Consider the following 72089-nt stretch of genomic DNA (forward strand, 5'->3'; position numbering starts at 1 on the left):
AAAATTTGGATATGGAAGCATCTTGTGTACTTTATTTTTCGAGAAGGTTCCCACACTCCGCCCCAGGGTAGCAGTTTCCATCAGCACCCCACGCGATCCACGCATGGGTCGGTGGGCTGATCTGATGAAACGTCTGGGGGGTGGGGAGGTCCCACGGACTGCCTTCGACGATGACTTCTTCACCTGGTGGGATCAGCAGATCATCACCGTGGATGACTACCCCTATGCTGGACTGGATTTCCAAGGAGATCCTGATTTAGTGTTACCACTGAATGCAGCATGGGGCGAGATTGGTAAGATTTTTTGATTTTTTGATTTTTTTGGATTTTTCAAATATAATGATGAATTTTGAAAAATATTTTTTGATGAGATTCAAATGACTGATATGATGATCATGTTCCAGACATTGGGCCTGTACGACCAGATGGATTCCCCCGGCATGGGCGGCGTGGCCGAGGAGCCGAAGAGGCGGCTGCTGATATAGAATGGACTCTAAACAATGTTCAGCGACACTTGGCGAGACTGAGCTGCCGAGTACCGATGGACATCATAGAGGACCTTCCTGAGGATATGCAGTGTCATGTGGTTGGCATGCCACATGACTGGGTTCGCATCTTTCGGCGCGTGGCCAATGCTATAGTGACATATTTAGACGCTCATCCTGAGCCGAGGCATTAGATATGCCAGACATGATTATGGGCATTTGAGTCCCAATTTTGTATATTTTTTGGACAAACATATGTACACTCGAGACGCTTTACGATATATATATATATATATATATACAGTTTGACTTTTTGATGCTTGATTTTATTGTGATGAATGATTAATATGCCAGTCTAATGCTTGATTAGCGATAGAATCAGCTAACCAATTATGAGATCTTGGAATATGAAAATAATTAATATAAGTAAATGATCTTTGCAACAACCTCACTCTTAAATACTGGCGATATAAAGATGGATCCCGTACTCGATAAATGTTATTTAATTGAGACACTATCAATTGAGAATCAAGATAAACTACCAACGAGTCGATCCCATGAGAGATTGCCTCGGATAATAAATTAATAACAACAGTATTCTCGGCCATATTGTTTGAAGCAGGACTGATGCACACGCCTCTTGATGCCATCAATTGACCAGTTGGATAATAGAGTACCCAAGCTGCGGAAGCAAGATTCCGAGTGTGCCGACTAGCACCATCGGCGAACCCAAAATAAACCAAATCATCCATCAACACCTGTCAAAGCAAACCAAAAAGTGCTAATATCAGAAAACTCTCGATGATATATGTACAAATATACATAAAATACAAAGAAGTCATTTCCTGGCCAAAACTAAGCAAAGTACTTCTTTAGGTAGAGCCCATTTTGGGGCTCCGCCAGCTTGTTTCCCTCGAAATCAATTAACTCATACGATCCTTTTTCTAAAACTCGTTTAATAATGAAAGGACCGTACCACATAGGCTTAAATTTTCCTGCCCCCAAGGCGTCCTTATCTTGGTCATAGACCAGGACAAGGTCACCTTCAAAAAAGACTCGAGGACGGACAGACTTATCATACTGCGTTTTAACCCTTTTCTTATGAGCCTCATTCATCGTGGCGGCATCTCGACGCTGCTCATCGAGATTTTCCAAGTGAACTAGGCGCTCCTCGAGACTCGAAGTCTCAGGAAGAAGATCAACAACCAACTTCAGAGATGGAATTTCACATTCAACCGGAAAGATAGATTCCATCCCATAAACCAACTGAAAAGGAGTAAAGCCAGTAGCCGTTTTGACGGATGTTCGGTATGCCCAAAGAGCCGAATACAACATAATGTGCCAATTGGATCGATTTTTATCAATTGTTCATTGGAGTATCGTCTTAAGAGTTTTATTGACCACCTCGACCTGTCCATTGGCCTGAGGATAATAAGGGGACGAATGCTCCTGACGGAAACCTAATTTAAGAGCCAATTCAGACATTAGTTGATTCTGGAAATGACTGCCGTGGTCAGTGACAATCTCTCTTGGGATATCGAATCTTGAGATAACCTGATTGAAAAGAAACAAAGCTGCCGTGTCACTATTGTTCTTATAAGTAGGCATGGCCTCAGCCCACTTCGTAAAGTAGTCTACAGCCACGATAATGTACTTGTGATTCGCCGATGAAGGCAGATTACAAGTTGTAAAATCAATACCCCACTTAGTAAAGGGACTGACGGTGACAACAGGAAAAAGGGGAGCTGGATGCGCACACATCTTGCAAGTAAAAATTTGACACGGGTGACAGCGTTTTACCGCTTCCACACAGTCCTTAAAGAGTGAAGGCCAAAAATAGCCGGAACGTAAGATGCGCTGGACTGTAGCAAGCCCTGATAGATGACCACCACAAGCTCCACTATGGCAGTCATTGAGCATAGACTCTGCTTCCTCTAAGGTTAAACAGCGCCGAAGGATTGAATCAATCCCTCGACGGTATAATGTGTCACCAATGATAACATAGTTTTTAGCCAGGTGACGTAATTTGCGACGTTCATCCTTGGAGAAAGTGGAGGGAAACTTCGAAGTCTGGAGATAAACAAAGATATCTCCATACCAAGGGTCGAGTGAAGAGATGAGGAATAAATGTTCGTCGGGAAAAATTTCCTCATAAACAGTATCCTCTCCACAAGGAAGCTCAGAAATTAGCTCCGTGAAAACCATAGATTTCTTAGACTTGGCAGACAAGAACTCGAGATCGAATTCTTGTAAAATGACTATCCATCTATTATATTTGCCCCCAATCACTCGCCTACTGAGGACAAATTGAAATGGATTGACCTCCGCTAAGACAAAAGTTTTGCGTAGCAAGATATAATGACGGAGCCTCTAGACAGCGTGGACAGCTGCCAAGGCCAACTTCTCAACCGGAGAATAGCGGAGTTCAGGACCTATTAAGCCTCGGCTCAAATAATAAATCACGTGCTCGGCAAGAGCATCATCCTCCTGAACTAGAACCATACCAATGGTTGATTCTGCTGCAGCGAGATATAAAAGGAAGTCTCTACTATAATCCGGTGGACTCAAAAGCGGGGCAGAGACTAATGCCTTTTTCAAAGCATCAAATGACCGCTGTGCAAAGTCATCCCACACAAATGGAACTCCTTTTCGTAGCAAACGCATAAACCCTTTAGTAATCTCGGCATAGTTTGCTATAAACCATCTTAAGAAATTAGCCTTCCCTTGAAGACTTTGAAGTTGACGAATTGAGGACGGGGGAGGCAACTGAACTATTGCCTCAACCTTGAAGGGATCAACCCGAATCCCTTCATTGGACACTATGAACCCTAACAACCGACCGGATGTAACCGCGAAAACGCACTTGTTGGGATTCAATCGGATTTTATAAAAATGACAACGTTCAAAAACCAATCGAAGATGACTAGGATGATCAGTTCTCTTTCGAGAACGAGCAGCGAGATCATCCAAGTATGCCTTGATGACATGTTTGATGTTGTGGAAAGCGTATGACATGGCCCGCTGAAAAGTGGCTCCAGCATTTTTAAGACCAAAAGGCATCTTTCTATATGCAAAGGTACCCCAGGGACATATAAAAGCTGTCTTATGTTGATCTTCAGGACGGATAGAGATTTGATTATAACCCGAAAAACCATCCATGAAGGAAAAAATTTCATTACCCGCACACTCGTCGATAATCTGATCAATGAATGGCGTGGGGTAGTTGTCTTTCAGACAAGCCTTGTTTAGGTCCCTAAAATCGATGCATACTCGGATTGTTCCTTGCTTTTTGTCCACAGGGACTAGATTAGAAACCCAATCAGTAAGAGGAACAGGGTATATAAAACCTGCCCTTAGCAACTTCTTAACCTCAGCTTTGATAGCTGCTGCTTTCCTAGGGTTAACCGGCCGAAGCCTTTGACGAACCGGTTTTGCGTTTTCGTACGTCTTGATCTCATGTTGAACTATAGAAGGATCAATTGCAGGCATTTCCTCATAAGACCAAGCAAATACATCGCGATATTCCTTGAATAGGTCGGTGTAAATTTGAATTTCTTTAGGGGAACACTCAATTCCGATGAAGATATTCTCGATGATGTTAGGGTCCCTAGAGATGTTTATAGGTATCGTTTTTGAAATTACCGACATATTACCTTCGGCACGAACGTGTGTTGGAGCCAAAGGGTTCGACACCGTACAAACATCACTAGTGAAGAGCTCGGAGAATCTAGATTCTACTTCCTGCAATGGAGGAAGAAAGTATGAACGATGGTGTAAGACTTCCCAAGGTCGATCTATACCCATCATTACTTTGAGGATTGCTTCTTCAGAAGGCAGAACCGAATCTAAGCAGTCCAAGGCAGAGGTAGAATCAAGGCTCCAAGCCGGGGCCACGTGACCATCTATCTCCTCTTCGGAAAAAGGAGTAGAATGGTTGTCTGCAGAGTCTACAATAGACTGATATCTAAGCTCAGCTGCAGATATATGGAATGCCATTCCGTTTACTTGTCCTTCAACTAATGTGGTCGTAGGTGAAGGCAAGGTCCAAGGGTCTGAAAAATAATGAGTTCGAAAGAACTATTCTCGAGGAGACTCCTTATATGATGAAATAGCATTAATTTTAGCGAAAGGAGAGGGAAGATCAAATGTACCCATCAATGAGGAATACATCCCTAATCCTAAATTCTCAGTCGGAGGGCAAGGGTTATCCACTAAAGGGACAGTAGAGTCAGAGCTTGCTCGAGGATCAACTGGACAATAGTCCAATTGATCAACCTTAACGATTTTCCCCTCATGAGAAAAGCAAATAACATGAAACAGAGTCGAAACAACGACATCCATCTCGTATACCCAGTTCCTTCCTAATAGGAGATTATAGTCTAGGTTAGCGTCTATGACTTCTATTTCAATATTGACGACCTTTCCCCCAACACATATAGGAAAGGCCGGGATAATCCCATGCGGCTTGTGAGAATGATTGTCAAATGCAGTCAAGACGGTGGGTGAAGGAACAGCCGAAGCTGATCCAATAGCCTTCCAGCATGACATCGACATAACACATGTGGAAGCTCCTTCATCTACTAAGGTGCGAAAAATATTGATTTTCCGGTATGTAGACTTTATTTGAAAAGCCATATGATGAGGGAGTCACTTTTTGACATTTAACATGTCAAAAGTGAGCACTAAAGAGTTAGCTGGATCGACTGCTCCAATCGCAGAGAGTAAAGCACTTCTTTGAGCTGGACACGACTGGAGAACCTCTAAAGCGGACATGGCGCACGGACTCTGAGCCAGATCCTCCACAATGGAGTAATTCTGGGCAGCCCTAGCATTAGGATTAATCATCGCGCATTTAGCGGAACCTTTCGGTATCCGTGGTATAGTCTCGACAGGGGGTCGCTCAATATGAAGGTCAGTACTTCCGGGAACAGTCTTGTCCTTGGAAGTTTCGGCTTCACCATAATCACGTGACCGAGTAGCCACATGGACGTTAGAACCCATCATGAAAACATTTGACGATTTTTCCCCTTCCTGGTTTCCCCCAGCGGAGGTTCCAGGGTTCGAACTCGCGCCAGCAAGAAGTTGCTGCCCTTGGGGAAACGGGTTGGTTAACACAGCTTAAGAACTAGAAATCCCTTGCTGTCCTAACAAGTGCTGAGCGTCTTCAATCTTAGGGCAGAGATGATTTAGATGGTCTCCACTGCACAACTTGCATGGAAACTTGACTTTCTTTCTCGACTCATTTCTACCACCACCAGCGTTGTTGCCGGATTTATTTGCATCAGGCTTCCCATCCTGGTTCTTTTTCTTATCTCGTCCTTTCTTTTTCCCATTGGAATTTTGATTTCTTTTGGGATTATCAGATTGGACGACATTTATTGAAGAATTTTGGGAAGCAGGGGGATTAGACGATGTGACTTGGTTGTTAGAAGCAGTTTGCAAGGACAACTGCTGCAATTGATTCAACAAGTTCACGGTAGTTGTGTCTATTGACCCGACGATACCATCCGCGTGCGGACCTGGCTTCGACTTAGCTACATCAACCTTAGATCCAGGAGCATCTGGCAAGTACTTTTGTAGGATCCCAGACTGAGAGTAGATCAATTCTAATTGCTGGGCCCTAGAAATGGCTTGCTCCTCAGAATAGACCCCAGACATGGAGACATCCTTGGAGATCTCGGGTTGTAAAGACTTGAAAAACCACTCGAGACGGTACTCCGGAGGGATTTCGGCTTTAATGAGCCTCTTTCTCCGTCTCCATTCCTGAATATGTTCAGAAATGTGGGTTTCCTTATCCTGACGAAAGGTGGCCAGAAGTTCAGTTCTGACATCATAGCGGATAGGCAACTGGAAGTGATTTAAGAAAATATTGGCTAAGTCAGCGAACGATGTAAAGTTGCCCCCTGGCAACTCTATATACCATTTGGCTGCATTACCAGTCAAGGTGCGCTGAAAGAGTCTCAACCTAATCGAGTCATTGATAAGGGAGTTAGATGAGCACCACAAATGGAATGTGGTTACATGGTCGCCTGGGTCTTCACCACTCTTCCCTTCGAATTTTGGAATGTCTGAAGGGAGTTTGGTTGGGACCGGAGGCCAGGCCGGATTGTACTTGATTGGGTCATTTGTTAACTTAGTGAGATCTGGCAAGTTTAACGTTGCCAGAAACGGAAGCCTAGGAGGACCTTGGGGATTCCACCCAGACTGGGCAGAACTCCCAAAGCTCTGAAAAGATTGTCCTGGAATTTGGGAGGCACCAGGCTGCCCGAAGTAACCAGTAGAACCGGCTGAACCAAAAGGCAAGCCTTGTGGTCCAGCAAAATTCGGAGTTTGACCAACTCCGGCCGTATAACCTCCATAACCAGCAAAGTTTCCTCCTAAAGGATTGTAGGGAGTTGATAACCCCTGATACGGATTCCAAGCCGAAGCAAGGGGAGGAATACTTTGAAACATGCTAACCGTGGAGTACGGCCTATTCCCTTGTTGGCCGATAAACGGATTCCCAGTTCCCGCGCTACTGACCCCAGGGTTATTCCAACCTTGGAAAGGATTGCTGCTTTGTCCTACAGAAGAAAAAGGCATGGATCCTACCGTCGGGTTGGAATGTGGTATATGACCACTTCCGAAAGGAAAACCCTGGAATGAAGCCGATCCGCCCATCATGGACGTAGCGGCACTAAACGGAACCGATGGAATACCCTGTGATTGGGTGCCAAAAGGGAAGAATCCAGTACCAAAAGCATTGGTTTGGGCATTTCCACTCGTGGACGGAATGGAGGTAGACCCAACTAAAGATGTGCTAGCAAAAGATCCGAACAAGGAAGCGGAGGGGATGGAAATGGTTCCTCCCCCTTGCACCGATGTTGGGGTTTGCATAGTCGTAGCACTCGTAGAAGCCATGCTTCCAGTAGTGGTCATCGATGGTAAGCGCGTAGCGTAACCTGGACTTGACGGTCTATGCGTCGGAGTCCCAACGTATTGTAATACGTCTGGATGACTAGATGGTAGTGGAGAATTTGGAGCCACTAATGACTCTGAAATTTCTTCTACCTCTATGTTATTCTCCGCTTGAAAGAGAACTCAAGGAAGGACTGGAGTGTCCCTCTCTTGCTCAGAAGTGCCAGGCCTTGCTTGGCCGCTAATGTCCCCGAGAGGAGGATCAATCCCTGATGCGTCAACCGGCGTGGGACGGAACCCACCGGTAGTATTGCCTCTGCGCCTTCTAGGAGAAGGCTCTAAACTTGGTGGCGAGAGACCACGAAGTCTTCGAGACCGTCTTGGAGATCGGTCAGCCGCTTTGAATTTTTTGTTATGATCTAACTAAAGACTCAAAAAATTGAAAGCTAGGCCAACTAGGAGCACAAAGCATGCACTATAAAGTCCCTAAAGATACAGCCAGTCAAACAACTTCCAAGTATTTCCGCTCCGGGTGATTAAGACCGGACACCAAAATACGAGAAAGTGGAATAAGGGGCCTTCTGAAGATAGTCTGGGATGATGAGGGCCCAGTCCTATCAGCGAAGGTATCAGAGGAAGTTACGCTAACCTCCTAACAACAGCTTGCGCCGGTGCAAGCCCCCAAGCTTCGCAAGGGTGCCCTCCAGTAGTACTGTCGAGAGTGATGCAACGTCAACCTCAGGTGCCACGGGATTCCCCTCCGCAGCCACCTGTGTAGTTCCCTAGGAGAAGCAACTATGGATACCAACTCGTCGTAGAAGCCAGGCAGAACAGTCGTGAGGTAAGTTCGGACAAGTAGGAGAGGGGGTATCTCTCTTCCCTGTCTTCACAGACCCTTGTGCTTAACTCCCAGATCCGGAGCTTTCCTGGTCTTCCTAACGCTATTGGATTTTCTCTCGTTATTCAGACTCCTACGTTTGACGTTTATATGGCCTTGGAGAGTTAACTCTCCACTCGCCTAATCCAAGGCCCTAAAATCCTAATCTTGTTGTTGTAACGGAATAAAACAAAAAGTTCTAGTGAATTTTAGTTAGCGCTTGATTTTATTAGGCTGTTCTTTAAGTCACAAGGTAACGGAAGTGAAACTAGTGGTGTTTTTTGACGCAAAAGAAATTAATAAAAACTTAACTACATGCACATGCACTTTTTCGTTTTTCGATGAAGAGCAGTTTCTATAGGGTTCAGAGGTACTTCTAATAAAACAAAATTTCCTTTTTCTTTTCGTTAATTCACACTTCATACTCACAAAAGATAACAAAGCTATGTATGCCTAAAAGGGGATGCAAATCTATCCTAATGCAACAACTATATGTGGATGCAAGATTCAAAACTACTCTAAAAACAAAAATGAAAGTTGCTTGCTTATCAAACTTTATCTTGCCACTTAAGATGCCTAGATGGAATATGAGATGTTTCCATTCATTTCGTCTAAACACTAAAAACAAGTTCTAAGACAAACATACAACACTTTCACTTCTCTAAAAGGAAACCAAATGAAAAGCAAGTTCAAGAAAGCAAAACTAAGATTTTCAAAAGATTTTCTTCAAAGCAACAAACAAAAAAGTCTTTTCAAAAAATGCTCTCAACAACACTGAAACTTGTGATTGAAGAATAGGCAATTAAACACTTTTGCGAATCAACACCACTTAATGGATGAAAACTCAACAAAAATAAATGTGTTTGAAATCGCTCTTAACAATCAAAAGCAGCAATGAAAGCCTTGGCAATGAAAACCAAAAAGACCAAAAAGACAAATTCCAAGAAAATGTCAAACAACAACTTTCATGAAACAAGAAGTAGATGGTCACAAAAAGCGATTTTGTCAAGCAAACAAAAAGTCACGAAAAGCAAGATTAACACAAAGATTGAATTCAATCTTCCTACCCTGATGAAACAGAGCAGCCAAGATTCCTAGCCAGAAATCTTGCATGCTTTAGCAAAAAACGATGACGCTTGCAATCAACAAAACAAGACCAATACTCCTTATAATCAGAGAGAATTTAGAACGAGATGCTCGCTGTAAAACAAATAAATGATACTGGAAAATGACTGTTTCAGACTGACTCAAACCACCAGACAAACCTTCAGAGGCCAAAAATATTTACAAATCTTGAAAATTGGAATATATATGCGACTGTACTGTAGTACAGATTGCGTTTATACGCGACTGTGTTTGAGGAAACCTGCGTATATGCGGGTTCACTCAAAGAAACAAGCGTATATACGCCTCTGTATCTAAGAAAAACAACGTATATGAAAAGCTTCAAGAAAAATAAAAAAGACAAATTGAAGAAACTGGCAAAGCTTAAAGTTCAAGAACATACCAGATAGTAACAGCAAGCAGACAAGGCAGCTGAGCCCTAATTGGCTTGAAAAACACCCAAACTAGGAACAACAAGAGTGTTTTCCCCAGTGGAGTCGCCAATTCTGGTAGAGGGAATTGCTCCCCTAGGGCTTTTTGGGTGAAACCCTAGCAGACTCAAAGTTGTCTATTCAAAGAAACATGCATTCATACAGCCATTATGCTATTATAAGCAAATTCTATGATAAGGGTACATACCTTCGGTCCTACGTTTGAGAAGGCCATTATGGTCCAAACCCTTCTTGGAGTTCCCTTCTTCTCTTTTGTCCTGCAAAACAAACAATTCAAAGAACACAGCAGTACATGGACAAAAACTTATAAAGAAACCATCTTCATGTTATAAAGAAAGGTAGTTAGTTATGAAATCTAAACAACCATTTACACATGAATTCAAAACATGAATATCATTAACATAAAGAAGATTCATTTCGGGAACCAAGACATGTGTTTCTTTTATTATAGACAAATAAAGTACATAAAAAGGAATATGTTCACCTGAGTCATCTTCAGCAGGCTCCAAGCAAAGCTTCCTTCCGGATCCGCTCCAGCCTCAAGCCTCTAACAAAACTCCTTCCATGACTCTCTCCATGATGTCATAAATGGTGGATGAACATCAACACACAAGGAAACAAAGGTTTCCTGTACAAAATGGGGGAAGTGCAGAAGGCACAAGGGACTTCAGACCCGGTCAAGGGAAAAATCTCAGCATAATAACCTTTCTCTCTATTCTCTCCCTCAGGCCTTCCCTTTGAGGTCTTTTTATACCATCTCCAAAGTAGTTTTTTAGTTAGGAGTTGGTTGGGAACAGTTGGGCCACGGGCACTAACAGGTGATCAGCAGGTAAAACCCGCGATCTCTGCCCGAAAAGAAGGAATTTTATATTTTTTAAAGTGTTTTAATACATACACGCGGGTTGGATATACACAGACCCACGTATACACGCGTTTAACTCAGGGCAATGTCGCGTATAAGGGATAAAACACTGTTTTTTAAATTTTAGGACCAGGTCTGGAAGGAGGGGTTGCCCTAGGCCATGAGTACAACATCACAAACCATAAGAGTGAGATTTGGAGCTATAACAAGAGGCCTTTCACCACAACAATAGCATGGGTCCTAGTTAGTGGGATGAGTGAGAGAGCAAAGTCTCTGGCCACCTCATCATCGTATCCCCTCATTTTTTCAAAGAAACCAATCCAATTGTGCCTTGTGAAGATCTCTGCTACAGGAAGGCGCTGATGAATTCTCATTGTGTTTGTGGGTTCCCTCTTGTTAAACCCCCCTGTCATTTTTCCTCTGATAATTGTGGAGGCTTGTATTGGTCTAATTCTGAATTCTAATGGGTGAGAGATTTTAAATGACAACTCTGTATATAATTCCCCTAGACTGCAATTTCCTTAACCAAATGGAATGTTTTTCTCTACTTTTTTACTTGGAAAATGTGGGAAGTGTTATAGCTCCAAATCTTACCCTTGATATTTGTGATGCTGCACTTATGGCCTAGGGTAACCCCTCCTTCTAGACCTAGTCCAAATACTTAAAAAACAGTGTTTTACTCCCTATACACGACATTGCCCTGAGCTAAACACGTGTGTACGTAGGTCAGTATATACCCAACCCGCGTATATGTCTTAAAACACTTAAAAAAATTAAATCTCCTTAATTTTGGGCGGAGATCACGGGTTTTACCTATTGATTACCTATTAGTGCCCATGGCCCAACTGTTCCCAACAAATTCCCAACTAGAAAACTACTTTGGGAGAAGTATAAAAAGGCTTCAATGGGAAGGCCTAAAGGGAGGAGAGAATAGAGAGAAAAATCACTCTGCTGAGATTATCCCTGATCAGGTCTGAAGATCCATGTGCTTCCAGCACTTCCCCCATTATAGGAAATCCTTGTTTCCTTGAGTTATGATGTCATTTCACTAGTTGAGATATCTTTATGTGAGTCATGGAAGGAGACTTTTGAAGACTTGGGATTGGACAGATCCGGAGGACGGTTTCGCTTGGAGCCAGCAAGAGGAAGATTCAGGTGATATCATTCCTTGCTTTGTTTTAGTTATCTGCAATAAAGAAACATTTGTCTTGTTCCCGAAATCAATCTTCTTTATGCATATGATGTTATTGTTATGGTTTACATATGAATAATTGTTTCAATTGTATAACTAACCACCTTTCAGTATGTTATGAAGTTGATTTCTATATGATACTTGGTCCATATATTACTATGCTTCTTTGAATTGGTTGTTTTGCATGTTCGAGGATCGAGAGGAACTCCAAGAGGGTTTGAACCCTGGCTAGATCTACCCGAACGAAGGACCCCCAGGTGTACCTCTCTTCGTGTAGTTTGCTTATTTAAGTATCATGGTTGTGTAGAATGCTTGTTTTTTACTGTAGATAACCCCCGCTCTGCTAGGGTGTTGACCCAAAACGCTAGGGGACTTTGTCCCTCAACAGAATTGGCGACTCCGCTGGGGACAACAATATTGTTGTTCCTAGTTTGGGTTATTTTAAGCAAATCACGACTCAACCATAGTTGTTCTTGCTGTAATTGGTTTGTCTGTTCTTGTAGGAGCTTAGACTTTAAGTTTGAGCAGTTTCTTCAGACCTCTTTTTTACTTCTTATTGTGAACTGTTATATATGCACTTTTGTCAGGTTACAGTAGTGTATGTACGCAAGTTTCCCCATATGAACCCGAGTATATGTAGGTTTCTTTGGGCTGAGTCACGTATACATGCAACTGTGTATTTACACAGTCGTGTATACCATAATTTTCCAAGATTTTGTCAAGTCTTTCTGTTTCTGAAGATTTGTTTGCTAGTCTGAGGGTTTCCTGAGCAGTCAACTTTTGTTGTCAGTCTTTAGTTTTGCAACAAGTTTCCAGTTTCAAATTCTCTCTTATTGTGGAAGGTTTTGGTCTTGTTTTTGTTTCGTCGCAAGTGTCATCATTTTTGTTTGAGCACACGAGATTTATTTATGAGAATCTTGGCTGTTCTGGTCTTCTAAGGCATAAAGATTGGTTTCAATCTTTGTGAAAAACTTTATCTTTATGATCTTCTTACTTTGTGTCAAAACTGCATCTTGTGGACATTTGCTTTTCTCGCTTTTTGAAAGTTGTTGAGTGACGATTTTGAAATTTGTCTTTCTTGGTCTTTCGATCATTGTCACCAAGCTCTTTTTGCTACTTTTTGGTCGTTAAGAGCATCTTGAAACACCTATTTTGTTGAGATTTCGCCCATTTTGAGTTGATAGCTTACAAAGTGTTTTTTGTAGCCTATATTTCGGTCTCAAAGTTTTCAATAGTATTTGGAGCATTTTTGAAAAGTTGTTTTTTGTTTTTTCTTTTGAAGAAAATTTCTTGAAAACTTGGTTTTTGCTCTCTTTTGCCTCGTTTTGATTTTGGTTTCTTTTTGCGAGTGAAAGTGCATTTTGTTTGTATTGAGATTTGATTTTAGTGTTTGGACGAAAATGAGCATTATCAACTTATATTCTATCTAAACATCTTAAGTGGCTATTTAGAAGCAATAAACAAGTTACTTTCATTCTTTGTTTTAGAGTAGTCTTAAGTTTTTGCATCAGCATATACTCATTGCATTAGGATAGTTTGTGCATCTTTTAGGGCATCCATAGTTTGTGTTAGTTTTTGTGAGTGTGAAGCTTGTTAAAAGAAAAGAAAAGAGAAATTTATTGCTTTCTTAGAAGTTCCTTAGAACTTGGTAGAAATTTCTTTCATTGAAGAACAAAACAATTGCATTTGCATATAGTTTGGTTTTTATTAATTTCTTTTGCATCGGAAAACACCACAAGTTTCATTTCTGTTTATCCCTTGACTTAAGAACAACCCATTTAAAAAAAAGCGCTAACTAAAATATACTAGAACTTTTTTATATTGTTAGTTTAGACACACCAACAAGTTTTAGGATATTTAGGGCCTTGGATTAAGTGAGTGGAGAGAAAACTCTCCAAGGCCATTTTAAACTGTCAAACATAGAAGTCTGAATAACGAGTGCAAATCCAATAGCATTAGGGAGACCAGGAAAGCTCTAGATCTTGGAGTTAAGCACGAGGGTTTTTGAAGATAAGGAAGAGAGATACCCCTCTCCTACTTGTCAGATCTTACCTTAAGACTGTTCCACCTGGCTTCTGACATGAGTTGGTAACCTTAGTTGCTTATCCTAGGGATCTACATAGGTGGCTATGGAGGGGAATCCTATGGCACCTGAGGTCGACGTTGTATCACTCTCAGCAGTACTTCTGGAGGGCACCCTTGTGAAGCTTGGGGGCTTGCACCGACACAGGCTGTTGTTTGGAGGTCAGCGTAACTTCCTCTGATACCTTTGCTGGTAGGCTTGGGCCATCATTATCCCAGACTATCTTCGAAAGGCCCCTACTTCACTTTCTTGTATTTTGGTGTCCGGTCCTCATCACCCGGAGCAGAAATACTTGAAAGTTGTTTGACTGGATGATATCTTTTAGGGACATTTTTAGTGTGTGCTCTGTGCTCTTAGTTGGCCTAGCTTTCATTTTTTCTTGAGTCTTTAATTAGATCTTAATAAAAAATTCAAAGTGGTTGACCGATTGCCTAGACGGTCTCGAAGACTTTGTGGTCTTTCACCACCAAGTTTAGAGCCTTCTCCTAGAAGGTGCAGAGGCAATACTGCCAGTGGTTTTCACCCAGTGGCAGCCGACGCATCGGGGATTGATCCTCTGCTTGGGGGCATTCGTGTACAAGACAGGCCTGGTACTACCACAGAGCTAGAGAGGAACACTCTAGTTCTTTCTCGAATCCTCTTCCAGTCGGAAGATAACATTGAGGTAGAATAGCTTTCAGAGCCATTAGTAGGTCCGAATTATCCTTTGCCTTCTGATCATCCGATTGTAGTATTATACGTTAGGACTCTGTTGTGGCCAGCAACAACCCCCCCTCTTTCAATCTAGTATCAGCCACGATACTGAATGAATGGGGACCCTTAGTTAATTTTTAGGAAAAGCAAGGATTTCTTTTTGAAGTTACAACCATACGCTTAGAAAAAGTTTCTTGAATGTCTTAAGCCTAAGCCTGTGTTCATGAAAGCAAATCTTTAAGGTCGCACCACATAAGGATAAGAAACACCTTTGTTTCCCTTCTAAAGACCAATATGCGCGCCGCCCCAGTATTAATAACAACATCGCATCGCAACATACTAGCATCCATAAAGAAAAGCTTACAAATCCGCCGATATGCGATATCGCGATCGCGCGATCGCATATCGCAGAAATGAGGCAGGCGAAGTTTGGCAAACATTGAATTATTCCGATCTGCGATATTGCGATCGCTGCGATTTGCGATTGCGCGACATGCAAGGGTACGTTGGCAAATCATAAAGCACCTTAGTACGAATCCTTTGGGCGCGTCACCCAAAGAAAAGCCACTTACTTTAACCTGACTTGAAATTATGCGCTTTTAATGATAGTAATGAATTAGTTTTCAGTTATTAAGTGGAATAAAGACCCGTGCCTTGATGTGGATTTGCTTCACGTAAGGTGGCATATCTGATTATCTCTTGCATTTAAAACTCTCCCATCACCTTTCTGATCAGTCTTTCCATTTCACTCGTAACCTGCAGGAGCAAAGTGCAAAGGCAAATCAGACAGAAGCGCAAAGTGAAATGGGAAAGAAGAACAAAGCTCGAAGCTCCGAAACAAGAGAAAAAACCAAGGAGATGGCGCCCCTGTACACAGATACAGCCTGCAACAGAGATGCAGGTATCTCAACATGGGAAGGCATGTATAGGCTGTTAGAAGAAGAGAACCCTAGAATAATGAAGGTAACTGCTGCTGTCGTGGGTGCATCACGTCCTTTGGAGGCATCCCTGGAAGACCTAGCGTGTTCTTTCCTCCATAGAATAGTGGCAAGGTAGAAGATACTACCATATACAGACATGATCAAGTGGATTCTAGATGATGCGGAATTGGAAAATAGGCAATTCAAAGTCCAGGGACATGGGCTCGTGGGATCGTTTGCTGCCCAAGACCTGAAGCTCATGTATCATCTTCCTGAACCGCAAGCGACCTATAATGCACAGTTTGTTAAGAAGTTCGCAGTAGAAAATCCGGATCTATCAGACACCACTAAAGAATGGTCAAGAAGAGATGAGCCATTGAAAAAGGATAAAAACGGTATGTACAACACTGGTTCCCTTACCTCTCCATATTGTTTTGCTGTAGCCATGCTCTGTAGATTATTTGGTATGCCCGATATCAATAATTTTTCATCTGAATGGCTACCATTAGTTGACGCCGCGACTAGCTCCGAGATAGTAGATTGGGCCAAAATCCTTTCTGATTACTCTATACACGGCGGTTGTCAATTACCGTTCTAAGAGATCCTTCTCCCAAAGGGTCTATCCTCCTTTTTATTTGTCTGCCTATATAATGGACTTTGTCTGTCTTGTATCAAAGTTTCCTACCATGGGTTGGAAATGGACTACCCAAGACCCATTGCCCATCCATGTTTATCATAAAGTCTTATGGGATTCCCAGTTTGCCCCTCATTTTTACTAGATTTGCCATGGGCTCATATTTCCCATACATAGAATGATATATGATAAGGACCCCCCAAGGTGATCTCCCGAGGCCCAAATTGACATCATCCCCATCGCGAGATGGTTTGGGGAAGAATGGTTTACCTACATTCGAGTTTTTGGAAGCACTGTACCTCCACATGTCCTACCCTTGTATGTCCCTGATAAACTGTTGGCCCGGGAAATCGCTTATCAAACTTGTTCTGAAGGCGGCTTAACCAAGGACCTAAAGGACAAAAAGAAGGCCATTTGGCCTCCATTTCCTATCACTTGTGGGGCCTTCTATTTTTTCGATGTGGGAAACGCTTTTGACGAGGTGGAGAATGTGACGTGTCTTCAATTATTTAAGTTCTCATCAAGACCATTCGACCCAAATAATGTGGCCCAGGAATTTACGACCAACGTCAAGATAAGAGTGTTATATGGGAAGAAAGATCTGTTTGATGATCTCTTTCAGAGTAAGAGCTCGCTCAAAGAGATTTTGCAAGAAGCTCAATCAAGGTTGTCTCCAGACGAACTCCGAAAATTCACGTTATATAGAGAGAGAAGGCTGGCTAGTATTCCACTAGAAGGGCTGCGAGTAGCTACTAGAGAACCCACTCCGAGCATCAGCCTCAGTGAAAACTCCAGCGCTTCTAGATCTAAGTCCAGCGCCGCAAAAAAAATATCTGAACATCCTGAAGAGTCTGTGCACGACAAAGAAAAGAACGAAGAAACAACCAAAGACACAGCTCAGTCAAGTACGATGGCTCAGCAGCAAGTTATCGCCTCACCACCAAGAAACGTTCCCCCTCCTGTCGTCGAAACACCTCTTGTCACAATAGAGTTGGATAAAGAGTGGGAAACCTTCAATGAATTAATTAATCTTGAAGGGAAAGTCCCGAAGACACCTGTGGGAAATACACAGGTGGTGCAAGAGGTCGTCTCGACCATAGTCAGTAGCGTCGCAGAAGCATAACACCTTCCTATCGCTCCATCCTCAGAACTTCTATTCAACGTAGAAGAAATTCCTCCACTGGACGTATTCTACAGTCCCCAGCACAAAGCAGTTGTAAGGAGACAAGGAAAGAAGAGAAAGCTTGAGAATGCACTGTCTCAAGATGCTGAACATCTAGACGTCTTGTGGAAAGACCCAAATAATAATCCAACCGAGAATCTCACGAAGCTGTCTCAGATTGCAGGAGCATATGCTTCTGCAACTATTGATAAGGCCTCTGAAGTTCAGCAACTCCTAAAGGAACATGAAAATCAAATACAACTGCTACAACAACAGTTGCAACAAGCCAGCGCAAACACTGAAGTTTCCAGACAGCTCGAAAAGCTACAGGAAGACTTTCGCCAGATGCAGGTAAGCTATCAAAGAAGTCTTGAAGAAAAAGAAAAGCAACTGCAGATGGTGCAAGAAATGCATAAAGATGAACCTAAGCTGGCAGAGTTTATTTCAGAGTCCATCGGCTTGAACGAGCAACTATCACAGCAACAGGAAGATATGGTACATAGAATATCACAGTGGAGACACTTTTGTGAACTAAGCGACAGGATCACCAGCCAGGTGGTGGAATTGCGGAACGACTATGATCAAAACAACAAAAGAGTAACAGAATATTTGACTTGGAAAAATGATGAGGGAGGGAAAAGAGCAGGGGCACCCAAGATTAATGAAAATCACAAGGATCTGCTCTTTAATAAATGGGACGAACAAATCACACAGGCGGAGCAAGCAGCAGAGACAGTGGCGACACAAGCGAGCATCCTTATCGACTGTGTAAATGAAAATTTACACAGAGCCAATTTCATTTCAGAGACCACCCTGGGATACCTACCGAGCAAGTTGCAACTGGAGACAGAATGGAGGTAGAAAGCGCAGGCAAACGGGAAAACAATCCAAGCATTGGCTAGACTAAATTGGGAAAGTTACTGGACATACTTAGTTAAACCGCACACCCAATGCATGACAGTAATATGCATCATGAACGCAGCCGAGAAGGTAGCGCCAGATCTTATGGATGCCGTTTTCGCAGCCCAGCTAAGCGCAGAAATCAGCCAGCCTACTCTTCTCAAGCCTATGCTTGACAGCTGCAATTTCAAAGACCAAGTTCACAAGTAATTTCATTTAGAATGTTGCTTTTTCCTTTTTAACTAAATTAGAAAAAGGGCGGTCATTTGAGAACCGTATCCTCAATTTTGTAATAATACTATTATTAGAATTAGGAAGTAGTATTTTAACCCTTCTCATTGCATTGGAGAAGGGTCCAGAAATTTGTCAAAAACTTGTCCTCGGAACATGCACTTCTGCACCCTCAGAGGAGGTTTTGATGAATGAAAGGATCGAGATTTATTTATGTTTGCATTTTTAATGTCTGCTACTGATGTTGCACTACTGTAATCTTAGTAGATATTAGAACAAGTAGAGATAAATCGTGATTGCTTGAAGTCTGTGAGTAAAAATCAGTCATAAATGGTACTTTTATCTCTTGACGAATTTCTGCTTATATTCTTAGAGTGATATGCAGCTGATATTGTTTATATGTTAATGTATGAGCATATGGGTTATCATTTGGCACTTTTGTACGGTGGACTCATTTATTTATGCTTGACATATGAATGATTTATTTATGTGATATGCTGTTCACAACTGTTTTGTTTAACTTCTTATGCAGAATGGTTCATCTTAAATGGTTGATATTCTTGTGATAGATGAATAATCTTTATTACCAGTTATTATGTGAAATCTTTCTAAATCGCATAATGGAAAAGATATATCCCGGGTTAGTGTAGATTATATATGTTGTTTTCATTAGATTACTGTAGCTTAGAATCAATTTGCGAGTTAGATTTAAATTAGTTTTAGAATGCTTCTAGAATCAACATAATCAAACTCTACACACACACACACATCCCATGCATCGGGAAGCTGGTCCCGTTACCCCCAGTCAGACCCGCTACATCAAACGGGCAAGGAGCCGCCAACCAGGTTCCGGACCGGGTGGGTATCCCCCTTGTTGTTGACCCGATTTCGGGGCCCTCAACATATTTGGCGCTAGAAGGAGGGCCTGAGCATATTGTCTGTTGGAATGTTTTAAATTAGAAATCTTGAAACAGGATGGCTGCTCATAGAATTCCTATTTGGAGTTGCATCCATGTTCCTGCCTCTTCCAACTCTCCACCAGATGTGGTAAGGCTATTGTCTCAGGTAAAATTCAATGGTAAGAATAATTCTTCTGCATTCCACCATGCCCTGCAATTCATTCAAAGAGTTTCGAGTTCTGAGATTCAGAAAATTGATGAAGGCGTTTTGTGCAGGATTTTTACTCTTACATTCACAGCGGAAACTAGAAAATGGTGCAGAAACCTCCCAGTTGCATCAATCCACAGCTGGGACCAATTCGTTAGGACTTTCATCTTGGAATTTGATTGCTATGAATACGACCAGGTCTATGATGAAATCGACTATCTGCGGAAACAAGACAAACCCGTAAGGGATTTCAATATGCGATTTCATCTTAAATGTCTACAATATGACCTCGAGAATGAGCTCACAGATGAAGAATCTTCAGATTGTGACGAGTATTTCCCACCTCCTGTATCTGACCAAACAGAGATTAGCCTAGGAGTCTTGCATGCTCTAGTACCAGAAAAAAAAGACGAAAATACTGAAAGGGAAACTTCCTTGGAACCAGAAGATGACTTTGACATAGAGTCAGACGATATCATTTCAAATCAAAAAATGCTGATGCCAAGGTTAGATCCACCAACTGTTTCTCTTTCAAAAAATATCGACACAAAAAGGTATGATCTAAAGCCCGATGCTTATAGTGAATCTGATGAACAAAATTTATTTGATGTTTTTAAATGCATTATTCCAGATTCGCATTTTTCTCTTTACCCCAATGTTTTTAGTGATGACGATTTTTCCCCTCATAATATCAAGCATATCTCAACAGACACAGAGGGTTATTCAAACAAATCATCATTGGGTTTTCAAAATAAAGAGACCACTTTAGCACCGCCTTTGATCAATATCAAACGAGATCTGCCTGACCTCCCTTGTCTGAAAACATATAATAAAAAAAGGAACCTAGGGAAAACTATAAAGTCTTTCACGATAGTTGCTTTGACAATTGTGATGATGTTGAGTTATCACAAGTAACTCATCTAGGGTCAGTTAATAAGGAACATCTTAGATCAGGAATTATTCCATCTGACCCTCATCTCAAAGCAAAAGCTCATTTGAATAATTCTACTATCCAAGACAATACTCCGATCTATGATTCATATCAAGAGGAAAGCTCCATCCCTGTTCGCAATCATGACTTAGTTCCTGATTCACAAAACCTGGCCAGTTCTTGTGAAAAGAAAAGAGTTGCAAGTAACTCCCAGTTGTGCGATAACACTATTTTTATAAATACCCAATCATTTCTTTCTCACTTGCATTCATTTTGTACAAAATCGGATTTCTTTTTAAATTTTCAAATTTTTGATAAATTATATTTTAGCGATTCATATATGAGAACTTTCATTATCGCTAAAAGCTTAACGTCAACAAGCGACGGGTTACAAGCCATCGAAACTGAAAAACCCTTTTCAAAATTTGACTCGTTATCCCTCCTATTGAAAGATCACCAATTCACATCAGAAATTCATCCTAATTTTTATGATCCAATAGGTACTCAGTTGGAAAAAACTTCTCATGAGAAAAGAAAATCAGACAGAATTCCAATTGAGGTTGTAGGTTCTTATTCCCTAGCCAACAATTTCGGTCCAAGGGAAATTCGGTTCTTTTTACTGATGCTTGGAAGATTCATACGGCTAGGAATAATAATGAATCGTTGGTTCCATTGGAAATATCATTTTACTTAGTTATTTCCTGTATATAGTTAGAATAGGAGTAGGAGTAATTTAGCTAGGTTGTTAGTTTCGCTTTCAATAATTGATAGGCAAAGTTATTTATATTCTCTACATGACCCTAGGGAATGTTTGCCTCTCTCAAGTAATGTTTGTTCTGGCTAAACGACATTTGACGTTTACTAAAGACACCTTGTCTCTGTTAAAGATTTTGGACTTCGGCTCCTATGAACAGCAAATCTTTTGAGAATTTGATCTTTATTATCGATAGAACTTTGACCCAGAAATGATGATAGTTTCAACTCCAAAAAATTAAATTAAAAGAAAGCTATCTCAGTGAAGGATTTGTCTTAGGTCAGCACAATGAAAGGTATCAATATTAAAATAAAGATTCTCTGTGAAAGTAGCCATTACCAAAAGCAGCCCTATCATTGTCGTCCAGAACTTTCTTAAGGAAAGAAAATTTGACTTCCTCCCTGCTGAAGGAAAACACAACATTCAGAGGAATGACCTAAAAAGATGCTATATCTCAAAGAATAAGAGGTCTCATCACGAGCCGACTTATCATGATCACAGATATTATAACTTGCTGACTTTGCCAACAATGTCTACCAAAACAGGGCAATGACTCAAGATTGTTGCAATCAAAAGACAAGGGGTCTCATCACGAGCCAGCTTTCTCAGCAAAAGTGTAAATCAGGTGAATGACTTTGTCATAATCTGGCCACCAAACCAAGACATTGTTCTTTAGAGAATAAAAAAGGAAAAAGCATCAAGAAAGGATTCTTTCTGAAAAAGTTGTAAATAACCTGAGGCAGGATAAAGGATCATTCCTGGATAATAGGTAACCCTGTCGAGGCTATGGATGCCTGCTGGCAGCAGTGGCTCTACCTGCGACAAAGGAGCATATTTAAGAAGGACTGATACATAGAGAACACTTTATTTTTATGTTTTACAAGACCAAGTAATGACTAATTTAAATTCGAATACAATCTGGGGATGCAAGTAATTGAGCTAGAATGGAGCTGAAACAAAACATCATTGACGCTTTGAAGTATCTTTTGTTTTTATCTTTTTATAATAAAGTTCAAATTTCCTGAGAAATTTTTTTTTAGAAGTTTGAAAACGTCAATAGAAAAAGAGCAGAGATAACTGGTTCTCCCAAGTGAATCGCCAATTGTTGTGGCCAGCAACAACCCCCCCCTCGTTCAATCTAGTATCAGCCACGATACTGAATGGATGGGGACCCTTAGTTAATTTTTAGGAAAAGCAAGGATTTCTTTTTGAAGTTACAACCATACGCTTAGAAAAGGTTTCTTGAATGTCTTAAGCCTAAGCCTGTGTTCATGAAAGCAAATCTTTAAGGTCGCACCACATAAGGATAAGAAACACCTTCGTTTCCCTTCTAAAGACCAATATGCGCGTCACCCCAGTATTAATAACAACATCACATCGCAACATACTAGCATCCATAAATAAAAGCTTACAAATCCGCCGATATGCGATATCGCGATCGCATATCGCAGAAATGAGGCAGGCGAAGTTTGGCAAACATTGAATTATTGCAATCTGTGATATTGCGATCGCTGCGATTTGCGATTGCGCGACATGCAAGGGTACGTTGGCAAATCATAAAGCACCTTAGTACGAATCCTTCGGGCGCGTCACCCAAAGAAAATCCACTTACTATAACCTGACTTGAAATTATGCACTTTTAATGATAGTAATGAATTAGTTGTCAGTTATTAAGTGAAATAAAGACGCGTGCCTTGATGCGGATTTGCTTCACGTAAGGTGGCATATCTGATTATCTCTTGCATTTAAAACTCTCCCATCACCTTTCTGATCAGTCTTTCCATTTCACTCGTAACCTGCAGGAGAAAAGTGCGAAGGCAAATCAGACAGAAGCCCAAAGCGAAATGGGAAAGAAGAACAAAGCTCGAAGCTCCGAAACAAGAGAAAAAACCAAGGAGATGGCGCCCCTGTACACAGATACAGCCTGCAACAGAGATGCAGGTATCTCAACATGGGAAGGCATGTATAGGCTGTTAGAAGAAGAGAACCCTAGAATAATGAAGGTAACTACTTCTGTCGCGGGTGCATCATGTCCTTCGGAGGCATCCCTGGAAGACCTAGCGTGTTCTTTCCTCCATAGAATAGCGGCAAGGCCGAAGATCCTACCATATACAGACATGATCAAGTGGATTCTAGATGATGCGGAATTGGAAAATAGGCAATTCAAAGTCCAGGGACATGGGCTCGTGGGATCGTTTGCTGCCCAAGACCTGAAGCTCATGTATCATCTTCCTGAACCGCAAGCAACCTATAATGCACAGTTTGTTAAGAAGTTCGCAGTAGAAAATCCAGATCTATCAGACACCACTAAAGAATGGTCAAGAAGAGATGAGCCGTTGAAAAAGGATAAAAACGGTATGTACAACACTGGTTCCCTTACCTCTCCATATTGTTTTGCTGCAGCCATGCTCTGTAGATTATTTGGTATGCCCGATATCAATAATTTTTCATCTGAATGGCTACCATTAGTTGACGCCGCGACTAACTCCGAGATAGCAGATTGGGCCAAAATCCTTTCTGATACTCTATACACGGCGGTTGTCAATTATCGTTCTAAGAGATCCTTCTCCCAAAGGGTCTATCCTCCTTTTTATTTGTCTGCCTATATAATGGACTCTGTCTGTCTTGTATCAAATTTTCCTACCATGGGTTGGAAATGGACTACCCAAGACCCATTGCCCATCCATGTTTATCATAAAGTCTTATGGGATTCCCAGTTTGCCCCTCATTTTTACCAGATTTGCCATGGGCTCATATTGCCCATACATAGAATGATATATGATAAGGACCCCCCAAGGTGCTCTCCCGAGGCCCAAATTGACATCATCCCGATCGCGAGATGGTTTGGGGAAGAATGGTTTACCTACATTCGAGTTTTTGGAAGCACTGTACCTCCACATGTCCTACCCTTGTATGTCCGTGATAAACTGTTGGCCTGGGAAATCGCTTATCAAACTTGTTTTGAAGGCGGCTTAACCATGGACCTAAAGGACAAAAAGAAGGCCATTTGGCCTCCATTTCCCGTCACTTGTGGGGCCTTCTCTTTGTTCGATGTGGGACACGCTTTTGACGAGGTGGAGAATGTGACGTGTCTTCAATTATTTAAGTTCTCATCAAGACCATTCGACCCAAATAATGTGGCCCAGGAATTTACGACCAACGTCAAGATAAGAGTGTTCTCTGGGAAGAAAGATCTGTTTGATGATCTCTTTCAGAGTAAGAGCTCGCTCAAAGAGATTTTTCAAGAAGCTCAGTCAAGGTTGTCTCTAGACGACCTCCGGAAATTCACGTTATATAGAGAGAGAAGGCTGGCTAGTATTCCACTAGAAGGGCTGCGAGTAGCTACTAGAGAACCGACTCCGAGCATCAGCCTCAGTGAAAACTCCAGCGCTTCCAGATCTAAGTCCAGCGCCGCAAAACAAATATCTGAACATCCTGAAGAGTCTGTGCACGACAAAGAAAAGAATGAAGAAACAACCAAAGGCACAGCTCAGTCAAGTACGATGGCTCAACAGCAAGTTATCGCCTCACCACCAAGAAACGTTCCCCCTCCTGTCGTCGAAACACCTCTTGTCACAACAGAGTTGGATAAAGAGTGGGAAACCTTCAATGAATTAATTAATCTTGAAGGGCAAGTCCCGAAGACACCTGTGGGCAATACACAGGTGGTGCAAGAGGTCGTCTCGACCATAGTCAGTAGCATCGCAGAAGCATAACACCTTCCTATCACTCCATCCTCAAAACTTCTACTCAACGTAGAAGAAATTCCTCCACTGGACGTATTCTACAGTCCCCAGCACAAATCAGTTGTAAGGACACAAAGAAAGAAGAGAAAGCTTGAGAATGCACTGTCTCAAGATGCTGAACATCTAGACGTCTTGTGGAAAGACCCAAATAATAATCCAACCGAGAATCTCATGATGTTGTCTCAGATTGCAGGAGCATATGCTTCTGCAACTATTTATAAGGCCTCTGAAGTTCATCAACTCCTAAAGGAACATGAAAATCAAATACAACTGCTACACAACAGTTGCAACAAGCCAGCGCAAACACTGAAGCTTCCAGACAGCTCGAAAAGCTACAGGAAGACTTTCGCCAGATGCAGGTAAGCTATCAAAGAAGTCTTGAAGAAAAAGAAAAGCAACTGCAGATGGTGCAAGAAATGCATAAAGATGAACCTAAGCTGGCAGAGTTTATTTCAGAGTCCATCGGCTTGAACGAGCAACTATCACAGCAACAGGAATATATGGTACGTAGAATATCACAGTGGAGACACTTTTGTGAACTAAGCGACAGGATCACCAGCTAGGTGGTGGAATTGTGGAACGACTATGATCAAAACAACAAAAGAGTAACAGAATATTTGACTTGGCAAAATGATGAGGAAGGGAAAAGAGCAGGGGCACCCAAGATTAATGAAAATCACAAGGAGCTGCTCTTTAATAAATGGGACGAACAAATCACACAGGCGGAGCAAGAAATAGAGACAGCGGCGACACAAGCGAGCATCCTTATTGACTGTGTAAATGAAAATTTACACAAAGCCAATTTGATTTCAGAGACCACCCCGGGATACCTACCGAGCAAGTTGCAACTGGAGACAGAATGGAGGCAGAAAGCGCAGGCAAACGGGAAAACAATCCAAGCATTGGCTAGACTAAATTGGGAAAGTTTCTGGACATACTTAGTTAAACCGCACAGCCAATGCATGACAGTAAGATGCATCATGAACGCAGCCGAGAAGGTAGCGCCAGCTCTTATGGATTTCGTTTTCGCAGCCCAGCTAAGCGCAGAAATCAGCCAGCCTACACTTCTCAAGCCTATGCTTGACAGCTGCAATTTCAAAGACCAAGTTCACAAGTAATTTCATTTAGAATGTTGTTTTTTCCTTTTTAACTAAATTAGAAAAAGGGCGGTCATTTGAGAACCGTATCCTCAATTTTGTAATAATACTATTATTAGAATTAGGAAGTAGTATTTTAACCCTTCTCATTGCATTGGACAAGGGTCCAGAAATTTGTCAAAAACTTGTCCTCGGAACATGCACTTCTGCACCCTCAGAGGAGGTTTTGATGAATGGAAGGATCGAGATTTATTTATGTTTGCATTTTTAATGTCTGCTACTGATGTTGCACTACTGTACTCTTAGTAAATATTAGAACAAGTAGAGATAAATCGTTATTGCTTGAAGTCTGTGAGTAAAAATCAGTCATAAATGGTACTTTTATCTCTTGACGAATTTTTGCTTATATTCTTAGAGTGATATGCAGCTGATATTGTTTATATGTTAATGTATGAGCATATGGGTTATCATTTGGCACTTTTGTACGGTGGACTCATTTATTTATGCTTGACATATGAATGATTTATTTATGCGATGTGTTGTTCACAACTGTTTTGTTTAACTTCTTATGCAGAATGGTTCATCTTAAATGGTTTATATTCTTGTGATAGCTGAATAATCCTTATTACCAGTTATTATGTGAAATCTTTCTAAATCGCATAATGGAAAAGATATATCCCGGGTTAGTGTAGATTACATATGTTGTTTTCATTAGATTACTGTAGCTTAGAATCAGTTTGCGAGTTAGATTTAATTAGTTTTAGAATGCTTCCAGAATCAACATAATCAAACTCTACACACAAACACATCCCATGCATCGGGAAGTTGGTCCCGTTACCCCCAGTCGGACCCGCTACATCAAACGGGCAAGGAGCCGCCAACCAGGTTCCGGACCGGGTGGGTATCCCCCTTGTTGTTGACCCGATTTCGGGGCCCTCAACAGACTCCGACACATAGACCTTCAAGTCCAGGTCACATCACACACATCCCTTTGATGACCACTGCTGGGAGCATGGCATCCACCACAAGTGCTACAGGCATGGAGACTCTTATATCAGTACAAGGGGGAGGAACCATTTCCATCCCTTCTACATATTTATTTGGGTCTACTACTAGCACATATTTGTTTGGGTATACTTCCATTCTGTTGATGAGTGGAAGTTCCCAAGCACATGCATCCAATTCTGGATTCTTCCCGTTTGGAACCTAGTCACAGGGTATTCCGCCAGTTCTATTCAGTGCCTCCACATCCATGATGAGTGGATCGACTTCATTTCAGGGTTTTCCTTTTGGAAGAGGTCATGTACCACATTCCAACCCGATGATAGGATCTATGCCTTTCTCTTCTATAGGTCAAGGCAGTAATCCCTTTCAAGGTTGGACTAACCCTGCGGTTAGTGGCATAGGAACTAGGAATCCATTTTTTGGCCAACAAGGGAATATGCCATACTCCACAGTTGGTTCATTTCGAAGTATTCCTCATTTAGCTACTACTTGGAATCCTTATTAAGGGTTATCGACTCCTTATAATGATTTAGGATGGAACTTCGCTGGTTTTGGAGGTGTTTCGGCTGGAGTTGATCAAACTCCGAGTTTTGCTGGACCACAAGGATCACCTTTTGGATCAACATGTTCTGCTAGTTACTTCGGGCAGCCTGGTGCCTTTCAAAATCCAGGCCAACCTTTTCAGAACTTTGGGAATTTCACCCAATTTGGGTGGAATCCCCAAGGTACTCCTAGGCTTCCTTTTCTGGCAACGTTGAATTTGCCAGATCTGACGAAATTAACAAATGATCCAATTAGATACAATCTGGCTTGGCCTCCAGTCCCAACCAAACTCCCTTCGAACATTGCATAGTTTGAGGGGAAGGGTGGTGAAGACCTGAGTGACCATGTAGCCACATTCCATTTGTGGTGCTCATCAAACTCCCTCATCGATGACTCAGTCAGGTTGATACTTTTTCAACGCACCTTAACTGGCAATGCGGCCAAGTGGTATATAGAGTTTCCAGGGGGCAGCTTTACATCTTTCGCTGACTTGGCTAACATTTTTCTAAACCATTTCCATTTGCCCATCCATTATGATCCCGGAGCTGAACTTCTGGCCAACTTCCGTTAGGATACGGCCACTCACATCTCTGATCATATTCAGGAATGGAGACGGAGAAAGAGGATCATTAAAGCTGAAATTTTGCTTGAATACCGTCTCGAATGGTTCTTGAAATTGTTACAACCTGAGATTTCCAAGGATGCCTCTATGTCCGGAGTTTATTTTGAAGAGCAAGATATTTTTCAGGCCCATCAGTTAGAATTGATTTACTCTTCTTCTGGGATTCTTCAGAAAATCTTGCCTGATGCTCTTAGGACTAAGGTTGATATAGCCAAATCAAAGCCAAGTCCTCATGCAGATGGTATTGTTGGAGCAATAGACTCCAATGCGGTGAACCTGTTTAGCCAATTGTAGCAGTTGTCTTTACAAACTACTCCTACCAATCAGGTCACATTGTCTAACCCTTCACCTTCCCAACCTTCTTCCGTAAACGTCGTTCAAGCTTCTAACCCAAAAGGGAATCAAAATTCTGATGGGAAGAAGAAGGGACGAGGTAAAAAGAAGAATCAAGATGGCAAGGGTAGTGCGAACAATCTCGGAAATGGTGCTGGTGAGGGTGGAAATGGGTCTAAAAGGAAAGTTAAGTTTCCATGCAAGCTATGCAATGGAGACCATTTGACTCATCTCTACCCAAAAATTCAGGATGATCAGTGCTTGTTAGTACAACAAGGGACTTCTAGCTCTCAAGATGTGTTAACCAACCCTTTCCCCCAAGGGCAATACCTGCTTGCTGGCGCGAATTCAAACCCTAGTACCTTTGCAGGGGGTAGCTAGGAGGGGGACAATTCCTCAAATGCCTTCATGATGAGTTCTCATGCCAATGTGGCCACATGGTCACGTGATTATGGTGAAGCTGAAACATCCAAGGATAAAACTATGCCCGGAACTACGGACCCATTTTATATCGAGCGACCCTCTATCAAGTCTATACCTCAGATACCAAAAGGTTCTGCCAAGCGCACTACTATCAAACCCTAATGCTAGGGCAGCTCAAAATTAATCCATTGTGGAGGATCTGGCTTAGAGTCCATGCGCGATGTCGGCTTTAGAGGTACTCCAATCATGTCCAACTCAATGAAGTGCTTTGCTTTCGGCGATAGGGGCAGTTGATCCAAACAATTCCTTAGCTCTCACTTTTGATATGCATAATGTCAAAAAGAGACTTCCTCATCATATGGCTTTCTAGATAAAGTCGACTTACCGGAAAACTAATATTTTTCAGACGGTTATAGATGAAAGAGCTTCCGCGTGTGTCATGTCCATGTCATGTTAGAAGGACATTGTATCACTTTCAGCTGTTCCTTCACCCACCCTCTTGATAGTGTTTGATGGTAATTCTCATATGCCACACGGGATTATTTCGGCCTTTCCTATATGTGTTGGAGGAAAGGTCGTTAACGTCAAAGTAGAAATCGTCGATGCCAAACTAGATTACAATCTCCTCATAGGATGAAATTGGATTTATGAAATGGATGCCATCGTTCCGAATGTATTTCGTGTCCTTTGCTTTCCTCATGAGGGGAAGTTGATCAATTGGATTATTCTCTAGTCTTCCTCATGCAACTTCAGATTTTGCTATTTCGATGGTGGATAACCCCCGTTTGCCTACTGAGAATCTGGGAGTCGGGATGTATTCTTCATTGATGGGTATGTTTGATCTTCCCCCTCCTACAGCTAGAATAGATACAATTTCATCCTCCAAGGACACTTTATGGAAAGATTTTTTTCAAACTCATTATTTTTCGGATCCTGTAGCCTTATCTTCATCTGTGACCACATCAGATGATGACAAGGTAGGTGAAATAGAATCTTCTATGTCTGCTGCAGATCTTAGTTATGAATCTACCGATAACTCTGCAGACAACTATTCTACTTCTTTCTCTGAGGAGGAGTTAGAGGGTGATGTGGCCCCTACTTGGACCCTTGATTCTTGTCAGGCCAGGTAGTAACTCCACAAAATTCAATTCATATATCATTCCTTGAGGTTGGTCTTTATTATATACATGAGGGAGAGACTATTCACTTCATCTCCCGATGACTGTTCATATTTCTTATTATTTATTTACATTAATTACATTCACCCAATCCAGATGATTAGGTGTCAACATTCCCCCCCTTAATCTGAGGGGATGTTGGTGAGTCCAAGCATCATTCTAGATCGTTCAAGTTTTTCTCTTCCAATCGCTTTGGTGATGATGTCTGCAATTTTCTCATTAGTGGAACAATGATAGAGATGGATTGTTTTGGCCTCAACATGATGTCGAATCAGATCATATTTAGTATTGATGTGCTTCGTTCAATCATGGAACTTTGGGTTCTTGGCCAACTTTATTGTAAAGGTATTGTTAATCATGAGTGGAGTTGATTGTACTTGTTTTACCTGCAAATCTTCAAGAATTTTCCTGAGCCACACAATTTCTTTTGTTGCCTCAGCTGCTACTACGTATTCTGCTTCTGTTGTGGAATCTGCTGGAACTGATTGTTTGCGTAATCTCTAGGAGACAACACCTGATCCAAGACTCATAACATATCCTCAAGTAGATACCCTAGTTTCTTTGTCTCCATCTAAGTCTAAATCAGAGTATCTAATCAAGCTGAAGTCATCCACCCTTGTATACTTGATTCCAAAGTCTTGAGTTCCCTTCAAGTACCTTAGAACTCTTTTTGCAACAAACCAATGTCCCTCACAAGGCTTTTGCATAAACTTGGAGAGGATTCCAAGAGCAAACGAAATGTCTGGTCTGGTAGTAGTTAGGTAGTTGAGACTTCCTGCAAGCTGTCTATACTTTGTTCCATCCTCAAATTATTTTCCTTCAATAGATGTGAGCTTTAATTTTTGTTCCATTGGAGTAGTAAAAGGATTGCATTCTGTCATGCCAAACCTGTTCAACAGATCTCCAATGCACTTCTTTTGAGAAAGAAATATGGACTTTGGATGTTGAGTTACTTCAATACCAAGATAGTAATGAACATAGCCTAAATCAGTCATTTCAAAACTTTTCCCCAATTCCTTCTTTATGGATGCAATGTAGCTTTCATTGTTCCCTGTCATCAAAAGATCATCTACATATACCACAAGGTATACAATTGTTTTGCCAACTTTCTTGACAAATAAAGTTGCATCATCAATATCATAATGTTTGAAATTGAGTTTCAGAAGATGCTCAATTAGTTTTTCATACCAGGCTCACAGTGCTTGTTTGAGGCCATACAAGGATTTCACAAGTTTGCATACTTTTTTTTCATGTCCTTTCACAGCAAATCCTTCAGGCTGGGACATAAAAACATTCTCTTTTGGATCTCCATTCAAGAAATTAGTTTTTACATCCATTTGATGGACTTTCCAACCGTTCCGAGCTGCTAGGGCAAAGAGTGTCTGGATGGTAGCCCATTTTGCTGTGGGGGAAAAAGTTTCCTCATAATCGACCCCTTCCTTCTATGCATAACCTTTTGCCACAAGCCTAGCTTTGTGCTTGTCAAGTGAGCCATAAGCTTTATACTTGTTCTTGTAGACCCACTAGCAACCAAATGGTTTGGTTCCTAATGGAGGATCAACCAGCTTCCAAGTGCCATTCTTTATGAGGGCATCATACTCCTTTTGCATTGCTTCTTTCCATTCATCATTAGAAGAAACTTCTTTGAAGGAAGTTGGTTCAAAATATGTAGACAAGTTCAATTCACAATCATAAGAAACATCCATATCAACAGGTGAATTAGAGTCATCTACATCACCTCCATTTTGCCAGTTTGAATTTCTAGTTCATGTCTTTCCAACCTCATCATAATGAACACTTTCAAGTGTCTTTGTCAACCACTTTGGGGGACCTTTCTCAGATGGTCCAGGCTGCTCCATTGATTGAGTTGGGACTGAATCAAGATTGAGTCTCCCAATTCTATCAATCACATCAATTAAAGCATCATCCGTTGTTGGAGTTTCATGAGGGGGAGAGAGTTCTTTAGAAGAAGATTCCACATGTTGATCTAGTATAGGAATCCCCCCTTTAAGATGTGGAATTTGATTATCAAATTCTTGAAATGATTTTTCATTTGCGAATCTATCCAAGTGATCAAGTTGCCGCTTAACAACATTGTCAGTTTTGGATGATTCAAGAAAAATTACATCTCTAGATACAACAAACTTTTTATTGACTTCATCATAGAGACGGTATGCTTTGGAGGTGTTTGAATACCCCAGGAAGATACACTTATGACTTCTTGCACCAAGTTTGTTTCTATGTACTTTTGGTATCAAGGCATAACAGGTGGAACCAAAGACCCTGAGATGCTTTACCGAAGGAACATGCCCATACCACATTTCATATGGAGTCTTGTTTCTAATAACATTAGATGGAAATCTATTCTTTATATATGTAGCACATAGAATAGCATTAGCCCAAAACATTATCTTTACATTTTTGAAGAAGAGCATGGAGCATACCATATTTAAGATTGTCCTATTCATTCTTTCAGCTACACCATTCAGTTGGGGATTATAAGGTATAGTCGTTTGATGTTTGATCCCATGCTAGGGAAGATAGTTTTCAAATTCATTTGATGTGTATTCTTTTCCATTATCAGTGCAAATAGACCCAATATGAGATTGTGCATCATTTTCAATCCATTTATGAAAGTTCTTGAATGTTTGAAAGCATCAGATTTGTTCTTCAATAAATAAACCCAATGTTAGGTTCCTATACCAATAGGTTTCATTTTTCATTTTTGGCTGTGGAAGAGCCAAATATGTTCATCCTTTCATGCTGCAAAGGTTTCATATTTTGTAAACAAATGAAGAAAATTAAAAATGGAAAGAGGGTATGCTCTAAAATAATAATCAAAGGGCAAGAAAAATGAATTGGTCAGAAAAAATAATAGAAATGAACCCCAAACCAAAAGACCAGGAAAGTGGCCAGTCAAAATGCCACTGCTTTGCAAGCTCACAAGGTGCAAACACTGTTTCATCACACCTAATGGAGGGCCCAACAGTTCAATCTGGACCACTCCATATTTAAATTTACTGTTGTAGAATAAAGGAAGAATATCTATCCAAACAGTTCAAGCTTGGCAGATGAGTAGATAGATAGAGAAATTAAGGAGCCCAACTGCTTAATCTGGGCCCTTGGAAGAGATAAGGGTAGATTTAGATAGGAGGGCAGTCAAAAGAAAAGAGGAACTTCAGGGTTTGCTAGTTCAAGTGCACCCAATCAAAAGGAAGAAAATATGTTAGGTGTATTAGGCTGGGTAGGCAGTTTGAGGTTGCAGAAGCAAGTTTGTGATCATTTTTTGTCTTGTCAAGAAAGATTTATCTCATCAATGACATAAGTACCAAGGCATTTGTTTGACTGCAGAACAATGGAAGCATGACTAACTCCCCCTTCCATTCCCCCAGAAATCACTTACTAACATCCCCTTAAAGACCTTGGGATCTGCCCAATAGTCCTATTTCACTTCATTTTATGAGAAATGCTAACTTAAACTCTGAGTTTACTTAGTTGAAAGAAGCCACATTTCTTGTGTAAAAATCATCATTCCATACTCCTTTCATTTCCCTATGCCTAAGTTTTCACTCTATAAACTTAGCATTTACTCATGTAGTTTCATTCCACAAAGTCATATTAACATTTAACTTTATTATTTAGCTCCCTCAATCATTTTTCCTACCCCTATTCTACAAAAAACTATATAAAAAACCCAAAAAATATAAATATCCCTACCCATTGGCAAATATAGCCATACAATACAGTTTTCAGGGAATATTAAGTCCATTTGGGACCTTGGTATTAACCCTTCTGCGTATAAACCTTCAGAGTTTATTAAACTTCAAGTTAAATAAATAACCGTGCAAACCCCCTCCCACATAAACTATACCTTATTACCCTCCGCGCTTGTATATATCGGGTTTCGTTTAAACATCCGGTTAAACGAATAACCGTGGCGCCCACCTAAACCTATAACCCAAAGTATTAAACCCCGATGCATTATTAAAACATTTAAATATTGCGCGGGCCCCCCTCATTTGAAATCCCGCAGCTTTCAACACCCGTCCACTGTCGGATCCCGCGCCGTAGATTTGACGGTTGGTGGCGATATCGGGAGCCCTTATCTGCCGAAGGTTAGCATCCGGGGGATGGGCGGTATTGCTATCGTACCCCTGCCACGCGTCAATCTCCCGGCATGACCGGAGCCCCCCCTGTAAAACCACCCTGGGCCAAAGTCGGTGCGGGGAAAACCGCTTACCGCCCGCCACCTGCCCCTTGACGGCATGCCCACGTCACCGATGACGTCGTGTCCACGTCGGCCCCCCACTTCTCTGCAGTACTGCCACATCATCCGCTGACATCACTGCCTCGCCACCGTGTCATGTGCGACGTCACCATACACGTTAGCTGCCACATCATCTTCCATACCCGCTACGCGCCAAAAATACGTCATGATGACGTCATCCCCAAAAAGCGCCAAAAAGCGCTAAAATGTCCAAATTCGTTAAAAAGTCATGAAAACAATTGTTTTGTTTATTTTCTTTTTTGAGCACCTGCGGAGAACGTGCATGTGATTTTACAATCAATCAGCCACCAAACGTGCACAGTCCATCACCTAGCGAATTTGGCTCCGTAGTTCGACCCCGCAGCTCGATTTGTACCTGCTAATTGCCCTCCGTGCTACCAAAAATAGGTATTTACCCATTGTTTGCCCGAAAACCTTGTTTTTCCCAAAATTTGCTGTTAAAATTGCCTAAAGATCTATAATTCAAATCCAAAAGTGCTCCTGCCTACCAATCACCACCTTGTATTCACTGTGTGAGCTATTGATTCAAAGCAAACTGGCGAGCGGTGCCCTCCTCTGCAAATAGGCCCTTAAACCATATTTCGAGCCCGTTTCCGCCGGCAGAGTCTCCAAACTGCCCATGCATTAAGATAATTTATCAAAAAATCCTCTACAAAGACCACCATTTCCTCTGCATTCTACTCACAGAGCTTGCAATCCAACAAATTCATTTAAAGACCCTGCTACACCCTGCAACATTTGTTTTTGGACCATAAATTTTACACAGTGAGGTCAGTTCTAGATAAGCTCATTCTACAGCTCCCTGGCAAAGCCTCAGAGGCAGTTTTCACCATTCAGTTGTTGCACAAATCCAAATTTCAAATACAAACACAGAGAATTTGAAGATGGCCACTCCAGCAGCCTTGAACATCACTCCTCTCAATGCACCTCACAAGGAACTTGAAGCATTACCTTTGGCTGATAGGGACCACTTAATTCAAGACTTGGTTGGTGACAGAAACCACCTGCAGACCTTCTGTCAGCTGAGGAACAGTTATTTGAACAACAGTGACATTTATGGCATTTGGGAATCAAACTTGCCCATCTACTTCCTCCCTTCTGTCAATGTCTTCCCTGAAATAATTCGCCTCTGCTGTGAAAACTATGACCCAACTCAAAGGGCAGTCAAGTCTCCATCTGGGAGCATTCTCTTCCATATAACTCCTGACTCAATCAACCAAATGCTAAACTTCAAGCAAACTTAGCTTCTGGTCCCTTTTTCTATGAAATTCCTGCTTGATGAAGGTCCCAAACTCTCCAACTCAGAGATAGCCCGAATTGCCAAAGTATTCATGAGAGCAGACTGCCAGCCTACAGGGCCACCTCCTTTTCTCTATGTACATTTCAATGAAGTGGGAAAATTACTAGTAGACATGATCCCCTATGTGCTGGGTTTTAAAACAACTGAACATATTGATCATACTATATTGGTCTTGCTGTCTGCATTTACCCCAGGACAGCCCCCTGCTGTCAAATACAACTATGCCAAATTCATTGCCAATAAGATACATGACCAACTGCTGAAATTGGATAGGGAGGGAGTCTTCAAATATTCATCCTATATCTATCATCTGTTCATGTATTATCAGCCAGACTGCTTCCAATGCCCCATCAAAATATTGGACTCTAAAGGAGAAAAGAGGTCTGTGATTTTTTGGACCTCAGTCTTTCATGAAGTCCACAACTCCCCCTACTCTTACTGTGAGTTCATTGACCTGTTTGTCTATCTAGTCTCTTGTCTCCTGATGAGAACTCCTCCTACTAGGCTATCCTATGACATGCAGAAAATATTGCAGCTTTCAAAGAACTACAAAATATGTGACTGGTACTTTTACTAGAATCACACTGTCATTAGGATATATGGCTGTGAGCTCTGTCCCTATAGGCTGCCAAGATATGTGCCAATGAGACTGTTTGCATTGGAATATTACAGGAAACTCATCAATTTAGATTTAACTCATTTTCATAGTGCCAAGAAAAACGTTCGCTTGAAATTCAAAGACCAACTAAGCCCCTTTGTCATGAACAAAAAAGAAGGATGGCAAGATGCTGATCAAATATTGGGGGAGAAACTCAAGTTAAAAAGAAGTTTTTGGTGGGTACCTTATGAACCAGATGGCTTTATCAATGCCAGAAAAATAAAGTATAGGCTGTCAACTTATGAACATTGAAAAATCCTACAGATTGAACAATTTGCTAACCAAGATGAGTGGGTGCAAGGCACACTAGTTGAAGAGTTCACTCAGGAAGAAATAATGGAGCAAAATGTCAAAGATTTGGAAAAAACTCTTGACTTGGATTCTTTTGAGCAGGTAACATTCAAACTGCCACAACAAGTCGGAGAAGGCACATCAACTGCTGCAGCTTCACAAGCTGCCCAAGAAAGGTCTACACCAGCAACAGGTACAACAAAAGGCAAGGAGGTAATGGATGCAGAGCAAGAAACAGTGACAGAACAACCTACTACCTCAAAGGAGCAGAGTCAAGGGCAAGCCCCTCCACAACAGACTGAGGCACCATAGATTCCAGCATTACAAACTCCTCTCAATGAGGAAAGAGGCAAGAAGCGGGACAGGGAAGAGACCACACCTCCAAGTGGGTCAACACAGCAACCAGAAGCCAAAAGACAGAGAGTTGATCCTCAAGTTGAGGAGGAAATTAGTGAAGAAGTCATAGAGAGTCCGAGGAGGGAGAGAGAAACTAGCCAGCAAACACCTACTAGCTCATTCCAGCAAGAGCAAGAGAGGCAGCATGGTATGGAGGTGTCCTCCTCGAGGCAGCAAAGTAAGCAACAGCCTGGTATTAAAGGAGCTTTCATGGAAATCAAGGCCCAAAATGAGTTGTTAAGAGTACAACTGTATGATCAATTTCTCAAGACAACACCCTCCAAATAGCAGAGATTAATGGCAGCTTATGACTTTAAGGAGGAGAAAATGATTCTAAGTCATTTCAAGCCTAAGATACCACAGCCACAGACAGCTGCAGATTATATAAAGACAAACTTAGAGGTCCTCTCCAAGGACATACACCCAATGGACCAAATTGAGCTACACAAGCAAACAGGTGAAATGGTCTATGCCACTCTAGCAGACAAGGCTATGCTGGCCCATCAACTGAAGGAATCATTGAAAAATACAAACACTCAATTGGATTTGGAGAGAATGTCTTCCTCGGCCAAAGATAACAGAATAAAGACATTGGAGGAAATCATTGTGGAGCTAGGGCATGATCCTAAGAAGGATGCCAAAGGCATCCAGGCCCTCATAAAGAAAAAAGAGGAAGATATTATTGCACTCAGAAAACAATTGAGGCTGTCTGCAACTATGCACCCTCAAACATCAAAAATCGTACAAGAAAAGGAAGGTGAAGATATGATGGATCTGCTGATGAAGATGAACCAAAGGATAATTCAAATGGAGCAAGAGTTGGAGAAAGCATTGCAAGGCAAGCAGGGAGAATCGACCTCTCATCCACCTGCAACAGCTCCAATGGTCCCCACTGCCCTTCCCACAGTAGCAGCAGCAGTTCCTCCTGTCATTCCAGCATCCACAATAGCTACATCAACTACAGATGCTACAGCAGCAGCAACAACAACAGCACCAAAATCTAGCATGAGTATGGAAGAAATGATGAAAGTATTCAAAGAGCTAGAAGTTCAGGTGACAGAGGTGAAAGAGGCCAAAGAAAAGTTGGCCAAGCTAGAGGCAAGCTATGACAAGTCCAAGATGACAGTGGTTGAGAAACAAAGGGAAATAAAAGCCTTGGACAACAAAATAAAAGCCCTAGAGAAGGAGCTTACTCTAGATAAAACCCTAACTGAAATCAAGAAAATTTTGTGGGCCAAGATTGGCCAATCTATCACTGACCAATGGCAATCAATTCAGACCATACATGAACAAATAGAATTGATAGGCTTAGCTCAATTTGAGACTCAAAGGGCCAGAGCATCATTGGGAAATATGTCTGAGCAAGCCAATAGAATGATTCAGTTCCTGAACACTCATACCAAAGAGCAGCTGGCAGCTCTAGATATCAGTAGCAAGACAGATACTATTCTGACAGTAAAAAAGGTGCTGACCCTGAGAAATTTTGTGCAGACTCTAGAAAGAAAGTGCCAGGAAATGCAAGCAGAAATAAATGACTTCAAACTAAAGGTTGCAGCATTGCAGAGCAGAGGGTTACCCAGCCTATTGACCAGTAGTGGTAGACTGCTAACCTGTGAACAATATACTACCAGGATAAACAACTATGTTTCCAATCAGATTACAGCATCCTCAAGTGCCTCAGAAGAAACAGGGCCTCCCTCTGGACAGAGTCTTTATGACAAGTTAGAAAATCTGTTCTACATTGAACATGAGATAAATCACCTGTTTGAGGTTCAGCCCAACTTTTACAGATATACTGAAGCTGATGAAACACTGATTAAAATACAAAGACATCAGTTGCCTATAGAGGATTGGTGGCAGGAAATGCTGGAAATTTTACCCAGGTGATGTGATTTCTGTTCCTTTTTGATTCAGCTACAGGTCAACAACTCCACATACACAGGCCACTTGCCTAAGTGTAAAAACAGCAGAAAGAGGAAGTCATATTGAAACTTCAGTTCATTAAAGACAAGACCGAGCATCGATGGCAGCAAAACAAAAAACACAGGAACGAAGAGTAAAGACGCAGCTCCAGCCATCTCACTCAGTCTAAAAATTCAAAAATCTCTGACAGACTAAACCGCCAGCACACCAACAATTACTGCAGCATTTATTTCTCTCATTTACTTCTTTTGAAGAGTTGGTGAAGAAAGTTATTGCATGAAGACTTATCTGCGAGATATTTTGTATATCATTTTTGTATAAATACCTCCCCATAGAATGTATTTGGGGTTGGTGATTTTCTCTCTAGACGGCACTATAAATTCTGCGACTGTTTTAATACAAAAGCTGTTGAAGTTCACTATTTCTGACCGTCTGGATGTGGATTGGATGTTCTGGGACATGCTACAGAATTCCTGTGTCATTCTATGGATCAATAAGTTATTCTAAACTGTGTTTTATGTTTTCTGTGTTTGCAAATTTCACATATGTTCCATAATCTTGGTAACAGAGAAGAAGAATAGCCCAGGATTTGTTTAAATGCATCCCGTGTTCAATCTCTGCTATTAATTATGTTTTCTTCAGAATTAGTCATAAATATGAATTCTTAGCTGCTCATGTTTGCACTATTTCTTTCACTATGAATATTACCTAGGAATTATTTATTTCTCCTTGATAATATTCATGCACTTTCCCTCTACCAGCATAATGAAATATTCTTGATTGCCTTTCATTCCCTGACTTCATTCCATCAATTTCCAGATTTGAAAATTGTTCCAAAACTGCCTATCTTGCTTTGTAGCATTACCATTTACCCAAGAAACACTTTCAGCAATACACCATTGTTGACTCCATTGCCCAATAGTATAGGCTATTTTGGACTTGCATCCCAGCTCGGCCTGAAATCACCATCCAAAAAACTTAAAACAAAACCTTGCACATCATAACTAGCCTAAAATATTTCAAAACAAAGCTAAATTACAAAGAGAGAGCCCTCTCTGGTTGCAAATTGGCTAGAATCTGCAGCTAAAGGATTGGTTAGTGGTTACCTCGGCCGTATTCCCTTCAGGAGGCAGGGAACAACCTGAGTGATAACATCATTGGTGACTCCACTAGGGACTCTGAATGACTATTTGTAATTGCTGTCTATTTTCTAAAGCTACAGATGGAGCCTGAAGTTAGCCAGGTAGCCTTTGAAACTGTCTTTGCTCTGCATTTACAGGAGTAAATAAAAGTTGCTTCAGTCAATCTCCAGTATAGTTTTAGGCTTTAAACAGTTGTTCCAAAGATTTGATCAGTTTCCCTATTTCAACATATTCAAAGGAAAGCCCAAAGCCTCCTATATTTCAAAGAAACTCTTGTAGAATATTGTGAAAAAATGTGATCTTAAAACATTCCCAGAAAATACCAAAAAATAAATTTAGAAGCTGGCTCCAAAGAAGAAAACTCGGTACACCAGGTCAAACCCTGACCCAGATCCTCCAACTATTTTTGAAAATCCCAATTTAATTTCTAAGACCCTTAGGAAACAAGAAAAACTAGAAAAATTGGCTGATTCAGACCTTGATATACTTCAGCAAAACCTTGCAAAATCTGAGCTTACACCTGGGAGAGCAACAGTCATTTCAACAGCCTCTCCTAGTTCCTCATCCACACCTCAAAGTATCCTCTCCACCCCCTCATCCACTGCACAAATTTCCACTGTTGTCCCTGCTGTTCCAGCTGTCTTATTTCTTCTTGTTGCCCCATTTATCCCTGTAAATATGGCAAACCGTTATGCTCCTCTATAGTTGCCTGGAAATCCAGGGGCTATGCCTCAGGATTATCAGAGAAAAATCACATATTTTGATAGTACTGGCTCTTATATAGCCCAAAAGCACACTAAGAAAATGCAAGATTATTTTGAGAATTATGAAATTGATGATGATGATGTGAGAGTGAAGATTTTTGTCCAGAGTCTAACTGGTGATGTGAGGATTTGGTTTAGAGAACTTGCTGGAAATTCAATAGCTGATTCAGAAGCTCTTTATCAATCCTTCTTAAACAGATGGGAAAAGAAGAAAGACCCTTTACACATCTTAACAGAATATGACAATTTGAAAAGAGGCCCACAAGAAACTGTCCAAGACTATTGTGCTGGGTTCAACAATATTTATAATGCGATTCTTCAAAACCTTAGACCTCCACCTGATTTAGCTTTGATCAAATTCCCTGGTGGATTTGATTCTGACATGGCATACAAACTGAGGGAAAGAGCCCCTCCGAGCTTGGCAGACATGCATAATATAGCTGTTAGTGTGGAGGCAAACCTAATTGCTAAACGAAATCGAGCAAGAGCTGAAAGAAGAACAACTTTCAAAGAAGAGCCTTCAGCATTTGAACAAAAACTGGATGCAATCATCAAAGGTATGGACAGACTTGGAGATAGAGTGGAAACTATTGAAAGGAAATCATCATGGGAAGGCAACCAAGTAATACTACAAGAAACCCAAACTTTAGAAAAAATCAAAATCCAAATGTTGGGAGGACTGGCCCTGACTAGAACATCAGACCTCCATTTCAAGAGAACTATGCAGAAGCCTCAACCTCTAGTGAGCCAATAGAGGACACCCAAATCAACCTAATGGGGTTAAACAGTGAGCAACAAATTTTTCTAACACAAGATGACCAAGAGGTTCATAATATCAATCAATTTCAAACCAAGTTTGGAGAGTCATTTGATTTTAGGGAAGGCTATGATGCAACGGTCTATGAGGTTCATAAACAGTACAAATTAAGAAGCAGAACCATAGATGTGCCTGAACCTACCAAGCTGAAGGATACCAAGCAGCCAAAGAAAACAAAAGATAAAGCTGTCCTGATAGAACCCTCTACTAAAATAGACCCAGACCCAAAGGAAGTCACTGTGGAAGACATATCAGACTTACAGCCCTCAAAAATCCAACCATACAAATCCCATTCTTCAAAAGAAAATCTAAACTATTCTCATGAAAATAATTTCAAAACAGATTTACCTCAAAACAACATTCACAATGAAGAGAAGGTCACTGAAAATACAGCAAAGAAGGAAAACTTTGCTGGTTACAACACAAAAATTCAGATAGAAAAACCTTTTAACTTAGAAACAGAAATTGGCAAGATGAAAATAGCTATTCCTCTGTCTGAATTGGCTAAACATGAAGTTTACAGATAGCAAATCAATAGGTCACTACAAATACCAGAGAATAGGGATGCGGTCAATGTTCTAGATGATCAACCAGAACTGATTTTTGGTCCTGAAGTCAATGGTAAAACAGTAGATGGAGGGGTTCCTCCATTCTATGTGAGCTTAAACATTCATGACAAGGTGCTGCATAATGCTATGTTTGATTTGGGAGCTTCCCATAACCTAATGCCTAAATCTGTGATGGAGAGACTAGACCTAGATATCACAAGGCCATACAAAGACTTGTTCTCATTTGATTCTAGCCAGGTCAGGTGTCTAGGCCTAATCAAAGACCTTTGTGTATCTTTAGTCCAATATCCAGCCAAGACAATCTTGATGGATGTGGTGGTAGCTGATATTCCACCTAAGTATGGTATGCTTTTGTCCAGATCTTGGGGTGCAAAACTCCAAGGATCTTTGCAACTAGACATGTCCTATGCCACTATTTCAGTCTTTGGCCAACCAAAGAGATTATACCGGGAAACATTAATGAAATATGTGGTTAGCAGTCAAGAAAAACCCCAAAACTTCCCCATCTATTCTATGCATTCCGATATGGATTCATTCATTTTATATAATGCTGGGATGTGTCCCAAAACTGATGTCAAACTCCTAGAAGTAGCACAAACACAAAGCATAGAGGAACAATCTAGTGCCCAAGATCAAAAAATTGTTGATGTGATTGATGCAATAAAGGAAAATGACATATCATATGAGTTACAAGAGCCAAATCTGCCCGCTGAAAAAGCTTCCAAAACTCTTAAGGCTAGTCATAATCAAGAAATCTTATGGTACTTGGAGTTTGATGGCTTGGTAAACAAATTAGGAGTAGGGGTAGGGGTTTGGACACATAACATGCAAAATAACCATGCTGAAGGTCATGCATATAGGTTAAATTTCAGATGCACAAACAATATGGCCGAGTATGAAGCCCTTTTGTTAGGTCTCAAGCTCATCAAACGTCTAGGTGCAACCAAGGTTTCAATTCTAGGGGATTCAGATTTGATTATACAGCAGATGAAGGGAAATTTTGTTACAAATGATCTTAGGTTGAGGGCTTACAGAGGGGCAGCCATTGAAATACTTAAAACCTTCTCAGAATCTCAGCTCACCAAAATTCCTAGAAAGCACAATTTACATGCACATAGCTTGGCAACTTTTGCCAGCACTTGCAAGCTACCATTTGAGCCCAACCACCACTTCACTGCTGAAATCAAACATATACCTGTTGTCCCAGATAATGTCAAAAATTGGCAGGTCTTTGAAAATGATACACAGATAAATAATTTCCTCACTTTGAAAGAGGAATTCTCAAGGATAAACATTGATAATAGCACCATGGATGATCAACAACAGATAGACAAAATTGAGCAAAATATATCAGCTGAAAAGACAAACCTGATTTTTCACCCAACAACTTTTGATGACAAAAATTTACAAGAATTGAAGCAAATAGACCTTGATGAATTGGCTGAGGCAGAATATGAAGTAATTGAACTAAGGGATAATTTTCTGCCTACAAGCTTAACTCCTTTAGAGGACATATTTGATTCAAATGATATCTCAAGAAAGCCAAAGATGCAACATCTCAATGTAGAAATTGAGGATTGCAACATTGGAACCACAGAAAATCCCAAAATGGTAAAGCTATCCAAAACATTGCCTGCTGATCAAAAGCTAAAATATATTGAGTTGTTTAAGGAGTTCTAAGATGTCTTTGCCTGGAGTTATGAGGACCTCAAATCCTATGATACTTCGGTCATCCAACATACTATACCCTTGAAAGAGAATCAAAAACTTTTTAAACAAAAGCTTAGAAGGGTGAATCCTGTCCTCCTTCCCCTGATTGAAAAGGAAGTTAAACGAATGTATGAAGCTGGAATCATTGCACCTATCAGGTTCTCAGAGTGGATTTCAAATCTAGTGTCTACTAGGAAGAAAACCGAAGAGATAAGACTATGTGTTGACTTGAGAAATTTGAATAAAGTCTCCCTCAAAGACCACTACCCCTTACCAAAAATGGATCATATCCTACAAAGGGTAGTAGGAGCCTCCAGGATCTCATTGCTAGATGGATTCTCAGGATTTAATCAGATTTTAGTCCACCCAGATGATCAAGACAAAACTGCCTTCACAACACCTTGGGGAACCTTCAAATATGTCAAAATGCCTTTTGGACTAAAAAATGCAGGGGCCACATTTCAAAGAGCAATGGGTATAGCTTTTGCCAAAGAGATCCATGATTTCTTAGTCATATACCTTGATGATCTCACTGCTTTTTCAAAATCAGATCAAGAACACTTAGAGCATTTGAGGCAAGTATTCCTGATTTGCAGAAAATATGGCATATCATTGAACCCAAAGAAATCACTGTTTGTCCTAGAAGAAGGCAAACTCTTAGGTCATATAATTTCAAAAGATGGCATTAGAATTGACCCGAACAGAATTCAAGCTATCCTCCAAGCGCGTCATCCAAGAAACACCAAAGAACTGCAAGCTTTTTTAGGAAAGATCAATTTCCTAAGGAGGTTCATTCCCAATTTAGCCGAGCTAATAAGACTGTTGAATAATATGCTGAAGAAAGATTCTAAAGTCAAATGGACCATGGAAGCTAAACAAGCCTTTGAGGACATCAAAATAACCCTAACAAAAACACCAGTCCTCACAAGTCCCAAGTTTGATAGAGATTTCATCATTTTTTCCTTTGCATCTGAGCATACTATTGCTACTGGCTTATTCCAAAAAGATGATCAAGGGTGTGAGAAGCCCATTGCTTTCTTCAGCAAAGCCCTTAGAGATGCTCCCCTAAAATATCAGATCATGGAAAAGCAAGCTTATGCCCTTGTAAAAGCCATCAAGGATTTCAGAGTTTATATCTTGTACTCACATGTGATAGCTTATGTTCCAAATGCTGTGGTTAAAGACATTTTAACTCAAGAGGGAATTGAGGGTAAAAGGGGTAAGTGGATAGCCAACATCTTAGAATATGACATTGAAATTAAGCCTACAAAACTCATAAAAGGACAAGGGCTAGCTAAATTAATGACCGAGACCAATTTTTAAGCCCTTGACATCAATGAACTGGATAACGAACAGGAGATGGCGACTCCACAGATCGATCAAGCCTTTTTACAATCACCTTGGTATGCTGACATATGTTTTGTATTGTTAAACCTGCAAGCTCCTCCACGGTTATCCAGGACTAAAAAGAGATTCGTGAAAATGAAGGCATCAAAGTTCTGTATTATAGATGATGTGTTGTTTTGGAAAAATCATGAAGGTATTTTGCTAACTTGCCTAATTCAGGATGAAACTGCCAATGTACTCAAGGAATTTCATGTAGGTGACTGTGGAGGACACTTGTATTGGAAATCAACAGTCGATAAAATCCTAAGGGATGGATTTTATTGGCCCTCCTGTTTGCTGATGTGAAAAAATTTGTAATGTCCTGCCACAAATGCCAGATCTTTGAAGGCAAGAAAAAGCTGGTGCCTTTACCCCTCAAACCCATTTCAATTGAAAGGCCATTTCAGCAATGGGGTTTAGACTTCATTGGAGAAATCCATCCGTCCTCCTTTGGCCAACACAAGTGGATTTTGACTGCCACAGAATATTTTACCAAATGGATAGAAGCTGCCCCTTGTAGGCAAGCCAATGACTCAATCATAATGCAATTCTTAGAATCCAATATCCTTTCTAGATTTGGCTATCCAGAAAAGATTATTACAGACAATGCAGCAGCCTTTAAATCCAAAAGAATGATCAGTTTTTGCCACAAGTACCACATTACCTTGGGCCATTCCACAGCCTATTACCCTCAAGGTAACGGCCTAGCTGAGTCATCTAATAAGAGCCTCATCAACATCATCAAGAAAGTCTTGGAAGAGAATAAAAAGAATTGGCATAAGAAGCTGGTAAATGCACTATGGGCAGAGAGATTGACTACCAAAAGATCTATTGGAACAAGCCCATATGAGTTGGTTTATGGGATGGAGGCAAGATTCCCTTCTTCTTTGGGAATACCAGTGGTAAAATTGCTGCAAGAAATACAAGCAGAACCTAATGATATTCAGAGAAGAATCAATTAAACAATTCATTTGTGGCAAACAAGAGAGGAAGTATATCAAAGATCTCAGGTTTTACAAGAAAGAATTAAAAAGATATTTGATAAAAGAACCAAAGATGAAGATTTCTTCATGGGAGACAAAGTGCTGAAGTGGGATTCCAGAAGAGAGGAAAAAGGGAAGCATGGCAAATTTGATTTCCTATGGAAAGGACCCTTTGTTGTTCAGGCTGTACAAGGAAACAACACCTATTTTCTAAAAAGCTTGGATGGTACAGAGGTAGATGATGGACCAGTAAATGGTCGAATGCTGAAACATTATTTTGATCTTGTTTATTAAAGAAGTCAGCACTTTAGTTTGTACATAATACTATTTTATTTCCTGCAATTTATTACAACAATATGATAGGTAATCAGATGTAGCAAATTTTGAGGGAAAGACAAGGAATTGTGCCACCTTTTTGTGTATATTTTAAATTTACTAGAAGAGATCAAGAAGAAAGCTTGGGAGTTGTGAAGATGGTGACTAAATATTCAGGTAGAGTAACCTAAACAGAGCTGCAACTAAGTGAGTGAATGCATGAGAAACACTCAAATTTTTCAGAAACACCATTTAATGTACAACAAAGGAGGAATTTCAGATAACACCAAGAGTTGAAAATAAGGCCATCTGACCTGCTATTCTTGACTTTTCACCTGGAAAAGCCATCCCCAAGTGGAGCCACTGTTAGGTTCCTATACCAATAGGTTTCATTTTTCATGATTGGCTGTGGAAGAGCCAAATATGTTCATCCTTTCATGCTGCAAAGGTTCCATATTTTGTAAACAAATGAAGAAAATTAAAAATGAAAAGAGGGTATGTTCTAAAAGAATAATCAAAGGGCAAGAAAAATGAATTGGTCAGAAAAAATAATAGAAATGAACCCCAAACCAAAAGACCAGGAAAGTGGCCTGTCAAAATGCCACTGCTTTGCAAGCTCACAAGGTGCAAACACTGTTTCATCACACCTAATGGAGGGCCAACAGTTCAATCTGGAACACTCCATATTTAAATTTACTGTTGTAGAATAAAGAAAGAATATCTGTCCAAACAGTTCAAGCTTGGCAGATGAGTAGATAGATAGAGAAATTAAGGAGCCCAACTGCTTAATCTGGGCCCTTGGAAGAGATAAGGGTAGATTTAGATAGGAGGGCAGTCAAAAGAAAAGAGGAACTTCAGGGTTTGCTATTTCAAGTGCACCCAATCAAAAGGATGAAAACATGTTAAGTGTATTAGGCTGGGTAGGTAGTTTGAGGTTGCAGAAGCAAGTTTGTGATCATTTTTTGTCTTGTCAAGAAAGATTTATCTCATCAATGACACAAGTACCAAGGCAGTTGTTTGACTGCAGAACAATGGAAGCATGACTAACTCCCCCTTTCATTCCCCCAGAAATCACTTACTGACATCCCCTCAAGGACCTTGGGATCTGCCCAATAGTCCTATTTCACTTCATTTTATGAGAAATGCTAAGTTAAACTCTGAGTTTACTTAGTTGAAAGAAGCCACATTTCTTGTGTAAAAATCATCATTCCATACTCCTTTCATTTCCCTATGCCTAAATTTTCACTCTATAAACTTAGCATTTACTTATGCAGTTTCATTCCACAAAGTCATATTAACATTTAACTTTATTATTTAGCTCCCTCAATAATTTTTCCTACCCCTATTCTACAAAAAACTATATAAAAAACCCAAAAAATCTAAATATCCCTACCCATTGGCAAATATAGCCATACAATACAGTTTTCGGGGAATATTAAGTCCATTTGGGACCTTGGTATTAACCCTTCCGCGTATAAACCTTCGGAGTTTATTTAACTTCAGGTTAAATAAATAACCGTGCAAACCCCCTCCCACATAAACTATACCTTATTACCCTCCGTGCTTGTATATATCAGGTTTCGTTTAAACATCTGGTTAAACGAATAACCGTGGCGCCCACCTAAACCTATAACCCAAAGTCTTAAACCCCGGCGCATTATTAAAACATTTAAATATTGCGCGGGCCCCCCTCATTTTCAAATCCCGCAGCTTTAAACACCCGTCCACCGTCCGATCCCGCGTCGTAGATCTGACGGTTGGCGGTGATATCGGAAGCCCTTATCCGCCGAAGGTTAGCGTCTGGGGGATGGGCGGTATTGCTGCCATACCCCTGCCACGCGTCAATCTCCTGGCATGATCGGAGCCCCCCCTGCAAAACCACCCTGGGCCAAAGGCGGTGCGGGGAAAACCGCTTACCGCCTGCCACCTGCCCCTTGACGTCATGCCCACGTCACCGATGACGTCGCGTCCACGTCGGCCCCCCACTCCTCTGCAGTACTGCCACATCATCCGCTGACATCACTGCCCCGCCACCGTGTCATGCGCCACATCACCATACACGTCAGCTGCCACATCATCTTCCGTACCCCCTACACGCCAAAAATACATCATGATGATGTCATCCCCAAAAAGTGCCAAAAAGCGCTAAAATGTCCAAATTCATTAAAAAGTTGTGAAAACGACTGTTTTGTTTATTTTCTATTTTGAGCACCTGCGGAGAACGTGCATGCGGTTTTACAATCAATCAGCCACCAAACGTGCACAGTCCATCACCCAGTGAATTTGGCTCCGTAGTTCGACCCCGCAGCTCGAGTTGTACCTGCTAATTTCCCTTTGTGCCACCAAAAACAGGTATTTACCCATTGTTTGCCCGAAAACCCTATTTTTTCTGAAATTTGCTGTTAAAATTGCCTAAATATCTATAATTCAAATCCAAAAGTGCTCTTACCTACCAATCACCACCTTGTATTCACTGTGTGAGCTATTGATTCAAAGCAAACCGGCGAGCGGTGCCATCCTCTACAAATAGGCCCTTAAACCATATTTCGAGCCCATGTTCACCGGCAGAGTCTCCAAACTGCCCATGCATTAAGATAATTTACCAAAAAATCCTCTGCAAAGACCACCATTTCCTCTGCATTCTGCTCACAGAGCTTGCAATCCAGCAAATTCATTTAAAGACCCTGCTACACCCTGCAACATTTGTTTTTTGACCATAAATTTTACACAGTGAGGTCAGTTCTAGATAAGCTCATTCTACAGCTCCCTGACAAAGCCTCAGAGACAATTTTCACCATTCAGTTGTTGCACAAATCCAAATTTCAAATTACAAACATAGAGAATTTGAAGATGGCCACTCCAGTAGCCTTGAACATCACTCCTCTCAATGAACCTCATAAGGAACTTGAAGCATTACCTTTGGCTGATATGGACCACTTAATTCAAGACTTGGTTGGTGACAGAAACCACCTGCAGACCTTCTGTCAGTTGAGGAACAGTTATTTGAACAACAGTAACATTTATGGCATTTGGGAATCAAACTTGCCCATCTACTTCCTCCCTTCTCTCAATGTCTTCCCTGAAATAATTCGCCTCTGCTGTGAGAACTATGACCCAACTCAAAGGGCAATCAAGTCTCCATCTGGGAGCATTCTCTTCCATATAACTCCTGACTCAATCAACCAAATGCTAAACTTCAAGCAAACTCAGCTTCTGGTCCCTTTTTCTATGAAATTCCTGCTTGATGAAGGTCCCAAACTCTCCAACACAGAGATAGCCCGAATTGCCAAAGTATTCATGAGAGCAGACTGCCAGCCTACAGGGCCACCTCCTTTTCTCTATGTACATTTCAATAAAGTGGACAAATTACTAGTAGACATGATCTCCTATGTGCAAGGTTTCAAAACAAGTGAACATACTGATCATACTATATTGGTCTTGTTGTCTTCATTTACCCCAGGACAACCCCCTGCTGTCAAATACAACTATGCCAAATTCATTGCGAATAAGATACATGACCAACTGCTGAAATTGGATAGGGAGGGAGTCTTCAAATATTCATCCTATATCTATCATCTGTTCATGTATTATCAGCCAGACTACTTCCAATGCCCCATCAAAATATTGGACTCTAAAGGAGAAAAGAGGTCTGTGATTTTTTGGACCTCAGTCTTTCATGAGGTCCACAACTCCCCCTACTCTTACTGTGAGTTCATTGACCTATTTGTCTATCCAGTCTCTTGTCTCCTGATGAGAACTCCTCCTGCTAGGCTATCCTATGACATGCAGAAAATATTGCAACTTTCAAAGAACTACAAAATATGGGATTGGTACTTTTACTAGAATCACACTGTCATTAGGATATATGGCTGTGAGCTCTGTCCCTACAGGCTGCCAAGATATGTGCCAATGAGACTATTTGCCTTGGAATATTACAGGCAACTCATCAATTCAAATTTAACTCATTTTCATAGTGCCAAGAAAAAGGCTCGCTTGAAATTCAAAGACCAACTAGGCCCCTTTGTCATGAACAAAAAAGAAGGATGGCAAGATGCTGATCAAATATTGGGGGAGAAACTCAAGTTAAAAAGAAGTTTTTGGTGGGTACCTTATGACCCAGATGGCTTCATCAATGCCAAAAAAATAAAGTATAGGCTGTTAGCCTATGAACATTGCAAAATCCCACAGATTGAACAATTTGCTAACCAAGATGAGTGGGTGCAAGGCATACTAGTTGAAGAGTTCAGTCAGGAAGAAATAATGGAGCAAAATGTCAAAGATTTGGAAAAAACTCTTGACTTGGATTCTTTTGAGCAGGTAACATTCAAACTGCCACAACAAGTCGGAGAAGGCCCATCAACTGCTGCAGCTTCACAAGCTGCCCAAGAAAGGTCTACACCAGCAACAGGTACAACAAAAGGCAAGGAGGTAATGGATGCAGAGCAAGAAACAGTGAAAGAACAATCTACTACCTCAAAGGAGCAGAGTCAAGGGCAAGCCCCTCGACAGCAGACTGAGGCATCACAGATTCCAGCATTACAAACTCCTCTCAATGAGGAAAGAGGCAAGAAGCGGGACAGGGAAGAGACCACACCTCCAAGTGGGTCAACACAACAACAAAAAGCCAAAAGACAGAGAGTTGATCCTCAAGTTGAGGAGGAAATTAGTGAAGAAGTCATAGAGAGTCCGAGGAGGGGGAGAGAAACTAGCCGGCAAACACCTACTAGCTCATTCCAGCAAGAGCAAGAGAGGCAGCATGGTATGGAGGTGTCCTCCTCGAGGCAGCAAAGCAAGCAACCGCCTGGTATTAAAGGAACTTTCATGGAAATCAAGGCCCAAAATGAGTTGTTAAGAGTACAGCTGTATGATCAATTTTTGAAGACAACACCCTCCAAACAGTAGAGATTAATGGCAGCTTATGACTTTAATGAGGAGAAAATGATTCTAAGTCATTTCAAGCCTAAGAAACCACAGCCACAGACAGCTGCAGATTATATAAAGACAAACTTAGAGGTCCTCTCCAAGGACATACACCCAATGAACCAAATTGAGCTACACAGGCAAACAGGTGAAATGGTCTATGCCACTCTAGCAGACAAGGCTATGCTGGCCCATCATCTGAAGGAATCATTGAAAAATACAAACACTCAATTGGATTTGGAGAGAATGTCTTCCTCGACCAAAGATAACAGAATAAAGACATTGGAGGAAATCATTGTGGAGCTAGGGCATGATCCTAAGAAGGATGCCAAAGGCATCCAGGCCCTCATAAAGAAAAAAGAGGAAGATATTTCTGCACTCAGAAAAAAATTGAGGCTGCCTGCAACTATGCACCCTCAAACAACAGAACTCGTACAAGAAAAGGAAGGTGAAGATATGATGGATCTGCTAATGAGGATGAACCAAAGGATAATTGAAATGGAGCAAGAGTTGGAGAAAGCATTGCAAGGCAAGCAGGGAGAGTCGACCTCTCAGCCACCTATAACAGCTCCAACGGTCCCCACTGCCCTTCCCATAGTAGCAGCAGCAGTTCCTCCTGTCATTCTAGCATCCACAACAGCTACATCAACTACAGATGCTATAGCAGTAGCAAAAACAACAGCACCAGAATCTAGCATGAGTATGGAAGAAATGATGAAAGCAGTCAAAGAGCTAGAAGTTCAGGTGACAGAGGTCAAAGAGGTCAAAGAAAAGTTGGCCAAGCTAGAGGCAAGCTATGACAAGTCCAAGATGACAGTGGCTGAGAAACAAAGGGAAATAAAAGCCTTGGACAAAAAAATAAAAGCCCTAGAGAAGGAGCTTACTCTAGATAAAACCTTAGCTGAAATCAAGAAAATTTTGTGGGCCAGGATTGGCCAATCTATCACTGACCAATGGCAATCAATTCAGACCATACATGAACAAATAGACTTGATAGGCTTAGCTCAATTTGAGACTTAAAGGGCCAGAGCATCATTGGGAAATATGCCTGAGCAAGCCAATAGAATGATTCAGTTCTTGAACACTCATACCAAAGAGCAGCTGGCAGCTCTGGATATCAGTAGCAGGACAGATACTATTCTGACAATAAAAAAGGTGCTGACCCTGAGAAATTTTGTGCAGACTCTAGAAAGAAAGTGCCAAGAAATGCAAGCAGAAATAAATGACTTCAAACTAAAGGTTGCAGCATTGCAGAGCAGAGGGTTACCCAGCCTATTGACTAGTAGTGGCAGACTGCTAACCCATGAACAGTATACTACCAAGATAAACAGTTATGTTTCCAATCAGATTACAACATCCTCAAGTGCCTTAGAAGAAACAGGGCCTCCCTCTGGACAGAGTCTTTATGACAAGTTAGAAAATCTGTTCTACATTGAACATGAGATAAATCACCTATTTGAGGTTCAGCCCAATTTTTACAGATATACTGAAGCTGATGAAACAATGATTAAAATACAAAGACATCAGCTATCTACAGAGGATTGGTGGCAGGCAATGCTGGAAATTTTACCCAAGTGATGTGATATTTGTTCCTTTTTGAGTCAACTACAGGTCAGCAACTCCACATACACAGGCCACTTGCCTAAGTGTAAAAACAACAGAAAGAGGAAGTCATATTGAAACTGCAGTTCATTAAAGACAAGACCGAGCACCGATGGCAGCAAAACAACAAACACAGGAACGAAGAGTAAAGACGCAGCTCCATCCGTCTCACTCAGTCTAAAAAGTCAAAAATCTCTGACAGACTAAACTTCCAGCACACCAACAATTATTGCAGCATTTATTTCTCTCATTTACTTCTTTTGAAGAGTTGGTAAAGAAAGTTATTGCATGAAGACTTATCTACGAGATATTTCGTATATCATTTTTGTATAAATACCTCCCCATAGAATGTATTTGGGGTTGGTGATTTTCTCTCTGGACTGCGCTGTAAATTCTGAGACTGTTTTAATACAAAAGCTGTTGAAGTTCACTGTTGCTGACCATCTGGATGTGGATTTGATGTTCTGGGACCTGCTACAGAATTCCTGTGTCATTCTATGGATCAATAAGTTATTCTAAACTGTGTTTTATGTTTTCTTTGTTTGCAAATTTCACATATGTTCCATAATCTTGGTAATAGAGAAGAACAATAGCCCAGGATTTGTTTAAATGCATCCTGTGTTCAATCTCTGTTATTAATTATGTTTTCTTCAGAATTAGTCATAAATATGAATTCTTAGCTGCTCATGTTTGCACTGATTCTTTCACTTTGAATATTACCTAGGAATTCTTTATTGCTCCTTGATAATATTCATGCACTTTCCCTCTACCAGCATAATGAAAGATTCTTGATTGCCTTTCATTCCCTGACTTCATTCCATCAATTTCCAGATTTGAAAATTGTTCCAAAACTGCCTATCTTGCTCTGTAGCATTACCATTTACCCAAGAAACACTTTCAGCAGTACACCATCATTGACTCCATTGCCCAATAGTATAGACTGTTTTGGACTTGCATCCCAGCTCTGCCTGAAATCACCATCCAAAAAAATTAAAACAAAACCCTGTACATGATAACTAGCCTAAAATATTTCAAAACAAAGCTAAATTACAAAGAGAGAGCCCTCTCTAGTTGCAGATTGGCTAGAATCTGCAGCTAAAAGATTGATTAGTGGTTACCTCGGCCGTATTCCCTTAAGGAGGCAGGGAACAACCTGAGTGATAACACCCAACACATTCTGGTGTAGTCATCAATAAATGTCATCATATATTTATTTCCATTTGCAGAAGGAACACGCATTGGACCACTTAAATCTGAATGAATGAATTCAATTTTTCTATGTGCTCTTGAATGTGAATCATGAAAAGATTGTTTGCTATGCTTTCCTAGAAGGCAAGCATCACATTGCTTAAATTTCTTAGGTATTGTAAGCAAACCAGCAACACCATTTTTCTTCAACAATCGGAGGCTGTCATAGTTCAAATTTCCAAATCTAGCATGCCATAATAAACTTGATGGAAGTGTACCTTCTTCATAATGAGAATTGTATGAGAAATGTTGTGCACGAGCAGAGGTACCTTGCAGCTTGAGAAGCCTCTCTTGCACGAGTCGTAGAGTTCTTTCAGCTTTTGTAAGGCTTTGAAAGTAGTTGAAAATGGAAAAATATGGTGACTCACCTCTTCATTTACAAATGCTGCGATTAATGTATAAGCTTTGTTGTTCTTATTTTTCCAAATGGCAAACTCTTTGTTTGAGTTATGTTGTTCTGGCTCTTTGTCTCTTCTCCAATGCACACTCCTTTCCACAACTCATTGAAAATGAAGGTGTGTTTTATCATCTGGGGCCACTCAGGATAGTTCTCCTTGCCAGTGAGAACTATTCCCACAATGGATATGATTGAATGCATAATGTAACAAAAACTTCTGTTGCAATTTTTATTTTTATTTTTATTTTTACTCTTAATGGGAAAAAATATAATTCAGCCTAAATATATTGTGGGGAAGCTCTAATACACAAAAAAATTGTACAACACATTCAACAAAGGTATGATATCAGAGGTATATACCATACAGTGTGAGACCATAGCATTCACAACACTTCATGCCACAATGCTTTGATCCACGACCTTGTTTTAAAAAACTCTATTCAACACATGGCATTCAACGAGTTTTATATGCCAAAAAAAACTTCAATGCATACACGAGTTAGGCAGCGTTCAATATATGTTGCGTAGTAGGTCTGATATAAGACTGTGTATTAAGGCAGCGCAGAAGAAACTATCATCGTTCAAGAAACTATCAACGTTCAAGAAACTATTCAAACTTCAATGGAACCAGCGTAGTAAGGCTGATACAAGACTGTGTATTAAGGCAACGTAAAAGAAACTATCACCGTTCAAGAAAATATTCAAACTTTAATGGAACCAGCGTTTAATGGAACTAACATTCAAGAAACTATCAGCGTTCAAGATATATATATCGATGGGGCAGCGTATGATACCAGCATTCAAGAAACTATCAAACTTTGTAGAGTTCAACGACCACAGTTCAATGCACAACCATGCACCAGATGCCATGTGCAACATTCCACGCATAGAATGAACTTATGTTTTCTCCAATGACTGAGAGACCGCTTCTGACTGAGCCTTTCTCGGATCGCTTCAAAGACAAGTTCGAATTGAAAGCCAAAGAAGAGAAATCTTCGAAACAGGCACATAAGGATTCAAAAACGCTCCCGCATAAGCTGCCATCCTCCCTCCACTGCTCAGCGAAAATGAATTGCTGAGAGATCAGTCGCCGGTCTCACATTGGAGAAATCCTTCCAATGATGATGGTAGAGAGCCCAGAGAGCGTAGAAAGGAGCGCAGAGGGTGCAGATAATGTCAAAGATTTGTAGCTGCAACTGTGGAGAGGGTAGTAGATAGACTCCACAGGGGGCAGTGGACAGACTGCAAGAAAATGGTAGAAGGGAGTTACAAAACTAGAAGGAGATGCCAAAAATGGAGCTGGCTCTGATACCATGTCAGGCCAGGTAGTAACTCCATGAAATTCAATTCATATATCATTCCTTCAAGTTGGTCTTTATTATATACATGAGGGAGAGGCTGTTCACTTCATCTCCCGATGACTGTTCATATTTCTTATTATTTATTTACATGAACTACATTCACCCAATCTTGATGATTAGGTGTCAACAATTCCATTTCTTCTTTGGATTTCTTAGATACACTTTTTTCCATCTGATGAAGCGATATTTGAAGCAATGACAGCTGTAGATCGACCATTGGAAGGTTTACATCATCATTTACTTGTCCGTCCTCCTTTGCCTGAAGTCGAATCTAGGTCCTCCACTCTACCTACTAGCGATGTTTGTACGGTTCCTTTGGCTCTGACACAGATGTCTACCAAAGGTAATATATTGTTGGTTCAATGGCTGTACCTATAAACATCCCTAAGAGCAAGTTGGTGGAGCCCCCTGGTCAGATCTACCTTAAGAAGTACTTTGCTTAGGTAGTAGCTAGGCAATGGCTTCTTTGTACATTTTGTATTTTTGTACATATCTCATAGGGAGTTTTTGATATCAACACTTTTTGATCTGTTGTGGCAGGTGTTGATGGATGAACTGGTCTATTTTGGATTCGATGATGGTGCTAGTTGGCACACTCGGAACCTCGCTTCCGCAGCTTGGGTGATCTACTATCCAACTGGTCAGTTGATGGTATCAAGGGGAGTATGCATTGGTCCTGCATCAAATAATATGGTTGATTATACTACCTTCATTAATTTACTAATCGAAGCTATTTCTTATGGAATCAATTCGTTGGTAGTTTATCTTGATTCACAACTGATAGTGTCACAATTGAATAACATTTATCGGGTTAGGGATCCATGTTTACATTGCCAATATTTAAGAGTGAGGGTGTTGCAAAGATCATTTACTTACATTACTTATTTTCACATTCCAAGATCTCATAATTGGTTGGTAGATTCTATCGCTAATCAAGCTTTAGACTAGCACATCATTCATTCATCACAATAAAATCAAGCATCAAAAAGTCAAAACTGTATCTATATATATATATATATATCATAAAACATCCCCAGTGTACATAAGTGTGTCCAAAATAATATACAAAAATTGGGACTCAAATGCCCGTAATCATGTTCAGTACATCTAATGCCCCGACTCAGGATGAGCGGCTAAGTATGCGACTACTTCTTTGGCCACACGCCTAAGAGTCCGAACTCAATCTCGTGGAATTCCAACCACATGACGCTGCATCAAGGATAATTTTAGGGGCGAATGTTTGCCCTTTGGCGAAATTAAGGGGTTTTAAATTTTTAGTGGGCGAATATTTTGTATCATAGTACATTTTTACAAATCACCTCAAATAGCCCACCTTATTTTAAGGGAGAGGGTAAAAAAGGTAAATTTAGCCCTTGAAATTAAGACTTACAACCTTCCATTCGCCCATTTTCAAGAATAGGTTTTATTTAAGTGAATCCTATGGGCCAAATACCATATTTATAAAAGAGGTATGGTAAATTAATAAAAATATAAATAAATGAGAGGTATGGTAAATAAATAAAACATTTTTTATATTTACTCCATAAGTCACCTTATATACATGTAAGGGTGTAAACAAATAAAAATATAAGTAAAGTGGAGGTATGGTAAATAAATAAAACGTCTTTTTATACTTACTCAAAAGGTATGGTAAATAAATAAAAATATAAATAAACTAGATGTATCGTAAATAAATAAAACCTCTTTTTATATTTAGTCCATAACCCTCATTCTATTTATGAAGGCTCAAGAAAGAGATTTTATTTAAGTGAATCCTATGGGCCAAATACCTATTTGTAAAAGAGGTATGGTAAATTAATAAAAATATAAATAAACGAAAGATATGGTAAACAAAAAACATTTTTTTATATTTACTCCATAAGTCACCTTATATTTACGAACACTCAGAAAATGGGTTATATTTAGGTGAAACCTATGGCCAAAATACTATGGGACAAATACCATGGACTAGATTTTTATTAATACCATGAAAAAAACCATTATTAACCCTAATATTAGAATTAATAAAAATAAAAATGGCACATGGTATTGACCCATGGTATTCACCAAAATGACACATGGTATTGACCCATGGTATTCACCTAGAATGTAACCTATTTAAATGGGGGAATTAAACCATCATGTAGCCTATGCTAAGATTCACTAGGACTTTACAAAGTTTTATTATCTAGTGAAAGACTCGCCAAGATCTTACAAGATTTTATAATTGAGTAAAATATTTGCCATGCCTGGTGAGAGATTCGCCAAAAAATTATATATACATATTATATTATTGATAAAATCGCCTTCCATTTTTCCTATATACCATGGAGATTCGCCCATTTATTATATTTATAAATTTAGGGGGGGTTCTTAAAATTTTCCTTGCGCTGCATGTATATAGCGAGTTCCTCTACCGCCTCCATTGGTACTCGGTGAGTTAATCTCACCAAGTGCCGTTGAAATGTGTGTAGGAATCGCTCTATATCGGCAGCCGCCTCTTCGGCACCTCGACTGTGACGTCCATGCCGTGGGAATCCATCTGGTCGTACTAGCCCAATATCTGGAATATGATCATTATATTAGTCATTTGAAGCCCATCAAAAATGTTTTTTCATTTTCATATTTGAAAAATCATAAAAATCATAAAAATCATAAAATCAAAAACATTTGTTACCTATATTTCCCCATGTCGCGGCTGGTGGTAATGCTAGATCAGGATCTCCCTGGAAGTCCAAGTTGGCATAGGGGTAATCATCCACTGTGAGGATCTGCTACTCCCACCAGGAGAATAAATCATTGTCAAAAGCTATTCGCGATACATCCCCACCTCCTAGTCGTTTCACCAAATCAGCCCACCTGCCCATTCGTGGATCTCGCAGGCTACTGATCAGAACTGGTACTCTAGGGCGTAGCGCTGGGACCCTCTCAAAAAAGAAGGAGCATAGAATGGTCCCATACCCAAAGTTTTCAGTCTGGCCCTTTTTGATAGTTGATAGTTGGCTCTTCAAGTTGGTGAGAAGAGGAGTACACCAATCAAATACTATGGTGAGACAGTCTATCGCCAAGGTCATGGAAAGCCATGAAGCCTGGTGTAAGGAAGCTGATCCATTCACTCTGGCTATAGTGAACGGGATGATCCTCAATGACCAACTCTCTATGTGCTTGATTGGAATTTGGCTTCCAATCTTTTCTGGATGGCCCGGGCAATATATATGCACATAATCTTCGATAGAGAGGCTACCTCGTGATCGACCTGTGAAATGTACTACCTCTCCCCTCCAGGAAAGGCATGTGATGAAATAGATATCCTCAATCTCTATCCTCAGTGGCATTTGATCAATCATGAATGAGTCATCCTCGATGCTCTAGTAGTGAATGAGCATTTATAGAAAGTGAGTATTTGCTTTCATATTTGGCATTTTGAAGAATTTTAGTAAACCACATCCTCTTAAGGTATCCAAGGCCTGTGGATCGTTCATAACCTCATCATCAACTGTGGCATGCTCCCTTTCCATCCAAGTGACTGGCATCCTGAGGAAAAAACAAGTTTGGACCATTAGTTTTTTGTTTTGAATATTAAACAGTGTATACACGAGTTTGTTTCATACACAGTCACGTCTAGGGCCTGCGTATATACAGGTTACATATAGCCAACCCGCGTATATGCCGCGACAAAATTTTTGACATAATTTCAACGGTGAAACCTGAATTAAAATTCTTAAAACTAATCACAAATGAGTGCAAGATAAGTTTGGGGGTTACCTGGTGATTTTGGGAAGATTTGAACGGTCGGATTCGGCAAATGGCAAAGCTTGCTTCTTTTTCTCCACTCCTTGTGCTCTCAACTCAAACGGTAACAATGGTGAGTCAAAAAACTATTTTATAAGCTTTGAAAATGTCAAATTTTTTCAAAAATTGATTTTGTTTTGTCTCATGTAAATTTTAACTTGGGAGCTTAGAATGTCAAGAATGGTTTGTTTTTTAGGACATTTTGGACGCTTTTTCGACAATTTCGAGACGGTTCCATGACTGCATACCCGTCATGGCAGGTATCGTTTCCTCACTGGCATATAAGTTAGGGAAGCCATTTTTCCATTGCATTATGCATACTAGCCTCTATTTGTCGATACACTTGCCATAGGGTCGATCCCATCGCGTTATGGTTCGTAAACCATCTTCACTTGTCGATTTTTTAAAATCATGGCATGATGGTAGAGCCATCCTTTTCATGGGCATCGTAGTTAGCACCTCACTGACATTTGTTGCCCATGCTGCTTCGATTTGAGTAGGCTTGGGAGTCCTCTGTAGTCCTGCCATGACTTATGTGATGAAGACTCATTCCTCTTTTCTTCTTCGCTTCGTTCTAGCCTTATACCCTAGAGGCTCCTTCGTGTTGAGTTGTACTACTGCATTGCATTTTGACCATTTGCACCTTTTGGCCTTGAGCCGGCTTCACTTGGACTCGTGTTTAAGCCACTTTTTGACCATGTCATCTACAAAATCAAACTTGCAATCCCTTAGCTTCTGCAACTCGACACCCTATGACCTGTGGAAGGAACATACCTTTGAGTGTCTTTGACCAGTTTTCACCTCCCTGCATTGAGCATAGGATTGTTCCAATCCTAGGAACTAGATCATCTGCTTCACCGACACTCGTTCTTTCCACTGTATTATAGCATTATTTTATTCTTTTTCCAGCTTAAAGAAAAAGACAAAAAAATTATATATTCCAAAAAGAGCGGGAATGGGACAATATTTCCATTTATTATTGGAATCTAGAGTCAATTGTGTCGCCCTTGAACAAAGCACTCAAAATAAATTCTCCTCCATTTGGGCGGGATTTAGTTTGACTTAGGCATGCCTTAACCTTGTTATTGAGTCAGTTCTCCTATGATTGGTTATCTCTTCCAATCATATGGAGAGTTCGTTCGTGCCTCTTGCATGATGAACTTTTATAGAGTCATCATATGTTGCCACATAGTCATCAATGAGTCATGCTTTTGTTCAAGGGAAGTTAGCTTGAGTCGGCCTCTCTGCGGTGTCTCTTGACTCATTTTTCAGTCGGCCATCCCTGGTTTTTAGTGTCTTGTCTATCATCACATTAGGTATATTGGTCCTTTACTCATTTCAATTTGAGAAGGTCCCCACTGAATTCTTTCTGGTGGGTCTTGTCCTTATCAACGACAACATCTTGTTGACTCAGTAACTGGAGAATCCACAGTACGAACCATTTTCTGTCAACATTTCAAATCCCAATCGGGATCCATCATCAGGACTTTAGGAAAGATGATATTAGAAGAGCTTAATTGAAGGATATAAATAGTTATGAGGAGAGTAGATTAAAGGATCAGCTGAGGGTCGGCTTATTTTATTATTTTTAATTATAGATTTTTGAATAATTTATTTTTACTAATAAGTTAATATATTAATTTAAATTATTATTATTAAAATCCTTAATGCTAATAATAATCTTAATAATAAAAACTCATCTAAGATTTTAATATTTAATATATGTTAATATAATATTATTAATTTTAATTATGTATGTGAAATGTTTTGTTTTGGTTTTTTTGTTTTTTAATAGAAATATTAGTATATTGTTAATATTTAAATTTATTTAAAATTATATTAATATTAATAATAGATATATTAATTAATTAATATATTATATTAAAATAGTTAATATTTAATACATATTAATAATGTTAATAAATCAATATTAATAATAATTAATAATTAATTAATTAACAATAATTTATATTAATAAATAATAATTAATATTAATTGATAATTAATATTAAGGCATCATAATTAATAATTAATATTAATAATTAAAATAGTACCCCTTATTATGAAAATTATTACGGGGATATGTTTTAATTTTTATAAATAGTCTTTACTAATTAATAGATTTTAATTAAAAACTTAATAATAGTTTATTTATTTATTATTATTATTTATTATTTATTATTTATTATTTATTATTTATTTATTATTTATTTTTTTAGTTAATGATAATAGTGATAGCTATTATCATAATTATTGTAAATGTTGTAATTAAATATTAGTTATTATTATTATTATTATTATACTACTTAAATTATTATAGTAGGGTTCCTAACTACTGAAAATTAGAATAGGAGAGGGATACCTACCTACTGATTGCTATACATGGGTCTTAATTTCCCTGATCAAGGGAAGCCAACTCCCACTAATCTCCATACCATTGTCTCTGTTCAGATTATTAGGATGTTTGATAATTTCAAGTGCTTCTCTAATCTTTCGCCTATGATGTTGTTCTTCCCTTGCGACAATTGAGGCGCTTTCCAAGCAGATATGGTGCTTAGTTTTTGAGGAGTGCTCCGCCAAGGCCGAAGTACGAGATCTTTCATTCCTAATATCAGCTCCATGTTCCTTGAGTCTTGTCTGAAAGGAGCGGCCTGTTTCACCAATGTAGCTTTTTCCACATGAACAATCTATTTTATAGACTCCCTTAAGTTGATGTTTATCAATATTATCTTTTACAGACCTCATACCTTGCCTAATAGTTCCAGGTGCTGAGAATTGCGTGATTATGTTTTTCTTCCTTAGGATCTTAGCGATCTTATTATTTTATTATTTTTAATTCTAGATTTTTGAATAATTTATTTTTACTGACAGGCCTAGAGCCGCACCCTGGCCCTATTTTCATTATTGATAGGTCACCTTGTGCTTAGCATTGATCAGTATCATGGGTCTTTGACTAAGTGGTTTCCCTTGTGTTCGACATCAGCCTACACTATCATACATTGGGATTCGTGTAGTACCTTGGTTTCCATTTGACCCTATTGGTGGATACCTTGCCTCTATGTCAACTTTCATTATTGGTTGGTTCAGAGGGTTTCTATCATGCGCTAGCCACATCTTGTGTATGCCGGAAACATGCTTCGGTTGGGTTACTACATTTGTTTCATCTGATTCCTTCCACATTATTGGCCTGCGGGTTACACTCGTGCTAGATTGATGAAGGATGCCTTAATGCCTTCATTCTAGCAGATCTTTCCCCATCTACTACGACTCATTGCTCTGGGGAAAAGGTCTAGAGTCCATTTGGCAGTACCTTGGGGTTTGCAGTCGTTAGTGGAAGATCCTTCGCTATCGACAATGGGAAACCATCATTGTCTCCTGATCGATAGATTCTTCCAGATGTTCGACTTTAGATCATTTATTCACACTTATTAGATTGTACTAGGGTACCTTAATTCTCATTATCATCATCATCGGTGAGTAGTCTCGCATTTGTTAACGGTATACATCAATGACCGATAATCAAACGATTTCTCACATGGTTGACTTCAGCTCATTCATTCCCATTGTGTAGAAATGTACCACGGTGGTTGGTGAAGACCTCGGGTTGCATCAGCATTCATTGGTTCACTTGACAGTTGCTCCTATTGCTGCTAGTTGATACCATTCCACCTTATATGTTGCAGTCATTCATGGCGACATTCTATATGTTGGCACCCGAGTTTGCAGTGTAGTACCATCTTATTCCATCATGTTCATTTGGTACTATTGGGATCAGTCTTTGATATCAGTGATCAGCTTCATCCTTCAGCATCATTGACATTCTTATATGTGATATTCAGACATGTACTTGTTCAATCATGATCAGATGAACCATTATGTATTTCTAGTTTTCTATACTTGTACACTTAGTGGATCTACTTGTACTTGATATGCGGACATGCTTTACTTTCTTTGAGCATGGGTATGCCCGCCTTAGATAGTGTTTCTTTCTGATCTCCTTTTGTGGCTTGGCAGGATGAAATCTGGTGAAGTCCTTCTCAGTTTTTGACAGGTTTCCTTTCCATGTACTTAATACATTTCGGCCATCATGTACCCCTTCTAACCTCATATATTAGGGGGCATCTATTATAGCTCCAAATCTCACCCTTGATATTTGTGATGTTGCACTTATGGCCTAGGGAAACCCCTCCTTCCAGAGCTAGTCCAAATACTTAAAAAATAGTGTTTTACTCCCTATACGTGACATTTCCCTGAGCTAAATGTGTGTGTACATGGCTCAATATATACCCAACCCGCGTATATGTCTTAAAACATTTTAAAAAATTAAATCTCCTTAATTTCGGGCTGAGATTATGGGTTTTACCTGTTGATTACCTATTAGTTCCTGTGGCCCAACTGTTCCCAACGAATTCCCAACTAAAAAACTACTTTGGGAGAAGTATAAAAAGGCTTCAATGGGAAGGCATAAAGGGAGGAGAAAATAGAGAGAAAATCACTCTGTTGAGATTATCCCTGATCAGGTCTGAATATCCTTGTGCTTCCAGCACTTTCCCCATTATAGGAAACCTTTGTTTCCTTGAGTTATGATGTCATTTCACTAGTTGAGATATCTTTGTGTGAGACATGGAAGAAGCCTTTTGAAGACTTGGGATTGGACAGATCCGGAGGATGGTTCCACTTGGAGCCAGAAAGAGGAAGATTTAGGTGATATCATTCCTTGCTTTGTTTTAGTTATCTGCAATAAAGAAACATTTGTCTTTTTCTTGAAATCAATCTTCTTTATGCATATGATGTTATTGTTATGGTTTACATATGAATAATTGTTTCAATTGTATAACTAACCACCTTTCAATATGTTATGAAGTTGATTTCTATATGATACTTGGTCCATATATTGCTATGCTTCTTTAAATTGGTTGTTTTGTAGGTTCAAGGATCGAGAGGAACTCCAAGAGGGTTTAAAGCCTGGCTGGATCTACCCGAACGAAGGACCCCAGGTGCACCTCTCTTCACGTAGTTTGCTTATTTAAGTATCATGGTTGTGTGGAATGCTTGTTTTTTACTGTAGATAACCCCCGCTTTGCTAGGGTGTTGAACCAAAACCCCAGGGGACTTTGTCCCTCAACAGGAAGGTATAGCTCCTACCTCCTGGTTACTGCCTGATGACGCCAACCTTTGATTTTTCCTCTCTAAATGCCCACTGCCAATCTTGTAGATGATTGCTGTGTATCCTGTAGTTTCTCCTATAAGATCCTGTAGGTTTTCCTGTAGGATCCTGCAGGTGCTCCTGTGCTGAAAAACTTCTCACTGTCTTTCCTGTAGACACTTCTTTAAGAGCCGAGAGCAACCTTGCTTCGATGTATCCTAGAGATTACGAATGCCTCCTATGCATGGGAATCAGTGTTTTATTTCCACATATGGGTGATTGTGTGGGATGGTGTGCTAGTGGCCGAAGTACGAGCACCAACTTTTGGACTGTTGGTCCCACTACCACTTCATCATTCCTCCTTACCTTGTAGTCATCTCCCACTTCAGTCATCCATATCTTAACCACTTTTGGCCTCATCTTCTTTTTATCTTGATTTTACTGCTACCACATGTGTAGTGAACTAAATGTATTCTCCTCTTTGACTGGCCGATGGTGGCCAAGTTGACTGGCCACCTTTGCTTATAAAACCAAATTTTACACAATCCTACATTTTTTATCATGTTATGCTAGCGATAGAGCTTAAGTGAGATGACATGCCTGTGGGTAAGATGCCTTGATGCTGCTTGTTGGAGAATGATGTCCTTGCTGTGTATTTGTTGCATATGTTTTTTTTTTTTTTTATACTGGCCCCTTTTGATGTTTTTTTCTTTGATGTGCAGATACTGGAGGGTGATGTTGATGATCCTACTGTTGTTGTTGAGCTCTATAGGAGCTTCCTTCACATTGGGATCTCCACGATGAAGATGACTACGACTTGTGAAATTTTCTTTTGTGGGATAGGCTTCTACAAGATTTCGTACAAGAAACCTACAGGATGTCCTGTAGCTGCCTCTCCCCTAAACTTTTATTCTTTCCTTCACTTCTGGAGCATGAGGATTGTTGTCATGGGTAGAGAAGGAGTCTAGTGATTGGTAGGTGAGAGATATATCTTTCAAGTACTGTCCCCTTGTCCTCTGTTCTTAACCCTTTTATTTGTTTGTTTGTTTTTTTTTTTTGCTGAAAACTGTAATCCTTTTTAAACTAACTTATTGGATGAATGCAGGGGTAATCATGGTGGTAAGAGGCATGGTGATGAGGTGGTGAATTAAAAATTTTATTTTTTTTGACACAAGAAGGTCATTCCCTTTCTCTAGGGTCACTTTCCTTGGGATTCTCAAGCCACTGTAATTCCTATAGGATCATCCTGTAGGTTTTTAGGGAATCCTATAGGTTTATAAGGAAACCTGTAGAAAACACAGAACTCGTGAAAACTGAGCTAGATGAGTTCATAAATGGAGGGAATAATGGGATGATGAAGAATATGGAATGGAGGAATGAAAACATGAAATGTATAGGTCCTTCTGCTCCTCTCTTATTTCTCTGATCCTCTTGCTGATCTGCAAACAACTTTTTCAAATTTTTTCTTTTCTCTCTTTTTTTTTAATATTTGTTTTTTTTTTTTTTTACTTTTTTTTGTTTAAAACAAATAGTCTACCTCCAAGAGGTTTTCATCCTAACTGCTTGCTCTGGGTGCCTCAAAAGAAGTTTTCACCTAGAGATCTTTTTATCTTTTATTTTATCTTTTGTTTTGACAACATTGGGCCGCCTCAAGAGGTTTTCAACCCAATAGTGGGACTCGGGTGCCTCATGGAGGTTTTCCCCTGAGTCTCGTTTTTTTTTTCTCCTTTTTTTTCCTTTCTTCAGTGACTTGATGGTGTAGAAGTAGAGACTTGTTCCACTATCATCACTGTCTTGCAAATGCCATTAATGAATTCTTACTTTGACAAGGGCTTCTTGTAGACCTTCAATTTGTGCCCATTGACAAGTAAAGGAATAACCTCTACATCAATGGTTCTCATCTTCACTTAACCATTATCATGACATTTCTCTATGACATAAGGCCCTAACCATCTAGTCATTAACTTGCCTTTAAAATCCTTGTATCTGGAATCATACAACAAAGCCCAATCACCTTCTTGAAATTGTTTGTCCTTTATGTTCTTGTCATGCTAGATCTTCCTTTGAACTTGAGTCACCCCATTCAGCTAGAGTAATCTCTCTTGTTGCACCCTGGTGAGATATATATCTAGTTGTGCTGTCATTCTTAATGTGGTGTACTCAAATTCAATGGATGGCAGGGCCTTCTTCCCATAGACCAGCTCATAAGGAGTGAATCTAGTGGCGGTCTTCTAGGTGGTATTGTTGGCCCAAATGGCCTCAACTAATCTATCTGCCCAGTCCTTTCTGCTGCTGCCAATCACTTTGGTTAGAATGCCCTCCAACGCTCTATTGGTCACCTTCACTTTCCCATTAGCTTGTGGGTGGTAAGGAGTGGATGTTCTATGCTTGATCTTTTGCTAGCTTAACAAATTTTCAATCATGTGAGATGTAAACTAGTTGCCTTGATCAATGACCAGTTCTCTAGGTTACCCAAACTTATAAAATACATTTTTTCTTAAGAACTCAACCAAGTTCTCCTTTGTTTCTACCTTGATAGCCTTGGTTTTAGCCCACTTGGTTAAATACTCAGTGCACACAATGATATACTGCTTTTTCCTGGATGGAGGGTCAATGGGTTCAATGAATCCATGCCCCAATTGTGAAATGGCTCGAAAGTCACTTGAGGTTGCAAAGGAATTTCATCCATTGGGGTAGCTTTTCCCATCCTTTGGCACCGATCACACTGACTAGTATATCTCCTCACATCCTGGTGAAGAGTGGGACAGTAATAACTAGCTTGTAGCACCTTGAATGTTGTCCTCTTGGCTGCAAAGTGACCTCCACAAGGCCCATCATGACAGGCAGAAGGATGTCAAATACTTTCTCCTCCCTGACACATCTTCTCAGAATTTGATCTGGGCCTAGTTTAAAAAGGTTGTCCCCAATCCAAGTGAATGGGGTACTCTTCCTCACAATCTTGCTTTTCTCTTTGGAGGACAAGTTCGATGGAAACTGTGCAGACACCAAGTAATTTGCTATGTCAGCAAACCATGGAGAGAGAACTGAAATGGTGAATAAGTGTTCATCCGGTAACTGATCATCAACCATTCCTTCCTCCCCTATAGGCAAGGTTAATCTAGATAAAAAATCTACAAAAACATTCTCCTTTTCATGCTTATCAATAATAGTTAGATCAAATTGTTGTAATAAAAGTAACCATCTAATAATTCTACAATTCACATCAGGTTTATTCATCAAGTATGTAATTGCAGCATGGTCAGTATGTACAAATGTTTGGTAACCTGTAATCTAATTCCTAAATTTGTTCAATGAATGCATAACAACTAGGAGCTCCTTTTCAGTCACCGTGTAGTTCAGTTTGTCCTTTGACAAATTCTTATGAATGAAGTAAATGACATAAAGTAACTTGTCATCTATCTGGCCTAGAGCTGCTCCTATGGCTTTGTGAGAGGCATCAACATGTATATGGAAAGAAGGGCCCAATTTGGGCCTTGGAGAATAGGTGCAGTGATCAACTCTTCCTTCAGGGTGTCCAGGGCCTTTTGACATCTTTCTGACCATAAAAATTCATAGTGTTTGGCCAATAACTGTTGGAGAGGTAAATCCCCTCTACGGATAGAGGCGATCCCTACTAGCCCAGCAAGGGTCTAGCAACAATCACACAATGCTGCCACGCATGTTCCTAATTGCAATTAAACAAGAGGTAAAGAGCACCTACTTGGATTCCCGCGCTGTCGTTTGACGAAGGGATGTTGTCTTCGCTCCTTCGTTTCAGCTGGTCACGATCCTCCGCGATCCCCGCGAATAGATACCTGCACACACGAAGAGGAAACAAACGCAAGCGTGAAATCTAATAAAAGCAACCATACATCAGTCAGAAAAGACGTAATTCATGTTTAATCATTGCATAAACAAGTGAGAATGGAACAATAATAGCAGTCATCTATTATTAATCAGAATAGAGAAGAATACAACCAAATGTTCTGACGTCGGTAACCTTCTCAGGAGGGGCCAGTCAGCATGCGTCTCAAGCATTCACTTTTGAGGATGATTCTCCCAAGACAAACAACTCTCTCTCTCACACAAAAGTCACAAACAACCTTCCCTAAGCAATCAATCACTTCCACCTCTAGCACACCACACCTATAGCAGCAATCTGAGCACTACAAGCTCTATACAATCCAAGCTATTCCAAGCTAAGTCTAACTAGCTGCTCATGGTAATGGTGAGAGTTTATATAGGAGAAGGAGTCTCCTAAAAGGGTGGAAGGATGAGCTTATCTTCAAGGGAAGTTGTTGGAAAGGGTCGAACAGACATGCCATAGAAGGGAGTCGACAGTCACAAAGCTAACAACCAAGCCTGGAGGGGTCTGGAAGGCAGGTTGTTTGAACAAATTCGCCTAAACTGGATCAGCGCGGATTATAGGGAAACTGCCGCGCTGTCGGCGCATCTCAATAACTGAAGAAGTCATGTCAGCGCGGAAGCACACGGCAAAGGCGCGCTGTGGACCATCGCGGAAAAGTGATGTTCTTCCGCGCTGGAAGCGCACAGCATACACTGGAAGGCGCCTGTCATCGCGGTTATTTTAGGAACAGACACGCTGATGAACAAAACTTTGGAAAAATGGGTTTTTAAGCCAGTTCAGGGAGCAAGCACTTAGTGATTGTGAATTCTGGGCACAGTAGGGTGACTGACAGGAAGGCAGTGATAAATTATTGTGTAACAGATGCCCCCTAAAGCATGAAGACCGAGAGAGTGGGAGGGGTGAAATGCTTTACAACACACGCCGAACTGGAACACCACCAAGAAGGACCGAAAAGCTCTGACAATCAAGTACATGCAGTCTAGGCATGGGCGCAGCCATCCAAAAGACATGCGAGAATGGTCTGTGGAATGGACGCAGCCACCCAGTCAAAGAGACCAAAAACTGATAAGGTATGGTCGCAGCCATCCATGAAGACTCAGGTATGGGCGCAGCCATCCATCAATGAGTCATGTACAAAATTGCAACCTGGACCATAAACAGACAGGGATCCAGGGTCTTGCGCTCCGTCCCGATCCGAACAAAGTACAAGTTCAAGCATGTGAATATATGGGTTGAAGTCAAACATGCATGAACATCGTCTGATTACCAGTCAATGATGAAAACTGTTAACAGACGCGAGAGGTACCACCAATAATGACAATGGCCCTCAAGGTACTATAGGTACAATCCGCGGCATGTGAATCAATGAGCTGGTGTCGAACACCCACGGAATCATTCGATCGGAGGCCAATGATGTAAACCTCGCGTCGAACACGAAGAACCTGCCATTAGGGCATGCAGGCTCTAAGGCACCTGAAAGGAGTCTCTAAGTCACTTTCCCGGATAATGAGTTGGAGTCGACGAGAAAGGACTTTGATCGAAGGTGGGCCATAGTGTTTCCCACATCATCGACACGAGACAGAGGTACAATAGTTTGTGTGAGATAGCGAACGAGGTTGCATTGTGGCAGAAGACAACTTCTCTTGAACATATAACGGCACTGTAACGGGTTTGGCAGTACTTGACATCAAATGAGCAGAGGATAAGGTGATGATGGCAATGAGCAGATGAGAGGTCAAATAGGATATCCCAAACCCATGGAGGCTAGTGAAAAACAAAATGAGATGACCCCACCCAGACACGATACAGCGGAGTGCCATGTTCAAGAGCGACGTACTGCCGAGACGACTGTAATCATAGTTCCATTTTCCCCACCATTGCTGGCAGGTACCCCGATTATTTTTGGATGACAAGCTTGACGGGGATAACATATGCTTGATGTGTGTCATTTCGACAATATCCGATGTCATTGAGTGTTTAACGAGCCTGACAAAGGGAAAACTCGGCCTCTTTTCTTGTTTCGAGAGTCTGAAAAGAATGCGGAAAAGGAGACTCCAGGGGGGTCCTTTTTCGTACAGTTGTGTCTCTCGAGCCCGAAAAAGTATAAAACTATGCTCGAAAGAACCGCCCGGCCATTACAACCGTGGAGTACTTTTCATGAATAGTGTCTTCGACCCGAAAAAGTAAAAAAGCGGTCGAAAACACGTCGTTTTAGAGCCGATATCGAGCGCGAAACGACAAACACCCGGCAATCTTTTTGGTTCAACGGTCGGAAAAAGAGCTTAAAACGACCGCCTTTCTTTCCTTTTAACGAGCTGAAAGGAAGCTCGGCTATCTTCTCTTGTTTAACGTCGGAAAAGAGCTTAGAGACGACACATTTGGGGATCACATGAATGGCGGACAGTCATGACCAAGTTGCTTTACCTGAACCTGCACAAGGGCACTACCCGCATAAATCCATTCGATATGTGTAAAAAACATATTAAGACATGCATTTAACAAATTCAGGGCTAGAGTTATGGTTAAAAATGGTAAAAACCCAAAAATATGGCAATTTATTGAGTTTTTACTATAAATAGGGGGAGTAATAAGTCATTTTTACCATTTTACTATTTTGGAACGTGAAGGACGTGGAGGAGCCAGAAAGTTGACGGAGCGATTTCCAGCCCGTACAGACACCGTTTTCCGATCCGCTTCTTCCAGGTAGGTTCTTGTTCCCTTGCCCTGCATTTTGGTCAATTTTAGTAGGATTTTAACAGTTGAATTTGCCCAATTGGGCAAATTCTTGGTGCATGGATGCGCCCTCGGTCAGCGCGGATATTCCCCACGGGTCCGCGCTGACCGAATTATAACAAAACGTGGCCAACTTCGGGTCAGCGCGGAAAACTCGTGTTCTTCCGCGCTGACCTCGAAATTTAACGAATGGCTGCCATGGCCAGCGCGGCTGTTTCTAAAACAGCCGCGCTGGCGCGGAAAATTTTTT

The sequence above is a fragment of the Pinus tabuliformis genome, chromosome 8, assembly GCF_031772625.1.
Source record: "Pinus tabuliformis cultivar Carrire ecotype Pingquan chromosome 8, CPIR1, whole genome shotgun sequence".
NCBI lineage: Eukaryota > Viridiplantae > Streptophyta > Pinopsida > Pinales > Pinaceae > Pinus > Pinus tabuliformis.